Below are 72,089 nucleotides of genomic sequence, written 5' to 3'. Positions count from 1 at the left end.
AAAAAAAAGTCGAATTCTGAACACAGGAAAATACATACTTAGTATCTGTCTAGAGATTTGAAGGGATACTTTGATCATTCTTGCCAATTACATACCTGTTAGAGGCGAGTATATTTACATATTTAATATTCAGCTAATCTCCAAAAACTTTGATCAAAAAGACATGCCATTTATCCTCAAACACTGTGCCAAAATTTCATCTCTAGATAGCCTAATGTGTGAAGTGATGAATTTGTTTTCAAGTCTTTTACAGAATGCCTTCAATTTTTCACTTCAGATTAAAACACCTACCCTTTTAACAAGTGCACTGCTTCTCCTGAACACTATCTTTAAATATAAAAGAAATCATAGCACAATGGGTCCCTCAGGGTTTTTACCTTTTGACATTTCTCTAAGAAAACATCGCAGAAAGAAAACAAATGGCATTATGCTTGCAGACACAATCCTTTTCTAAATGAACAGAAATGTCTACATATTTCTTCTCATCTGTGACACATTTTAGTGTGCCTTATAGACAGAGATCCTGAGTGACCTTCATTAAGTCCCTGGACAAGAAGCCTGACTAGCTCTAGAATTGCAAGTTCTTAGTGTGGGCTTGTGCATTTATGGGAAATGGAAAGGTTACCACATAAGTTTGCAGAAAACCCCAGCATTAAGTCTGACAGAAGACAGTCCAGCAGCAGAGGTTTTGCAACACACTCTGGACTCAGGTCTGTTATGTTAGATGTAGATGTAACAAATCCCAAATGAAAGTACAATTTTTTCTTTTATTAATTTGTGTTATAGAATGCATCCTTTCCAAGCAATGTCTAACCTTGTAATTCTTTTCTTTGTCTGTACCAAGATTTCTCCTAAATCTCTTAAAACATCTCTTTCCCAAAATAAGAATTCTCTCAAGAGTGCTTTATTCAACAAAGAGAGAGATGCAAATGCAGCATCACAATTCCTTTATTGATTAAGAATGCAGCATTTGCTTTGAACCACAGACCAGATCTTGGAGATGCTTCAACCATGGTCTACATGTTTAAGTAGTAGGCATTAAGTACCAGGCATTCCTCTCCTTACAGTGCCAAGGATTCTAACGGTAGAGTGTTAAGACCTCCAGCAAGTAAGATGAACAGTCTGGTCACAAAACTCTATCTGGAGCCAGTGCCAAACAGCACTACTTGATTACAGCCCTAAAATTGAACTACCATGACAGTCTCTCTGAAAAAATAAGTTGAAAAAAGATTTTAATTTCAAGTCTTACCTGAATTACTCTAGTATTTAATCAGAATATTCCTTAGTGATGCTGCTTTGGGGAGCCAGTGTAGGAATGAAGCTCTGTAGGGAGGCAGCTCTGACCCTTCCTTCCACCAGGGAAAGGTGAGGTCCACTCTGGCAGCATGTGCTTCACTAGTGGCATTTGGGGCTTGAAGGAAGAACTGATTTCATCCAATTGTTTTCAGGGTTCAAGGTGCAACTGGACAGACTTATTTAAGCATGGACTAGAGAGCTCACTAACCTACAAGATGACAAACAGGCAGTAAGAATATGGGAACAAAATATTTTATTATGCAAGAAATTACCTTTCATAGAGTGTAGCAACCTTTTTATGCTCATCTATCACAGAAATATTTTGAGGGTAAAGGATTTTTTCTTACCAATTATTAGATTAGTAAACAGGAGAGCTTACTACAAGGATATAAATATTAGTCTTTAAAAAATTGCAAAGATAAAATTACATAGCCTTTAGCAAAAACACTATTTTTCTTTCCCCATCACTAGATTTGTTACTTTTTTTTCCTTTAGTCATAAGACTCATTTTCTTTGCAAATGTTTTTTCTACCTGAGACAAATTTGTAGAAACTGATTTACTGAGAAGAATTCTGACACTTTCCTGGCAACTTGCAGTGATGCCTGGTGAAAACAGCTAAATTTTGCTGTAGAAGAAAATTGCAAAAAACTCATGAAAACAGCTTTTGAACTTATCCAAATGTGATCTCCCTAGAGAAAAATCTAAATAGAAATGTCAGGATTGTAGTTTTCAACTCACTTTAGGAACCCAATTTGGTATACTGGCCATACAGCTAAATATTAAAGCTGCTTTTGGTTTGGTTGGATTTTTTCCCCATAGAAAAAAACAAAACCAAAACCAAACCAAAACAAAGCCCCAAACAAACAACCCCCCCCCCAAAAAAAAAAAAACCAATAAAAACAAACATAACACTGTAAGAATTATTTTTCTTGTAAAGCTGCCTAGACTGGATATCTATCATACAATTTTGCCAGGAGACTGTTTTGCTTATAGCAATTTCACCTTGAAGTCTACAAAATCTGATAAAATCTATCTCAGAATAAAAAAACATAAATGTTGGTTGTCCCTGTTTGTCCAACTCCCCATAATCAGACACAAGCAAGTAAAAGTGGGCCCAAAGAAAAGCCGAGAGCTCTGTCCCTGCATGCCATAAATCAGAGATCACTCTCCTTTGCCTTGAGAAAAATGTAAGGCTTGTAGCGCAAAAGCTACCAGAGGACACTACCAGTATTTCGGGTTCCCTCCAACAGCAGGAAACTTGTTCTGCTTAAGGGAACCCGTAAGTACCACAGCCTAGGTATTTCTCCTTATAATGATTTTGGATTTTGTTTTGGTAAGTACTCCAGCCAGGAAAAGGAAACTCACAAGAAATTTGCATCCAAGCAAGCAGCGTGACAGGGACTTTAAACCTTGTGTACTTAACAAAACTCGTCATCAGTGCAATGCTTTTTATATCCCCTATCTTGGTAGTTAATTTCCTAAATAAACTTTCAAAGCTTCTAATTTAAATTCTTCATGGGTATAACCTGTTAAAGGTGCTTCAGATGACAACTTAATAAAGGCTGATCTTGTGAAAACAGAACAAGATGACAAGAAATTAGAGTGCTATTCTTGGTTTTCCTTGTTTTTTTTCTAGTTCTGAAAAATTTGTTTAACCTTGCTGTACTTCACTGTACTCGAAGGCTAATGATGTATGCCTATTCTACAGAGAACTGGGAAAATAATTATCTTTACATTTCAAAGCTATGGGAATGAAAAGTATCATTACTTCACTGTTATTTAATTGTATTAAAAATTATCCTTCAACTTCTATTAAAGTCTTCGGTACTTAACATAACAAGAGAGAGCAGAAGTAATGAATACCACAGGTCCTTATTTTCTCTGTGGGTAAAGGTATTTATATTAATTAATTGGCAAAGCCAAGTCTTTTTAGAGGAAACAGAGCCTAACTTCTGTCTAAAGGAGGAAGAACCTCTATCAAACTCATATCACCAGTTTAGTTTAAGTTCTCCATAGTAATTTTTTAGTGTTTCAGGTCTGGGAGCTTGTGGGTTCTGTGAACATCACAGTGCTGCTCTAGGAATTACACTGCAAAGAAAAATTATCTAAAGTTATCTAAAGAAATGAAACTCTCTGGTGTTAACATCCCAGATAGGAACAGAACAACAGTAGGAAGCTGACTAAACACAAATCTCTATATAGAATTTTAATAACATTTTCTTAACACTGTGCTGACTAAAATAAGGTATTTCAGAGAATTTCCTGTGAAACAAAAATCAGATCTAAGGGCTCACTGAAAATTAGCAACAATTATTAATGTCACTTCCTCCTTCCTTTGCACTAACCAACGACTGTGCTTCTGAAAACAACTCTTGCAAAATCAGAAAAGTTGTCAGGAGAAAGGAGACTATGACAGTGACGTCAGAAGTTTAATGATCTATTAAAAGAGAACATTCTGATAGTTGAGCTACATAGATGAGATGCAGTAATAAACCCAGGTAAAGACATCCCTGGTTCCCAAAGAATTTACACTCTGTTTTAGGCAGAGAAAATAGTGAAGATATTTTGGATGTTATTGTACTTTGCAATAACACCATCTTTGGGTGTTACTGATCCCTGTGACTATTGGGAAAAAAAAAGTGTGCTACAACAATCCTAAGAATGTTTATAGTTCTTTAAATAGTAATCATCAAGAAAGAAATTTATCAGAGTTAATATTAAGATGATATTTAAATTTTTTAATTAAATTTAAATTTTTTAATTAAATTATTTAAATTTATTTTAATTTTGATATTTAAAATTTTTAAGGTTTTGGATAAAATGTAGGTATTGAGTAAGTTGGCTTGAAATTTTTGGAACTGGTTATAGCAGGTCACTTCTTAGCATGCTGAAAGGTTTACATCATGACTCACTAAGAAGGCAGCATTATTCAAATGCTGCGTCTTTATTTTTATATGTTTCCATGTCTTTTTTTTTTTCCTATGTAATGAAGAGCGTATTTCATCCTCCAACTATAAAAGTCTTCAGACATTACAGTCACCTGTAGCTCTGAGTCACAAAACAAATATTTATTACATCCTGGACTCTCAGTATCCAATTGTGTTTTGATTCCCCAGTTCTGATTGCAATGAACGGTGTCACTCTTCTGCAACAGCTAAATTAGTTTGAAATAGCCACACAGACACTACAACCATATACTTAGTTTGTCTTTGTTGTGGAAAACTAATTAACATGTGAAAAAATAAATTCTTATATTTGAAGGAGGTCAGTGAATTAATTAAATGAGGGATCTTAGGATATCCCTTACATTTAAATACCAGAATAAAGATGAGTTACTGTTATTGTCTGAAATGACCCTTCTTGGCTGCAGGTGGAAAGCCAGACTAAAGAAAGGTACTACATTGTCTTAATTAATAATGTCAGTGATAATGCAGATGATACCAAATGAAAGGCAATGAAAAAAGCCTCAGGGTCATTTGGCTAAATGAACTTTTAACAGAAGCATACCCACATTACACGGGAAACTGAAGCTACTCTGACAGTCAAGGTCTAAACTGCCCAAAAGTTCCAAGGAGAAAATTTCATAGAAATGTTTAAGGATGTGGGATAAAGTAGGATTAAACAGTCAAAAGCTGCTTCTGTGGCATAAAAGAGAAGAAAAAATCTTAAACTAGAATCCAAGGAAGTGTGACGTTTGTAAAATTATTCAGAACTCTGAGGTATCTAGGATGCATTTTCCATTGTGGCTTTCTAAAATCTGTTTCTTGTGAATTATTCCAGAAAATAAGATGCTTCTACTCTTTTCCTCTTTACAGCTGAGGTTCAGGAGTCCATTTTTTTTTTTTTTAATATTCTAAAACTTCATCTAAAGGTTCTGGCAAATTTTGTAAGACAATACTATCATAAAAGATATGAAGAGCTATGCAGTAGCTTTCATCTAAGTTTTTAATGTTAAAAGATATGTATGAACAAAACGGAGCAAGATAAAATAACCTGAATTCTGTAGAGTGTTTTTGTTTTGCCATTGTATATATTGTATACCTATTTTTTTAATATATGTATGGAATTTTACCTATTAAGGTATTTGAAGAATCCCCATGAATCCAGTTGGATACCAAATAATTTCATTTGTCATACAAATTTGACCTATGTGGTTACTTACATGCTGGGTAGTGCCTAAAGACTTTTATTGGTCTAGAGACTTAAAACATTTGGATATAATTCTATTCATAGGTCTTAAATACTAACTCTGTGTACATTATGGGTTCAGTTGTCTACTATATGCCAAAAATACAAGTAGCTTTATTCAGGTAAAACAAAACACAGCAAGGAAATTTATTTATTTATTTATTTATTTTCACCAAACAGGTAAGGTTGGAGCAGACCACTGGAGGTCATTTACTTAGAGCATGTTACTTAGGCTTGTGTCCAGACAGCTTTTGAATATGTCCACAAAAGGACACTCCACAACCTCTCTGGGCAGCCTGTTCCTTTCTACACTTTTTCACAGAAAAGAAAGTTATTGAGCTTCATTTTCTATTCTACAGCATCAACAATCTTTTCAGACAACAGAAGCATGAAATCAGCAGAGCTCTGCAATGACAACTACTTAGAAGCCAAAGTGAAACTTAAGTGTATACTTTCATTGACCTAAGCTGATGCTGGCACAATCTAAATAGCCATGTTTACCTGTCACTGCTAGACTTACCTGTGATCTAGAGTATGCTTTGAGTTCTACTTTTTCAATAGGAAATGTTTATGTGAAGCACTGAAGCACCTAAAAATGACCTAGATACAGATTTTAAAACAGGAAGTCCAATAGAGATAATTAGTGAGCATTCTGTAACAATAACATGTTGCTACCTATACACTGTAAGACATTTTCATGAGTGCAATTTCCAATCACATGATAAAAAATGCAAAAAAGCACATCAGTTAAATACAGTTCATACCTTGGGGGAGGAAAATGAGGTTTGTACTATCGCTGTCTTTTCACCTCCTTCAGCAGCAGGCTATCGAGTCATACAGAGGCAAACTTAGCATGTGAAACAAAGAATTGTGTTCTTTTTCTTTAATATACTGAGATTTTAATTGTTCCAGGACCAGATTCTGCCACTATTATAATGTATAGCATACTGTTAGCAGAAAACATTTATACTTCTCTTGCTTAGAGCCCCCTGAACACTTTCTTGCCACTGAAAGTTTCAACACGCACTCAAGAAGAAAGGCTATGTAAGGTATACCCTCATACTCATCTGTTGCCCCATTGATTTCTGGCTGTTATTTTACTCAAGAAGTCACAGACTTTAGCAGAGTAATTTTCACACTCTCTCATGCCTGTGTTTTTTCAACGCTTTGTTCTTTTCCTTTTCATGTAATTGTATGAAAAATTAGAGATTGGGTAATACAGTTAAAAGCATATAATCCCTATGAAGATTTATAGTTTTTTATTGCCAAATAGGTGATTTTTAAAGTTTTTTATTTCTTTATGTTAGTAAAAAATTGAGAATTGCCAAGAACCAAGATGAGGCAAACACAGAACCATATAATGGTTTGGGCTGGAAGAGAATTTAGAAATGACTTAGTCCAACCTCCTTGCCATGGGCAGGCACACTTCTCACTAAGACCATCCACCGTGGCTCTGAACAGTTCATGGCATCTGCAGCTTCTTTGGGCAACTTATTCCCGTGTCTCACCATGATACAATCTTTCACATGATTTAAAGGGTGGAGATTTAGGCACTCATGCCTAAATCTTTTGGAGTACAGAATGTTCAGTCCTGTAGTTGCATGCAAGAACGAGTTGGCTTTAACAATATCTTCCACTATTACCAGTATGCACTAAGAGGAAAATATTGGCATTCAGCATTTGCTCAAGGCTTAACACAAGCTTACTCATCCTTGTCTTGAACATGAAGAGAAATGCATTAGGCTAAATTAAAAAAAATGAGAGAGATCATAAACCTATTTCTTATCACAACAGTAAGACATAATTTTTACAAGAGACCAAATGCCTACCTAAGGCTGCTGAAACTATCAGAAGCTTTTTAACTTGGCATATCTTAAACATGACAAATCAGTACAACCTTCATCTGGTTATTACACCCTGTAATTAGGTATTCACTGCAAAGTTTGGCCTGCCAAGTTATGTCTTTTAAGAGCCCCATTTGGACTTGATTGGTTAAGAAGTTCAACGTCATAGTCTAGTGCACCAAGAGGCTGTAATGGTCCTGATGAGAGCCCACTCACAAGCCCTGCCTGTGGCCTGAGAAGATTCATTTGGCCTCAGGTTGCTCTATCCTAGAGGTGTTACCCCCACCCCCACATCGGTGTTCTGGCTTGTTACCTTGCTTTTGCTCTATGATCTCTCCATAAACTCTGTTGCTATTACCACTCTCCTTTGCTTATCCCACTGTGATCAGACTGTGCCCTGGCACTGAGAGCTCTACTCATCCTCTGCTGTGGCTGCTCTCAGCTCTTCCTTCCCCTTTAGCTTTGGAGTCCTTCTCCTGCTGCTGGCTGGTACTCAGTGGCCACTATTCCTGTCAAAATGAATCTCTCTTAGAAGTGAGACCCCTGAAAGTCTTCAGCATATAATGCAAACAGCTGGGCATGGAGCAGCTCAAATCTACCACTCACTATGAGCATAGTCAGTTACAAGATTTGCCTTCAGTATCTTGCATTCTTCTACCACTTTAGCCACTCCTTTCTAAAATGTGCTAGTAACTCTTCCTGCAATATGCACAGGCACTTGCAGGATGCTCTGCCTGGAATGGGTAAAACAACTTGAACAATGCCCTATTTGCAAACCTACCAGTGGCAAATGAAGAAGGGGGCATCATAATGCTTTTGGTGTTGAATAAAGCTGAAACCAGTCTGACTCATCAATCTCAAAATTAAGCATTCTGATAGTGAGATGAAGATGTGGCAGGACTGGTAAAGTACCCAGATAAAGGAATAAACACGTGATACTACCAACAACTTATCTAAAGCTGCTGAACTGACACATCTGGCCTGGAGTCATATGACTGACAATGAATCACTCTATACCATAAAAGCCCAGTCCTAAATTTTAGCAGCAGAGTCTTCTAACACATTCCTTCTAGGAGTGTATGTGTGGAGGTTCCTCCCATGAGTGGAGATGTCCCTCAATGTTACCTTTTCAGTGTGAGCAAGAAATTTGCCCACAGTCACTGGTGGGGGTTAGTAACATCAATCTCTACTTAATAATTTATAGAAGTGCTTTAATATAATTGCTTCAACATTGTTTTAAAATACACTATATTAAAATAGTTGCTATAGCTCCTATACTGTGTAATAAATAATTCTGATAAAGATCTTATCTAATAGTTATCATAATAAATCATATATATTTATATAAATAAATCTTGTTTGCCATCCTTAATCTTGCAGGACAAAGTTCAAATACACATTTATAGTCCTTTAGACATAGATTGTTGACAAATCTGGGACTAAGATTGGATCCAGCCACTCCCAAGCTACTCTGAGAAGGAGTTTAGAGAGCAAAGGGGCCCTTTCTGCGCCCTGTGACTCAACAGGAGGGCTTCTTTAATAAACTTTGTATGAAGATTGTCCTGCCCACGACAAAGAGTCTAGCTGTGCTTGAATCTATATGGCTTTGTATGAGAGCAGCTGAAGGCAGCAAAGATCTTGCTATTAGTGCTAGGGGAATCAGCTGGAGAAATGGCCAAAGAGAGACTCACAAAGCCAAAAAGAGACATGCATATTGCTCCCCATAGCCACAGTCAATTAATTGACTTCAGTGATGGTATCTTACACCTAACTAACATCTCAAAATTTTTACCTTTCTTGCAATTGCTCCAGGAGCCAGGAGTTAAAAGGGCAGGCCATTTAATTCCTTTTACTGTATACCTAAGCCTGTGGTGTACAACTGCAGATGAGGGACTCTAAGAAAACACTCTAAATAATTGGTTGAGATCTGCTGTAGAGATACTTTGCAGCTCTCATAACAATGAAGTTGCATCTAACTTCCTAAATAATATGCTCCTCAGACACAGTATGAAGTTTCACTTTTAGCCCCTCCCATCTACACATATATCAGACTTAATAATAGCCAACTGCATCATCCAAAAAGGCAAAAACAAGAGGGAAAAAAAAGTGCTAAAACTCTGCAAAATTTTGAGAAAAATATAAATTGTATTTTTTTAAGCATCAGGAGGTTGGAGGAGGCTAAAAGAAAAGATTAGCTTATTTTCTGTTAGAAAACTTTTTGAGAGCAACCTGCATCTTAAGCACATACATTTTGTCAAGCCTGTTGGATATAATGTAATATTTGTCCATGTCTCACAAAAATTACTTAAACTGGAGGATATGATATAATATGGACTTAATTGATATTAATATATTTTATATGAATATATTATCAATTAATATTAATATATTTTTAATATCAATAAAATAAATTAATTTTTCCTTGCTTTTTTGGTAGTCTGTTGATAAAGGATGCTTTTAGACAATAAAAAGAAGACCAAATATATATCTCTAACAACTCAATCCTACTGATTAAGAGATTTAAATTCATTTAAGGGAAAAAAAATTATATAAACATAACCTTTTCACTTTGTCAAAAATATTAAATAAGTTAGAAATGGAACTAGAAGCATTTTGATACATTTTCAACATGCAGATAGCTTTCATCATCTTTCCTACTTAAAGATAAAAGCTGCATGTAAGAAATAGAGTACTTGGAGACTATTAGGTATCTGGTAATCAGTTGATCTTAAAAGCCTCCAAAATTATGGAGCATAGGCCAGCTAACTATCAGTAACTTTACTATTGTACACACTAATACCCTACAGGGTATTATCAACCCAAATATAGAAGAGAGGCTCCACAAGTTAAATTTAATTTAATTTAAATTAAATTACATATTGTTCCATATTTGATTAACAAAATCAGGCAAAAATAAAGTGAAAACATTATTTTCAGAATAATATATGTGCTGTTTATTTGCTATAAATAGAGCAACTTCCTTTAAATATGACTCATTCAAGGGAAGCTCAGAGACTGACTGTCTTTAAAGTATTAACTGTGGTGGCATATATTTTTTCTTGGTTTGAAGGACTGTGTTCCTTCTAAAAAAAGAACGTTATAAATTTAGAAAAACACCCTATTGATTTAAGAAAAGGATGACATAAAGAGTATGTTGTTGACTCACTGTCAGCTACATCTAGAGACAAATCAACATATTTCCATGGAGAATGTCTTGTGCTTGCAGTTTACAATCAATAAGGAGGACAGAAGTGATAATATATGACACTTTCTGCTTACATATTCATTTTGTATCCTAATATACCTCTGAGACAAGTCACAAATGTTTTAAAGCAGAAATACTGAAGGAAGACATTTCTTTTTCCATCAAGGGTCATAGAAAAACTAAAAAGTTAATATACATGAAATCTAAACAACTGGCACTTGCCTTAGTACTAAATTCTAGAAGATTTTTTAAATATTTGATTGTGTAACTAGATTTTGTAGTACATCAATCATTATCTAGATGTGCTAAGTTTGTTGTATTTACGAGCAACATTTGGTTGAGCACTTGGCAGTGACTACAGGCCACTGGAACCCTTCTGTTGCTGCAACCTCAGGCTTGTTCTTAACAGAGAAAAACACCAGGAAGTTGCACACAAGAAATTGGTAGAGTAATTTGAAGAAGGTCAAAAAGCTGATCATGAGAGACACATCCTTAAGACCAATGTCTATGGCCATAGACTCCATTTAATTTCTTTCTTCATTTCATTCACTCATTTGTATCTTTAAGTTAAAATATTTGGTTTCATTGTTTTGGTATTTTTCTTTTTGTAGTATGTGCTTTAAATGTCTTAAAATCTGAACCAAGCTCAGCTTATGTTTTGACAACCAAGATACTTCTAGCTCTGTGCCATGCTTTGCTCACTGCCAGAAGCTCTCCCAAAAATTGCTCCAGAGGGGCTGAGAGTGATATCACGCTAGCAGAGCACTTCATGGCAAGGAAAAAAAGCCTCATGCACTCTCCTAACCAGTTGTTTGCAAGCATAGCACTTTTGGAGATTATCACTGCTATTCCTGCCTACTCCAGGCATCAAAAGAAGATGGTTTTGCTACCATTGCATGAGATTTCTTTTCACAAAGTTGATAAAAGTTGTGACCACTTAAATGGGGTGTGAGAGATGGGATGCACAGATAAGATAACAGGCATCCCAAATAAATATATGTAACTCAAACCTCAATGCATTTTATTTGGAGTGTTTCAGAGGAGTGTGACAGTGATACACAACATTCAAAATGCTTACAATTGCTTAAAGCAATTCATATTTGCAAAGAGGGCATATCAAAATTTACAGCAACGAACATCTCTATCCCTAAAAACCCAAAATGCCTTAGGAAGTTACAGTAACAAACTGCCTCTCTGAAGGGGGCCAGAGAGAAGAAAGGATGTGCAGATCTCAAAGAAACAAATGGCAAGTTTAAAGACCAGTAGGAATATTCAGTGAAGGAATCTGGCACATAGGCAAGGCCTGTAGTAAAGGTTGATTTACTCCTTTTAAAGGCACTCTTTTCAATCACCTAGCTCTGGAGCTTTGGGAAACCTTGTTCTGATCTAAAACTTGATTAGCATACAACCACTTTTATCCAAGACAGTAATGCTCAGTTTGTTTATCCAAACTGCAGATTAACAAAGATGCAGAGACACTATACACTGTGTATGTAGATCTTACCAGTTTTACAGGTGAAATCTTTCAAGTCTCACCTGTCAAAGCAACATTGTACAAATGTGAGTAAACTGCTTTCAGAGCCAGGCCACACCTCAGCTGCACAGCTGCTGGTTCCAGAGGCTCACATAACAGCCTGTGGATGATGGTTTGCCAGGCTGGCGTCTGGCAACTCCTAGGGACTGCAGGTTACACCCTGACCAGTCCATTACAGCTTAGCTACAGGTGTGCTCATCCTGTACATGCAACCTGAAGGGACTCAGCTTGGGCACTCTCTGGGGGATGACCCAGTTCTGTTCCTGGGAACTGAAACATCACTTACCACAAACCTTTGGAAATGGTATGATGACTGCTGGGATCAGATGAGAGCCACAGAATGTACATTCAAACATCTGTGAGTGAAGAATAAAAAACCAGAACATTTTAAAAATATGAAAGGTAGCCCAAAAATTCAGGACAAATTAAACTGCTTTCCTGAAGTTATTTCTTTTTCCTTTGCATTACTTGTGTTGTTTTTATTAACACAGTACTTTTACTCTCTGAGACAATAAAGTAATGCAGGAAGACCAAGGCTGCAGGACAAGGGAAGTCACTGCACCAGGTCTCCATTTCAGGGCCTCTTCCTGAAACAAACTACGCCAGTGGAATGTGTGACACAGCGTGAAGTATGTGCTCACTGTATCCAGTTGCCAGAAGTGGTATCTGTTGTAGAGAGCAGAGGACAACGTCTGAAAACTGGAGCTGCTGCTTCTGTAGCACATCTTTTTTGTTCTACATCTGTAAAACCAACCAGTCAAAGTCTGTCAGGAAAGAAAATCTACAAAAAATAAAGGAAAAGAAAGAAGGCAGTCAAAAGAAAAAATAAAAAGACAAAGAGCTCAGTGGATGAAAGGTAAGTGTCAGGAAGTTATCAATATTAGAGAGTATATTAAATAGATTTAGGAAATCATATAAAACTATAATTTTAAAATGCTTGATAATGAAAGATGAAACAAAAGTACAGAATGAAATTTGTCAGGGGAAAGGAAATCAAACAAGATTGTGGAAACTAGAGAAAAAAATAGTTACATGCAAAATGAATGAGGAAAAAAAAAGCAGAATCAGACAACAGTTGCTTCAAAATGACAGTGAGCTATAAATATTTTCTAAAAAGCTGTGTCAACATACAAAAGCATGCACAACAGTGTGAAATAACTAATTACAAATAGAGCTAAAGTGTAAGTCTCTAATATCCTTATCCTTGCATTGACTTTCCAGAGCTAAATAACAAAGTAAAGTTCTTGGTAGGAACAATCCAAGCCTTAAGAAATCCTACAAAACATTATGCTGTCACAACTTAATTAAAATTAGATTTCATTGCAGAACATAAAAAAATATTTTAAACAGTATCAGCTTAAGCTCCAGCAAAAATCTTACAAATTTAAACTCTATTAGATTAAGAAAATGACATGTCTAAAAATAAATGTTAAACTTTAATATTTGTTTTGTATATTTTCCGTAGCATTTAGAGTATTTTAAAATGCTTATTCAATAACAGAACATAGAGTTCAAACTGATTGAAATCAAAGTACCTTAAATGCAATGATATATAAATGGTTTCCATTATTTAGAGATGGGCAAAAAATATAAGCAGTGCAAATGATGCGTTATTTGTCAGCTTTATGCCAACAGGATTGTGTTCAGGGAATGTAATTTGCACCATTCTACTTTTAAGCTATTGCCACTGTTAGGAAGGCCAGTATGTTTAAAGGACAACTTTTTTCTATATAAATAAAAATTAAATATGACAAATAATACACCTACTCAGTATTTGTGACATGATCTTTATTTGAAACAGTTTTCATTATAAATTGCTGTGTATATCCAATTTTCTGTTCATTATACTAACAGTTAAGTCTAAATACTTAACCTTAATGACCCCTGGTAACAAATTTCAAATTTATCTAAAAAAATGGCAGTCTTAAGTACTTCTCTATTAGATATCTGAATGTTATAACCTTCACCAGAAGCACAGAATGAAGATTCACTGGGGTCTTCCACATAGTTCAGACTTTATCTGCATGATCATGAAAAAATAACAAGGCAACAGGACAAAATACTGAAAAAGTAAATTATACTTCAATCTGCAGATGCAATAGAACAATACTAAGCTTGCACAAAATAATGAATTTGGGGACACTTTAGCCTAGCCCATTGTTTTATGAGGGTGAAAGGATGTTCACTGTGCTTCAGTTAAGAAGCATGTTTCGTTATTTCAATTTCATTCAGTTAAGAAGTGGGAAATGATGGTTTTGAACTTAGCAAGCTTATACAGAGCTTTAATGCGCCTGTCACATAATACTTTAGCTTTTTTTGAGACTATTAACTTAGATTCAAATGAAAACAAATTTTGCCCAAATGATGCACATCTCAAATTTAAAATAATGTAATAATAAATATCTTTCACGCCAAGATGCAGAAGTTACATGCTGCATCAGAAAACACACACCTTGCTTCTTTTTTCACAATGGATGGACAGGAGCTAGAACAGATTTGGATAACTATACATGCTTGAGTAGAATTTTCTGCTAGATCAGAATGCTGCAGCTTCTTTTCAGCTCTGAAAGAAGATGGCAGAATGGCCTTCCTAATTGTATGTCCATGTTCACTGCAAATGGAAAAAATAGTTCAAGCATGGTAATTTACAGAGGAAAAAAAGTTATCTGAAAAATTGTCTTAAAAGTGAATGAGCAAAACATGGCCATAACTTCTGTCCTGACTGAATACTCATCAAGTTCACCTCATCTGAAAGGTAATGCCTACATGCTGCTCAGGCACAAGAATATCTAGGATGTGATGGAAAGAGAAGGAAACCTTCATACATACAACAGGCTGGAAATCATACACACTTATTACATCTAACTAAAAATTCTTAATAGAAACAAACTTATAATATTCAAAGCCAGCAAAAAATTATTTATTTACTGATGCAATGATGCAAGGCATATTTCAATGTGAAAATTGAATTTATGTGTTTATTCTCCCTTTTATTTCTCATTCAAGGAGCCATCAGTTACATAACTAGTAGAGTGGCAATTTGTAGCACTATTTGAATTACTCAGTCCAATTGACAGGAGACTTATTTTCTTCTGAGCCCCGGCCTAACACAAACTCTCCCCCTTATTTTGCCAATTATCTTCACCTCAGTTGTTGCCATCTACAACCATTGTGTGCTCCAGGTATTAATTAATCCTGCCCCCCAAGAGAGTAATACTCCTGGCCTCCTACCAGCTACACTTTTATGTCCTTCAATTCTCAGGACTCTTAGAAATCCTGTTCCACCACTACTCAAACTTTGGCTAAAGCTCAAATCTTTGTGCCTTTGGGCTGCATTTCACAAAGTACTCAATGCTTACAACAATCTAGATTAAATTATCATTGTAAATGTCTACAAGTTATCTAGATTAGTTTTATTATAACACCCACTCAACTTCGGGTTTTCATATCCACTAGCCTGAAATCCTTAAATACTACACCTTTTTCCTGATTGTTTGGTGAACATGAACTTACTGTTCCTGCAGTCATCCCTTTTCTGATACTGACCTCAGGCTTTTCTCATTTCTTTCCACAACAAAAACAGATTAGCCAAATTGCTACAAGTCCTGACACCTGTGTAACTCTTAATTTTCCCAAACGCCAGGCAAGCCTACTTTCTCCACTAACTCTCCAAATCCCACATCATTCCTCCTTACCAAATCAAACATGAGACAATGCCTCAGAAACATCACTTGAGACCAGGGCTCAGAATGACCCAACAATCTTCATCACCTTGGGCTTCAAGTCTGCACTGGGTCCCAGGCTTCCGTGAGTTTCCACTTAGGTCTCGTTCCTTCCACAATACTCCTTCCTTTCCCAAATTCATAGAATCATAGAATACCCCTAGTTGAAAGGGTTACACAAGGATTACCAAAGTCAAACTCCTGGCCCCCCACACCAAGAATCACACCATGGGATTGAGAGTGTTGTCCAAACACTTATGTCAGACTTAGTGCCCTAACCACTTCTCTATGGAGCCGGTGCCTACAGTTCTCAACAATCCTCAGGGTGAAGAATCTTTTCCTAATATCCAACGAAAGCCTCCACAACATCTCCATGCCGTTCCTGCAGGCCCTTTGCTGGTCACCAGAGAGAAATCAAGTGCTCCCTTCCACTTCCCAGGGAAGCTGCTGCCTACTGTGAGGTCTCCCCACGCTCTCTTCTCCAGGCAAAGCAAGCCCAATGACCTCAGCTGTTTTTCTTGCAGCATCCCCTCTAGACCTTTTTACCATCTCTACAGCCCCCCTATAGACGTTTTCTGACATTTCTAATGATTTCTCTGAGCTTTCCTCGTGATCTCTTACTTCCTGTAAGAAGTAGTTTTTCAAACTATCTTTCGGAGCTTCGACAACAAACCCGAGCGCCCTTCTCTCGGGGCGTGGGGGGAACCTTCTGGCCCCCCTTGCGAGAGGCCCTACAGGACGATCCCGCAGAGCCGCCGCGTCCCCTGAGGAAGATGAGAACGCCAAGCCGAGTTCTTCCTGACGGGCACCGGGGACACCTTGCGCATGTTTTTAAACCCGGGCCTTCGGCACGGCTGCTTGACCCCTGCCGCCCACCCGCGGTGCCGCCGCCGCACAACAACACGGTGCTGCTGTCCGTCCTCGCAGCCCACGGGAGACCAGAGGGCCGGGGAGGGCACAGGGGATTGCCGGCAGCGCTGCCCGGCCGGCGAGGAGGGGACGCGGGGCTGTCGGCAGCGCTGCCCGGCCAGAGGGGAGGGCACACGGGGGATGAGGGGGGGAAGGCAGCGCGCGGGCCCCCAGCGACCCCAGGGCGACTGGTGACGAGCGCCGCGAGCGCCGGCCGCCCATTGGCTGTGGTGCGGGGGCGAGCGGCCAATCAGGGCCGGGCTCGGAGCGGCGCAGCTCTCGCCCTCGCCTCGCCCCGCCCGGCGGCCCCGCGCGCGGGGGGCGGGGTCACGTGACGCTCTGTTTACATCCTCTCAGCTGTCGGGCCCCGCCTCCCCCGTCCCGTCCCGTCCCGTCCCTCGCACCGGCACCGGCCGCCGAACCGACCCGCGCACCCCCGACCCGCGGCTGCCAGCGCCGCTCTCCTCTCGATTGGCCGTTTGCCCGCGGCCTGCCGGAGTGCTCTTCTGCCTGCAATTCTCGCCCCCAGCCCCCAGGCGGGTCTCGCCGGTGCCGCCCAGCGCAGGGTCCGGGGCCCGCTGCGGAACGGGTGAGTGTCCCGCACTGTGAGGGGGTGGGCAGAACTGCGCTCCGGCCGCGCTGTGCGGCGCGGAGGCCCCGCCGGACGGCCGGGACGGTGGGTTGTGGCGGGGGAGGGGAGATTGCGGCCCTCCGGCCCCTGCCCTGCGGCCCCTGCCCTTCCCTGGCTCCCCGGGCGCTCCGGTCCCCATTGTCCCCGGGCCCCGCACGCAGGCGCGGGGGAAGGGGGATGAGGGGGAGGCGTTGTTTTCGTGCAGCCGGGACAGGGCGAGGGCTCGCCCTAGGGAGGGACAGGACCGGCTCTGTGCGTACGCCCTCAGAAGCCCCTTCTTCTCCTCCTGCTCCTTTGCTTGAGCCTTGCCACCCCTCGCAGCGTCTGCGTAATGAATAATCTCTGGCCCAGAAGGAGTTGGGGGGAGGAGAGGTGGTTGGTATAGCTGCCGTGGGCCTGGGAGCTGTGAGAGGACGAGGACAAGAGAGAAGGTTCCAGCCTCGAGATCCCGGCGGGGGGGTGGTGGTACAGGCAAGGTGAGGGCAGCGCTTGTCCGCGCTGTGCCTCCCCCCTGTGACGGCTGTGCGTTTGCCTTTCGCCTTTGAGGAAATGCGGTGAGAAGGGAAGCCTGCGGTTTGGGGGATTTCTTTGGGCTTGGTTTCTTTGGTTTCTTTTTTTCACTGTCGAGTCTTTACAACCTCGTGTGCTTGTGGGGACCGCGTTTTCCAGGCCGAGGCATCGTTGAGGGGTGCGTGAGACAACATTTCGTTTTGTTTCAATTAAAAACCCGTGGGCTAATGCAGGGTATTTCTCTTTCTGGGAGTGGAGGAGGTGGTGCGGCTGCAGCAGGCGTAAGATACTTTGTTTACATAAATAAAGTGTGTGAAATGCGCGATAAGTTCGCTTTTCGCTCGCAATCCAGGTCGGTGAGCATTCCTGGCGGCAGCCGCCGGAGAAAAAGGAGAAGGCTGCCGCTGCCCCCCGCTTTGCCATAAACGCACATTTTGTTTCTGTTTATATTGTGGTCTCTGTTTTGGCTGGGAGAAGACTAAGGGGAGGAGCAGGAACTGGCTCCGGGGCTGCCACCTCCTCCTCCCGTCTGTTTTCTTTGTTGCTATCAGCTGGAGGAGGCGTCCTGGGGTCACGTCTGTAGCTGAGCTGCGGTCTGCGGCGGTGTTAATGGGATTCCTCTTGGGCCCGAAACCTCGGGCCGCCTCCGCAGTGCTTGTGCGGGTCTGGTCTGACCTCCGTGCGCCCTCCTCCCCCCTGCCTCGGCAGCTGTCCGCGGCTCGCTCTGAAGTTGCAGGAAGAAAAGGGGGAGCGGAGGGAGAAGGAATCTTGGCATTTATTTGATACTCGGTCAGCAGCCTGGGCCTGCTGTATGCAGCTCTGTCATAAAAAAAAACAAACCAAAAAACACCAAAAAAAAACCAACCCTAGACAAACCACCAAAAACCAACAAAAGCAAAAATGGAAACAAACAGCTAAGGAGGAAGGGTGAGGGGCTGTCTGTTTAAAAACAAGTCCTTTATGAAAGTACTAAACTACTCCAGTGTGTGGAAAATGCTTGTGTCCTTGCAGTACTTGCCAGCGCCAACATAGTTGGTGTTCTCCTAGGTTTGTTTTTTTTTTTTACTCCTGTCAAGTAATAAGTCAAGCACAGTAGAACTGCAGGCTTTAGCAAGAATGTAAGGTTTCTTCTTATAAAGAGCAGCAAATGTTGAAGCCCACACAAAAAATACCCAGAGTAAGGCTAGTCAGCACTTCAGCAAATTAATGAAGATACCCAATTCCTCTTAACCATGTGACCTCTGTGTTACAGAGAATGCTTTTCTAGATGGAAGGCACAAAAAATCCAGTGCTTAGAGTTAGTAAATTACAATAATGTGTGGTGAGAATGTCTTTGTAACCTTAATCCATTCTGCTTGCAAATGAATTATAACGTGCTATACGCTTTTTTCCCCCAACAGGACCATTACCTAACTCTGGGCAGAAGATCTCTGGAAGGGATCAGGCTGGGATAAATGGAGCTGTCTTCTGCAGAACTCCTGCCTGATTTGTTGGGAGAGTTTGAAAAGTATTTTGGATTTGTAGGTGGAAAAATGTGTGACAGATCGATTGGTATTTTAACTGACTCTGGGTGAATAAATATAATGATAGGAATGTTAGAAGTATGTGAGTGAGGTCAGAGAGCCACAATAAGGGCTTTGGAGATGGACACTTAGCCAAATGTTCTTTACAACAGTCAGTGTCCCTCAGAAGTGCTAGAAAATACAATTGGATGTTGTTGGGAGGTCTGCAGTGAGGAGAATATAATGAAATTGCAGAAACAGAAAAAAGTATGTAATACTGGACAGTCCTCGATGGCCAAATTTTATCACTGTGTCTGTGCAGGGTTAGTTCCTTCCCTGCATCATCTCTGATCTTCATTCCAGAATTTTTGTAAAAATCTCCCTGCCTCTCTAATTGGCCTTCTTCCTCGATTTGCTTCATCCAATCTGTGGCATTACTTGCTTTAGATATGTGACTGGCCAGTTTCAATTTTGCAGTATACTATTGATATAATCATGAAATCTTGCCATTTTTATAATCATAATCTTGACAGTTTTGTGGTTTTTATTGTTTAGTCTTCTTTTTGCCTGTCAGTGACTGCCCCAACCTGCAGATCCTTTTGAAGAGGCTTTTGCCTAATAGGAGACTTAAAAATAGGACCTCAGTGTCAGGCATGTGTTGTAGTTTCCATGCCTGTGGTGGACTGTACCAGAGCAGTCACTTGGCTGTGTTTCTGTAAACTTGAAGCACTTTGAGATGGAAGTGTGTATTCTGAAGCTGAAGGTAGGCTTCTTAGGCATGATACCAGTGCAGGTGTAAGTCTTAAGGCAAACTTGGAAGACATTAGCTCAAGATTCCTGCTGCAACACATTGTAGTGTGTCGTTCTTGTTTTTTCCCCCCAGAGCCAGGCAATAAAATTTCCCTATGGAGTGTCTCTCAAAGGTTTATGTCAGGTGTTTCAAAAATTCCCCAGAACAAATACATTAAAAGCAATTCTGAAATACTAAGCATTATGGTAATGCTCATGCCAGTCTTAGAGGTGCATGGAGAGAAACACCTGAGAATACAGTAATTTTTTTCTGGATGAGAGGTGTCTTTACATGTACCTGTTCTTGTCATTTTCTGCTTTGTTCCCATTTTCAGTAGGAATGTCACAGAGATCTGCTATTCTACCCTGCTGAACTGAAAGTGATGTTCTGGAGCTGATGATTAATTAGCTCTCTGTGTAAGAAAAGTGCCTTGAAGTCTCCAGCACTTGGCACCCTTGAATGCAGACGTTGTTTATATAATCTCATTTGTTTTATCTACTTAGAATGTAAACTCCTCAGAGCAAAAGTAGGTAGAATGTAGATGCAATATGTTTTGCAAATGAATAATCAGGTATGTGACTGGCCTAAGGCACTCCAGGAATCCTCTGGCAGGGTCGGAAGTTGATCTGCATACTTCATCCTCTCCAACAAGTGTGGATATTTTGAATGGAGAATTCTTTTAATGTATCTGCTTTGCAGAACTGTGTTCACACTGTTCTGCTTCATCATTTATGGAGTTATAGGGACTGAAGTGTGGTAGTTATATGAAATATTATGGGTATAATTACATGAGAGCATCAGGAAATAAGTACTGTGCTCCAATTCCTTTGGGTCTTATTTGTGTGCACTGGATGTTAATGAAAGCCTTCAGGCCTCCTTCATGCAAGCTCTTAAAACAGTTTCTGCTGCTGTGTTACTTAAGAAATTTGGGCTGGACTTCTGGTCCTTGAAGAAAGGATAGAATTTATAGCAACTCAGGATGCTGAATATAATATTTGTAGGACTGAAAGATAGCTGGCTGGCATTCAGAAGAAGGTTGTTGGTTTTCTCTCCTTTTTGTCCTGGTATGTCATGCCTACTTCATGTTTCAGAGAAAGTCTTGCAAAGTCGACAGTGATGTTAACCTCAAGGAGCTTGGAATACTGATGGAATGTATGTGTGTGGATTCTTGCTGAATCTACTCATTAGAAGCTTATTGCAAATGTTGAAAGTAAGAAGTAAAAGTAAACTGTAAGCAAAAATGTCTTTAAAAATGGCAGTTAGTCCAAAGAAATTCATTTTTGGAAATAAGAAAAGGATTGGAACCTATAGGGTTGGACACAGGTCTGGAGAACTTTTGTAGCATCTTTATCACTTATACATTGTGACTGCAATTGGTATGTGACATATTTCTCAATTAATTTTATCAGTTCTTTAAATTGAAGCACAAAAATATGAGTTGTCCTTTATTGTGAGGAAAAGACAGTGGTTTAGAGGCCATTACAGAAGACTTAAAATAAGCAAAGAAAGACAAACCCCACAGCCCTAAAAGAGATTAGGTGTAACATCGGGAGTCACCATGGGAACTCACAGGCTACAGGTTCTGGTGTATTCTCATACAGTGAAGTTCTTGAGTGGGGAATTACTGTGGAACTTCTCTTCTTAGAGGGCTGTCTTGGGGCAGAAAAATACTTGGAGCTGGCTGCTTAGAAAATGCGTTTTATGAAGGTTAGTTTTGGACCTCTGGTTTGGTTTTGTTTAGTGAAGGCAGGATGTAAATATCTTGCTTTTACAAGTGCAGAGTATTGAGCTCTATGAGTTGTGTGCAATTGGCGGTTTAAGATACTGTGAGTGTTGTTAAGGTTACATAACAGGTGAGGTTTGGAATGCCTCTCAAGTATAGCATTTCACTTGATTTTCTCACAGTAGTATTTGGTCAGCATACAGTTGCAAAGCAGAGTTGGATTTGCTGTGTTTCTAGGGTGTAAAAGAGTACAGTTGTAATTAATATTGAAAAACTTGTTTGAGGAAACAATTCAGAATTTGACAACAAAACATTAAAATCAGGTTTAAAACGTAACAGGCTTTCATCGAGTGGTTTGATAGTGACATGAGATGTTTTTAATCCTGAATGAAAGACATTTATATGGAGGTGCTGCAGGGCATCAGAGTTGTCAGCATGGAGCTATTAGATATGAGAGGATTTACTGGAGACCTAGATTATTTGAAGTATTAAAAACAAACAAAAAAAAAGATGGCAGGAAAAATCTGAATTAGAGATAGCTCAGCAGTTAGAGAAGAGAACCCTTGTCTTGGTTGATGACGTGTGCTTTACTGGAGATGGTGTGTGTTTAGAGACACACATGCACAGAGAATATGTGGACAACCAACCAATTCTGTGGCAGTGTAGAGACTGTAAACAGGATCTCTGTTCTGGATGTTTTTAGAACCTGGTGATGACAGACTGGTTGCAAGTCAGTGTCTCCAGGTTTGCTCTTCTGGTCTCTTTTGGCCAATAATGTCTTTTATCTGGTTGCTTTTCCAGTTCCAGCTGTTGGGTTCCTTTCAAAGCAGTCTTAAGTGACACAGAAAGAGCAGCTCCTCTGACTTAGTTGCAGAGAAGCAAGGACAGGATGTGGCCAGAAGAGTTTTCTGTTTTGTTGTTTAGCACTAATTGTTGCTGTAGCACCGGCCAAGTAGCCAAGAGTTAGCATGAGCACCTAAAATAGCACTAGAGGTCTGTGTTTGAGTACTCACGTCACATCACAAGTACCAGAAGCTTGCTGTTTTTATTACAAAACCTTTTCTTTGCATGATTTCTAAACAGATAAGTCTTATTAAAGCTGTCAGTAATCATAATTATTTCTTCCTTTTTTTTAACAACTGGCTTGTTAAAGTTTTAAGTGATAGGTGCATATTTCTAATGGCAAATTAGGCAATCTTGAAAACTATTTTCACGATGAACAGTGACAACTTTGTAATACTGGATAATGTTCCTCCAGGAGGCATCTGTCACTGGGAAGATTTTTTTTTCCAGCTGATGTCTACAAATGTCATTTAGATTTAATGGTAAGAGTTAGAGTCAAATCAGAGTTGTTCTAAAATACTAGTTTAAGATGTAGTGAAAGGCAGTATGCAGTAATATTGTAGACACAAAAGGAATGTAACTATTAAAAGCATGTATTGGTACCATTCTTCAAGTAAAACAAATATAATTGGTTATTAGTTGTCTTCAGGGGTGAAAGGTAACTAGATTTCAAAGAGATCTTCTCAGAGGTAACATGTCCTAATTATTTGTTCATATTTAAAAAAGACAAATCTGGCTCTCCAGAAGGAGATTTCCGTATCAATGTGTGGTTTTTGTATGTGAAGCGATAGTAATTGGAATTGTTTATAGTAAGAGTCAGCTAGTGAATCACAGTCGGCAGTTGATATGCCTGTGGCATCCTCATCCCAGATGAAAGGTTTGATTCCTATAAGTTGTTGTTTTAACATTAAATGAGGAATTAGGACCATGTGGTTGGCAGAAAATGAGATGTGATTACTATTTTGAGACTTTTTTTATTTCTATAGCAAGTGTTCATAGCAGAGATTTGGGAATTACCATGTGGTTTTCTTGATATATAAAAGAAAAAGCCAAGTAATGCTATTCAACTCAGTCAGGATGACTGTGCTGTTGTATCATGGTTTGTATATCAAAGTTTAAAAAAGAAATGATTGTGGGAGCCACTACCCTCTTAATCATATTTTCAGAACTGTTGTTTTTGCTTGATAGGTATGACTGAAATGAATGCAAGTCAGCATTGCTGACAGACTGAACTCCAAAGCAGTTGCTAAAGGAGATGCTTAATTTTGATAAATGGTTAATATTTCTGTAGTATAAATAACTTCAAGTAATCAGGAATGCTGTATTTCTACTGGTACATCAGTCTGCCATTACGGGATTTGATTTTAATTTGAAAATCTTTGCCTGAGACTCATTAAATTCTTGTTTACTGTTGTAGTTATTGTTGGATTCTGTGGGTGGGGTTTTGCTGGCTCTTCTTCTGCTGGGCATGTGATCCTGCTCTTTATTTGCAAAACCATTTCCTCTACCCTTTTGAGAATGAGCTGTGGTTTTCCTTCCATTCCATGTAGTGCAGTTTGTTAAGCTTTGCTGTGTTCTTCCTTCAAGGAACTCTAAATTTGGCATTTATTGTAGTCAGAAGGTCAGTGAACTTGGAAGAACGCAGAAAAGTCAAGCTGCTGAGTTTCTTTGACTTCTGCTGAGCTGACATCTGCAGTATTATAAAATCCCATAGGCCTTAGTCTCTTGTTATTTGCTTCAGTTAATTATGCATTCATCATGACTAAGACTCATTACTGCCAAGTTTCCTGAGATTCTGTGATGTTTTCTGAAGTAATTCAGTTGTCAGAAAAAGTCAGTGTAAAATTTGCCTTCTCCATTCTGGCGTGCTCTGGATAAACTGGAGTTGTCCGTGATATAACTACATCAGGTTGTGTGAATGTAGCAGCCTCTTGTGTTGTATCTGTAAACTACACTTATGTAAGGTGAAAACCATGTGCTTTGCATGACTGCAAAAATACTGATACAGTAGGATTGTGGGAATGATGATTATTGTGAGCTGTGCAAGTGCACAGCTGCTATATAGGCAATGATAAAACGTTCTCAACTTCTATTTCTTGCTGAAGAGTTTGCATGAATATCTTGGAATGGTTACTGGAGCTTTTGCAAATGCTTCAAATCCTTCCCAGATGACATCTGCCATTGTTGGTACTGTAGGTAAATTATAATTTTGGAGCCACATTTACAGTAGTACTTGATTCATACCTGAAGAAAAAGAAAACCAGTAATTCAGAAACATTTGCAAAATTATAATGTGTTTATATTTTGGTTTGTGCTTTTAAAGAAGGGCTCTAAGGAGTTTTGTTTAAGTGTTTCTAGTTTTTAGTTTAGGTGTCCATGGCCTCAGGTCCAGTGAGTTGTGAGGCTAAGCACATATTCTCAGTAGCAAACAAACAGATGTGTTCAGTATCTATGTCTATAATTTGCCACCACACCAGCATGGGAGATGGCACTAAGGCAAGCACAAACAGCACCAGTGGCCTCATCCTGTTACTCTTTCTGGATGGTCAAGCTGAATGTGTGCAAACATATATGTGTGTAAGTATTACAAATCTTTCCAGTTACTGGGTTTAGGCACTCATTCTACCCTGGAACTCTTTGGTCTGTTTGTGCCCCATTGCCTCTTAAGCACATGCACATGCTCAGCTGCCAATTCCAAACACCACAGATTCTCCAGCAGCTCACCTTGGACCCCTCTTTGTTCCTCCAGCTGCCTCACTCAGCGGTGTGTCCCATCCCAGTCCCAAGGCCACTCTGCCTGTTTGCTGGCCAGTCCAGCTTGGTACTCTGTATGATTGCACCTGGACCTGCAGAAGCTCACACCCTGCTTTGCTGGCACCACAGACTCACCAGCCCTTTGATCTGTGGTCTGACTCCATGTCTTGTAGGTACACATGGGCACCAAGCAGAGGCCCAAGATAGAATTGCAAAAGGAGATTGACAGTCTGACAGGAGAGGCAGGGCATAGCTGGACACACATACTGACCTGCAGCCTGCTGACACATGATCCGTCCCTCTTGTCACTATAGCTGTGGCTTTCCCATGCTTGTTTCTCCCCTAGTCACTGTGATTTTTTCCTTTCCCCACCTCTGGTTCCTCCCCCAAGCATGCAGTCACAGGACTTGTGCCATCCCCAAATCCATTTCCCCTGCACTCCATGGGAGCTTTTACAGAGCTACTTTTGTAGCTCTGTGAAAATCACACCTTTGGATCTGGGAAATGCCTTGGAGAGGCATGGTGGTAGTGGGAATGTGGAGAGAGCTGATGGTAGGCTGGGTCAGGGTATTCATGTTTCCCCCACTTGTAAATCCACCCCTGCTCCTTTGTGTGCAGAACAGGTTTCTGTCACATAACCCAACAAAGTTAACTTTGATATGTTCAGGCAGATAATCTGTTTAATCATTTGCAAGCCCTGTGGAAAATTTAAGGTAGAAGGTACTGACTGGCCACAGAGGTGTAAATTAAAAATGATACTGTTACAAAAGCAATACTTTGAAACATTACCTCAAAGTAGGGAGAATAATAAAATATTTGCATGAACCTTTGTGAAACAGATTTTGATAGCAGTATTAATGCTGTAACCTTTTACATTGTAAAGAAAAGTGTTGATTTTTTTTTTTCCTGGATGACTAAAGACTTCAGTAGAATTTTAACATAGATTTAGTTTGTACTTGATGAGTGTGTTTTGGAAGTTTGGATAAATCATCACTTTCTTTTGGTTAGAACCATGAAAGGGAAGTTGAACTCCGTTTTATATAAAGTAAGCATTGAAAGTCCTAAGTGGTAGAGATTTTTGGACAAAGTCGCATCATTATAGGTTGTGCTGTGTATGGATTTATGGTATGTGTGGAGACTTAGACAAATTATGGTATGGATCCTTAAAGTCTAAAGCTTTTGGATATGCAGGATTTGGGAATTAAAAAGAAGAAAGTGGGGTAGATATCCATTGCTTTCTTTGACAAGATAAAACACTAATTCAGCTGTGCAAGTGCTAGTAAACAAGTTACATTTGAAAAAAATGGTTATTCCAGTGTGATGCTTCTGGAAGATTGCAGGGAAAAAATTTTTTGTGGTTCTGAGGAAGAGAAGCAGGAAACAGGAGTAGGCTTTACTGATTCTTCCCTCTTGAGAATTAAGGAATAAAAACAACTTCTCAAAAGATACTGTTATATTGCACTGTGCTGTTTTAAGAATTAAGCACAGAAGAATTGGGATATATTTTTTCCTTAAATTGTATTTGTTTAGCATCTCATAAGAAGAGGATGCATAATGAATAAAAGTTGAGAATCTCAGGCTGTGAAAGTAAACTTCATGGTAATACAGTATTTAAGTTGTTTATGCTGTGATTTGTGTGCTATTTTGAAGCTTTTAGATACATTTCTGAAGACTAGAAACCAAAAAATGTTAGTGTCCTTGGAGGTTGATAAAATTGATTGATATTTCTGTTTTTAATTGGGCCTATTTTTTTTTCTTTGTGGAGACTGAAGTAAATGCATAGCTCCAAGATGAGGTTTCAAGTGTCAGGAATGCAACTATCTTCTATTTTTACACTTGACCTCATTTCTGTTTTCTTTTGCTAAAGGCAACAGGCGAATGTTGTTCTGTTGCTGCTAGAAGTGAGTTATTTAAATAACTTGAAATGTTTATGTGCAGTAAGGTTTTTGAACTTTAGTACTGGCTGAAATAGTGAAAATTTTGTCATGGGCCACATTTTGCCTAGTCAAAGTTATATGAAGTGTGACTTGATCTGCTTAAGAACTATAACTTTTATGGTAAAAGGTTAGGAAAATATGTTTCCTTTCTTGTACAAAATCTGCTTTGTATTTCATTATAAAAGAGGATTCTCCTTCCCCTTCCCCCAGTTGTTACTAGGGACTCTCTGATGATTACTCCAAGGAGCATAATTTTTATGTTCTGGTCAACTGAACTAAATTATTGACCATCTTTTATGAAAAGAAACAAGTTTTGTCTTAAAAATGTTGATTCTCTCACTGTTCTTCTTCATATATATATATATATCAAGGTGTCTTAGATGGAAAGCGATCACAATATTAAAATCTGCAGATATGTTGTGTCACTTCTATGCCTTTGCCTTTTCAGGCCAAACAGAATTAGATGTACCAGAACCAGTTCTTTTTACACATCACTCTACAGCTCTTCTGATTCTTAACATTTGCCTAATATAGCTTTTATGAACCTGCTTGAAATGAATAGTCTGTTAAATATCCTTCTGCAAAGCTGTGTATTGTGGCAATGAGTTTTGCAGCCTGGTCACTCTGTAGCTCACTAATTTGTGAAATATGTGCACAGACAGCAGTTTCTGAAATGCAAAACAGGTGCATGAGACAGGCTCAGTGAATATCAGACATCTGTATGTATTAAGCATCATCAATTCATTTCTCTAGTGATGTCCTGATATTTTAGGCAGTGAACAAACTGCTATTACCTGGTACCTCCTGTTTCTGTGGGTCTGTTAGGCCCTCAAGAGAAGCTTTTCATCTTTCCCCTTTCTCCCAGCCAGCCTGTGATAAAGCTCTTTGGCTCGTTTATACTGGACAAACTAAAAATAGCTGTGGCCTGGGAATAGACAGAGCTGTAGGCACACCTCTCAGGAGCTGAGACCTTTACAAATTGTGCTAGAAGAGGACTGCCAGGTTCTGTCACGGACACTGGGATCAGAGGAAGAGTAGGGGATCTTTGTGCATATTAGACATTGGGTTAAACTGCTATCTTTTGCTTAGATCTTCAGTGGAACTTTAAAAGGTTATTAAGTCATCTTAGGCTCCCCAGAGACAAGAGCATTTTGGTGCATTGTCTTACAGCTAAGCAACAGGAATTGTTTTGGACTGTTGTGGGTAGAGAAGCAATATTATTTTGAAGTCTGCAATACACTGTACAGTACTCAGGGCAGAGCTAGTGTTCAGTCATAAAGGTATATGCACAACCTGTTGTCTATATTTGAACAAGAATTTGAAGTCCGTGTTTGAAGAAGAAACTGCTCCTGAAGCCTGAGAGGCTTAGCTTTGCAAAGAGTTTTTGGTTGCCCAGATTTTAAGCAATAAGGAGAGCTTAGTCAGGATGTGGGGTTAAGCTGAACATTAAAATTTTAGTCCAGTAAGTATGTAGGATTGTTTGCTTTGCTTTGTGATAAAAGGTACTGAATTTTCAAGCCTTTATCAGCATACCTGAGAACAGGTCTGGCATGTATAGAGAAATGTTCCTTTCAGCATTCATATTATTGGAAAGGTGTGAGAGAGGTAGATAGAATTTCAGATGAGAAGAACAAATTAAGTACGAGAGACAGTATAGACCAGGAAAGGAATGTCTCCTAGTTCAAAGAACAGCAAAAAACAAACGCAGAAGCAAAATTCTGTTACTATTTTTTACTCAAGCTTCTGTGAACTGTCTTAGTATTTAAAAAAAAAGTTCAGTAGCTACTCAGCAAGTTACTCCAAAATTATGCCCTTGTGTAGCTGCCAAGGTTAAATTCATTTGATCATGTGCTTATATGCTTGTCACTGCTCATACATTTGAGGAGTTCCATAAGTTTCAGTACCTCTTTTGAGAGAAATGCAGTACCACGTCTGCTGTTCAGTGTGTTCAGGTGACTGTAGGTGGAGGAAGAGTGAAAGCAGGCACATACCTGGAATCTTGTATAAACAGCTGTTGAAAGCTCAAACAGGAAGATCAGGGCTTAAGCTTACATCAGACTTGACAAACATTTTCTGCCCAAGTAGGTCAATGCAATTCAGGTTAAGTCAGTAGTTGTAGCTGTTTACATTCATTTGACTTAACGCTAATCCTGTGGTCTATTTTTTGTTCCATTGCTATATTGCAAAGAACCTCGAAGTATGCTCTGTGGAGTGCACTGCACTGTAGAGCTGACTTTAGTCAGTTTTGTACTTTTTTCTGTTTAGCTTGAAGAGCTTCTTGAAGTGACCCACTGAACAGCAGTTTAGGAGTGTATGTTTTTAAGTAAGATTAGTCTAGAGTATAGACTTCAAAAATGTGCAGTGCTCTCTAGAGAGTTTTCCTTAATACACCAAGTAGTGTCATATATCCTAAAAACAATAGCTTTTCTTTCATAAGTGCTTGGAGTGACAAAACAAATAGCTGTGGAAGAGAAGGTAGTTCTAACAGTTGGATTTCCAAAGCACTTAAACCTTTTGCTGCCTTTAGTATCAGTTTAGTAGCAAGTATAGGTGTAAAAGTTTTTAAAAAATGTTTATGAAGACTTTACTGTAAAATACCTCTGTGTTCCACATTTTATTCTTAATTTTTGTAGTCACCTACTACAGTTACTGCCAGCACATACTTGATATTTTGGTTTTCTCCAGTCTTCGCTGGGTGAAAGTAAGATTAGAATTATTCTTTTCCTTTCAGATCATAATCAATCATACTGTTTGTTTGAAAACTCCTGCTGAAATCCTAAGCTCAGCTCTGCAGTTTGAGGTTGAATTTCCTTGTGTGAGTCACTGTTATAGTTGGGAGAAAAAGGGAAGCTAAACTTCAGGTGGAGTCCTGTGGTTGTAGGAGTCATTGGATGGAATGAGGACAGGCAAAACATGATCTTGAGTTCATAACTGCTGCAAGGGTATAATGTATTGAGTCTGGACAGAAAGGAGTAGGTCTGATACTTGATTAGTAGCCTGGGGAACTTTAAATCTCTGTTGATTAGAGCAATGTTGCTGATTTTTTCTATGAGTAAACTAAAACTATTAACTTGGAGTATTTCAGGCCTGTGTGTACATTCATGGTTAATTCCCTTCTATTGCCAGTCACAGAATATTCCTTTTTGGGAAACTGAACAGCTGAATTCTAATATTAACGTGCAGCTCAGTGACTTACTGCTGTCTTCTCCTTCTTAAAGGAAAGAGGGAGGATTCACAAAGCAAGGTGGTATTCTATGTATGAGCTTAAAGTAATGCATCACATTCCTGATTATCATCTTTCTCCAAGCTGATGTGTTAGTGAAAATTGTATTAGTTGTGAGGAGGAGACTTCAAATATGGCTGATTCCATTTATTATTTTGTTTTCTTTGAAACAAAGTAGGGATCAAGTAAGTCAGCTCAAGTAGCATTTATTGTAGTTGTCTATATGGAGCCCATCTGTATCACTATTACAAGATAGTTAATTTTAAGATATTTGGAATTGTATGGCTTTGGCGATGTCAATGAGGTTTTGTCTGGCAAATTAACTGGATACCTTGCTAGCATGGTATTTAAGCTGTCTTTAAGAGAGTGTGCAAGTCCTTGGAGGCCCAGGAAATTAATTTGAAGTGCAAATACATTTGAAGAAATTCTGAAACATGCAAAACTTGTGTCCCTTTAAAAGCTGGCAAAAACGCTTGGCTAAGCTTGTACCTAACTTTTCACCTAAGAGTTTTGCATATCTTATAAAATAATGAAGAATTAAAATGCACTCAGATTGTCATCTCTTCTTAGCCACATAGCCAAAAAATGCATGTTCAATTAATGTGACAGTATTAAAAAAAAAGGAAAGCCATCAAAAAACCACCCAGGAATTATTTAATGTATTTCACTGAAATTGGTTACAAGTTAGGTCAGAAACAGGTCAGAGGTGGTGGTGTTACACAATTGTGTAGATTGTTAGAGAAATTGGAAAGTGTGTTTCCATTTCATTTTTATTGTGAATATAAGAAACTTCAAGGTAGGGTTTCAGCTTCTGAAAATAAATTCATGAGTAGTATGGAATGGAAAATGAAGATTGTTTTAATTGCAGTTGGTTTTACTAAGTTAATTTTTTTATCAAGACTATATTGAAATTTTAACTCCTACCCTGTAATTTTTGTTGGCTTGTGTATTTCAGAGATTCCTAAGGCTAAAAGCAATACCTGCATTTTGTTAACTTGACAAACCTTCATATTTCTTGTGAAGTTGCTATACCTCTTGGTGTAACAGGCATCAGAACATTGCTTGTGCTCTTTGTGAACTTCATGTGTTTCAGTTTTAATATCAGGGAGCTTCAGAGGATGTTTTTGGTGAGCACTCAGCTGTGTAGAAAGTTTTATCATAGTATGCTCTGCTGTTTTTATCTTGGTCCTGGGTCAGCTGTCACAAGGAAGATTTGACTAACTTGCACTTTTTTTCCCAGCTGTGCTAAAATGGCTTCTGAGATGTTTTCTTTTGTATGTTTAAAAGCATTGGGGGGAAGTAAACTATCAAAAAGTATTTCTATGCAGCACAAGAGTCCACTTCTCATGAAAATATCTATTTCTTTCACTTCCTAGGACATTTTTGGTTTTTGAACAAAAGTACTTTCCATTGAGCAGCTTTTTTGCCTACTTGTAGCTGTAGAGTGCAGAGGACACCACTGCAGATGAATAATGAATGCAAACCAAACAAGGATACCTAGGCTAGGTATCTAGCCTAAACAACATCACTGTCATCTGCTTAATGTCACCTTCTTCAGATGGGGCAGTGTGTCCAGAATGATATGTAGCCTTCAACTGCGCTGCCAAATAGCCACGCTGTTTTGCTGTGTCTCATTCTTGGGAGGAGACTCCATTTCTCTTGTCCCCTACTTCCCTCAATGTCACACTGTCAATCACACTTTTTCTGTTCTTGGCTTTGAGATTTTGTGTGAGAACCATTATTGAAGCTGAGGCACTTGGTGGGTGTCATCAGTAGAAAGTCTTGTGATACTGCAATAACTTGAGCCATCATATAACGCCAAGAATACCAAATTACCAAATACCTAAAAAAAGTCTGTTGGTGTGTCATGTGTATTGAAAATTAGAAAAATGTTATTTACAGGATCCAAATGGTATGTGACAGCAGTGAAGACACTTGTTGATGGAAATGCTAAAGCATTAGGTTTTCCCATCGGCGAGCTCTGCACATTTGCTGGTGCAGTGCTGATGGATAGCCGAGTTCTCCATCTGCTGGTGCGAGGTGGTGGATGCACCCCGCAGGAAGAGCTGAAAGCAGCATTCCTATTTCTCAAACGTAGCAGCTGAATTTAGTCTTTACGAAACTCTATTCTTATCTTTGTGGTTTTAGTTAAATTTATTTCCAAACATATCTCAAGATAATAATGAACTTTTTAGTGTGAAAGATGGCAAAAACGATTGCTTTAGTCTCTGTAGATTATTAAACTGAAGTATCATAATTAGGTTAATTGAACCTTCAGGTGTGGTGCAAGTGCAGACAAGTAGGGCTGGAATATTTTTATCAGTTGCAGTTAAAATAATCTCTCAGGTTTCACATTTTCTTTCTAAGTTTTCTTGTAGTTTTTCACAAGCAGAAAGAAACATTCTTGTGCAGTTGAACATACACAGGCCTGCTTATTCTGCTGTGGAGCACTAGGGTATTCCAACATCTGTTTTTTCTACTTAAATCAAAGGGGGTTTTTTTGCTGGATAATTGCACATGGTGTCTTTTTACCTCTTTCCATTCCAGAATGTCAGTGGGAATTTGTTTTGCTTTGGAGGGAAGCACACAGATGAATGGTGAAGAGTCCTCATTTCACCTCTGATTGACCAGAGCTTTAATAGCCCTCAATATTCCACTCCCCCCAGTTTATATACTGGTCATGACACCCTATGGTATACCATATCCCTTTGGCCAGTTCAGGTCAGCTGTCCTGGCCATGCTCTCTCCTGGCTTTTTGTGTGCCTGTGCACTGCAGAGTGTAGGAAATGAAAAAGTACTTCCTTGGCTTTTGGTAAACACTACTGAGCAACAGCTAAAGCTTCAGTGTTTTAGCAACATTATTCACTGTGTACTCTATTCACCCAGAAGTGAGGCATTAAACTTCCTATTCTCCTGTCTCCTAGTCTTCTGTTTCTATTTCACTGGTAATTCATGCAACATTAAAAATGTTAATATCTGGATTTTGAGTTTAGTAATTCATAATGAAATAACTGCAGATAAAATACAGATCTGAAGGAATTATTTTGAAGTGAATATGACTTATTGCAGTGTGCTGTGTAGAATTACACTTATGAGCTGGCAAGCTGTTAAAAATTTCCAGGTACTTAAGGAGTTTTTATTCCTCTAGTGAATATGGCAGGTGTTAGGAGGGGCTCAGATACTTGGAGGGCTTTTTTTTTCCGTTTTTATTCCAGAAGAGAGCAATGTGCCATTGTATCTGCACTAGTATTCTGTTTCAGCTCCAAAGTGAGCATCTGAAAAGCATCTCTGGGACATCATCCCTTCCTGGGCTTTGTTTCCCCCATGGGGTGATCTTAGCACATGGAAAACAAGTTCCTTTCAAAATTAGCTAAGTTGGTACACGCTCCAGCTGCTGTTGGACACTTAGCTCTCAGGATGGGACTAGAACTCACCCAAAGGCAGTTCTGTCCTCTAGGTGCCCCCTCAAATGTGTAATATGGGTGAAGGGTTCTTAGCACTGTAGGGTTTGCAGTGTCTAGCAAACAACGCAGCGTAAGGGTTTGCATAATGTAGACAGCCCGTGCTGACGTATAAAGCCCATGTTTCTAAGCTCTGAATTAAAAATCTGAGGGGCAGAATTTTGATTGAGTACTAGCTGTCCTGCATCTTAGTTCTGCTTTGTAAAGTTATCCACTACTAACAATATTGCATTACTTGCTAATAGTTGTTAATTTCTTTGTTTTGCAGGATTCACTTGTGATGTCCTTCTGAAAAACAGCTGAGACTCCATTACAAACATATACTTTTGGGAAAACTGCTCCTAATGTATTTTGCAAACTAATTGAATTACTACAGAAGTTCAGCATGGGAGGAGCTGTGAGTGCTGGAGAAGACAATGATGACTTAATTGATAACTTGAAAGAAGCTCAGTACATTCGTACAGAGAGTGTGGAGCAAGCCTTCAGAGCAATTGATCGTGGTGATTATTACCTGGAAGGGTACAGGGACAATGCTTACAAAGACTTGGCCTGGAAGCATGGAAATATACACTTGTCAGCACCTTGCATTTATTCTGAAGTCATGGAAGCACTGAAACTTCAGCCTGGATTGTCTTTTCTAAATCTGGGTAGTGGAACCGGATACTTGAGTACAATGGTGGGATTAATATTAGGTAATTATTATTATTAAGTAACCTGAACGTTTTTATTTAAATATAGTGGGTTTGAATATTTTAGAAGATTATGCAAGCCCTGTAAAACCTTACTTTTACTTCTTTAGCAATGACAGTAACATACATAAGGCTGGCTCTTTGAGATGTGTTGTTAAAATATTAACTACAAGCATTTCACTGGTGCTCTAATTTGGTGACATTTCTTGGATGTTTTGGAAGAGGCAATTTTTCCTGCATTCTGTAGTTTAAAATTCTCATTTGAAAGGAGCAGTCCTTATTTTTGTTTAAAAGGGAAAGGAAGAGTGGAACAATTTTTGAAGACTAAAATTTTCATCTGCATTTGCACTCTATTTGTGCCTTTACTGTAGGTTACTGTTCTGATCTTCAGTTTATGGAAGGGAAAATCTAAATTGTAAAGGCTAATTTATTTCTCTTTAAGAAACTTAACTGAAAAATAAATCTGTGTCAGTATGGAAAGAGGTATTTTAAAATACATTTAATCAGCTTCTTAGTGAGAAAATTTTGGGATGAAGACTGATGAGACTGTTTAATCAGGTGTGTAGGTTTTCAATAGAATTTTAACACACTGTGTTTTTTCTTGTTTTCAAATACATTTCCTATATGAAAAAAGATGGAACTAAATATTGTTGCCTAAATTAAATTTCAAAACCCAGAGAGAAAAATGCATTAAATGTCTTCATGCCCAACATTTAGATTACAGAGCACATGCACCAACAACTAATTTTTTTTTACAAATTATTTTATTACATAAAACAGCAGTCATTATTTTGATGTGTATTTTTTGTAGATACCGTTTTCTTGACCATACTGTGTGTAGCTTTTCCTTGGTTGTAGAAATCTTGCTGACAGCTAATATACAGATTTTGCTTACATTAATTTATATATAAAACTAAGGTGTCAAGAGTCAGTTTGTTCATTCTCAATTAATTAGTTACTTTCTGTCATCATTTATTTATTGGAAGGAAGAAATTATGGCTAGTAGTGCATAACAAACATAAATTTGTTGGTATCTGCAGTATCTTTTGTTCTAATTAATAATAATATAAGAGTTATTAATACTAATAAATAAAAACTGTTTTGTGGAAACAGGAATTATGGTCATTCACAGGTAAAAATAAGGTAAAGCTATCTACTCTCGTAGAGTGTTGCTTTTCTCTGTTTGGGAATGTTTCTAATTGAGAGTAGATATTTTTAATTGGATTGTAATATTTTAAGTGCAGTATTTAAACAATTAGTAAATATTGCAGCATTTTTTTCTCAAAAATGTTTCTTCAGGGTAATGACTAATGGTGCATGTTTATTACTGTCTTGTGGAAAGCTTTGTTACTTCATTATTCTTTCTTAACTAATACGTTTTTAAAAAAAAGACATTTATGTTTATTGCACTTGATTCTGTATACTGCCTTTGTATCTCTGTATTTAAACCAGTTTTGAATGGCTGATGAACACTCCTGGGTTTGGCCTCTTTGTATTAAGCAGAATTGCTATCCTTCAGAATAGTACATGCAGAGTTGAGGGAATTAAACAGGAAAAGACTTGTCTTCTACAGCGGGTGAGGTTGGCTGACAGCCCCTGAGGAGCACACTTACCCTGCAGATGTTCCCGAAAAGGCAGCTCAGGTGCTGATGGTCCCTAGCAGGGCTTGAGCAGCCTGGAGCAGCAACTGCCTAGCTGCTTAGAGAAGCAGACTTCCCATGTTTTGGAATGCTGTATCCTGTCACCAAAGTCTTAGTGTTGTAATGTGTTTTGACTTCTAGGCTGAGGCATTGAAGGTATAAATGCAGTTTATGTCTTTATTTTCTTACTGTATTCCTTCTGATAAAGCTAGTTATGTATAATAATTATACTTAAGTGTTTGTTTTAAACCAAGGAACAGTTGCTTTAACAAAGAAAAATAAACAGATGTCGTTTTCTGACAACTAAACCATATTCATTTTTAAAAGCTCACTTTTTTTTTCAAACCAATTTCAGCGAACACTGCAGTGAGGAACAGAACCATGTGGGTTTTGACAGTAGTTGAATGTCATTCCATTTGACAATGTAGTGAGTAATGTTTCTGCCACATTGGCAGTGTCAAAATGACTAGGTTAAATTATCAAATAATCTGAAACTGGTGATCACTTCCAAGTATAGTAACATACTAAGAAGACTGCACACCAGTCCACAGAGATTGAATTAACTGTTGCTGGAACTGTTAAAATATAAATGAAGTTCAGACTAGGTGCTGGAATTGCTATGTCATTATGCTGAAGGAGGCCAGTTGATTTCAGAGAGTAGTGGAGATGTTGGTTTCACATTTTTAGAATAGCTGACTCTGCTTACATGTCCAGCTGTGACTTTCAGTGAGAGAAGAGAGCACATTTCTCATCTTTCCATTTAGATTATGAATGCTGTGGTGTATGATGATGTGGTAGTGTTCTGCATTCATAGTTTTAATTTCAGGTTGTTAGAGCAACTGATGCTTGTAGGATTTTTTTAGTTGCTTTCAAAGTTAGGTACTTGAAGAAATGTACATGAGAATTTTTGACCAGATGATGTTTATGCATTTTTAATTTACTTTAAATTACAAGATTAAAGGAATTGTTATTAATTTTTAGGTAAAGAAAACTTACCTTGCATGCTGCTGTATACTGTAGAGCTGTTAGAAACATCATAGCCTATTATGGTACAACAGAATATTAAACAGCTAGAAAGGGGATTGCCTATGCCAATGCTTTTTTTAAAGTGACCAATAATAACATGAATTTACAGTAAAAATGAATGTCAGCAGAAGGTAAATGTTTTCACGAGTTCTAAGAAAATCCCTTGTATGATAGCTAACTCTTGCCTGCAATCAGTGGGATCTTAAAAGCACTCCTAGTGGTTACCTGGTGGATTAGTGGATTGCTTTTATTTCACCCAGCAGAAAATATTCTAAACTATGTTGAGTTGCAATTATTGATCAGGTTAATGGTATATAGCTATATGCTGTATTTTTGTTGCAGTAACACAAAACCTCTCTTACTTACCCTAGGTCTGTTTTGTTAATCTGTGTCCTAGAAAAGACAAATTGAATTCTGTTTCACTGGAGTAACATCATGGAGCTAAATATTTAGGAAAGATTTAGAATGCTGTAGAGGATATAAATATAAGTTTTGTCTAATCTTATTGATGTTTACTTTCCCTCTTTCCCTTCCCTCTCCCTTTTCCAATTCTATGCTCCAATGACTAAAGACCCTGGGCTATGAGTGCATGTTAAATTTAGAATCCTTAGAGCAAATGTGACTGTCTGATTCAGATTCCTTCCTGATGTGGATAATCCTCATAATACTGTCTCATGATTTCTTCTTGTTCCTGAAATAATAGCATTAACTTTTGGCACACAGTTTGACTTGGAATTATACTTGGATTTGATCACAGGAAGGCAATGCAGTTGTGATGGGATTGTGATGAGGGAACATAATGTGTGGGCAATTCTACTGTTCTTGGTGGAAGTTAATTATTATATTAAATTAAGAACAAATTTCTGATTTTGCAGTCTGCAAAATGGAAGAATGTATGTGGCTAAGGGATATAATTCCCAATCTCTAAATTGTCAGAGAGAAACTATGAAAAGTTTGCCATAAGAAGGCTTTAAAATCTAAATACCAAAATACAGACTGAAATTTTTTATTTGTTGTGTTCCAAGTAAGTAATGTTCTGTAAAAGAATTTGCTCAGACTGACTTCAGTGTAGCCAGGTTATTTTCTGCATGCTTACAAAGAAAATTTGTTCTGTAATTGTTGTAGTTCAGTCCCTGTTCTTTTATCAAACCTTTGGCCTTTGACCTTCCTCTTTAAGCACCAGTAATGCAGATGCAAAAAATAAGTTTGTCTAGCAGTGTTTGGAGACTTCTGTTTTATGTGGTTTTGATGTTTTTACACTATAGTGCTGTTCCATGTCGTTTTGCTGTGCTTAGAAAGGAAGCATCACAAAACACACCATGCTATTTTTATTTACAGGGCCTTTTGGGATAAATCATGGAATAGAGCTTCATTCAGATGTGGTAGAATACGCCAAGGAAAAGTTGGAGAGCTTCATAAAATACAGTGATAGCTTTGATAAGTAAGTATCTAATTTGTCTAGCTTGCTTTGCAATAACATTTTTGGTTTTAAACTCAGCGTGTCATTGCTTATGAACTTAGAGGGGGGAGAAGAATGGCATCACACAATCAAAACCTAAAACTTCCAGTTTGTGGCTCTACTTCATGAGGTAAGTTGAGGCTTAAGAAGGCACTCTTTGGAAGTATGGGAGTATTTCTGCTGTGCAGTGCTTAGCAAAGTGGATTTCCCTGCATTTTGGTGATGTGTATACATACATGGGTATGTGTGTGTATGCACATACATGCATATATGCATTTAGGAGAGTGACATGGTATGTGGGTGTCTTTGCATGTATAGAGCAATTTTTATCCATTAAAGCAGTTTTTATGTAGTTTTACATAATCTCTCTGTACAGTGTTAACTTTCTTTCTAATCTACCCCTATTGATCTGGACATGAGTAATTTTTTCTGATTGCCTTCATGTTTACTTCCCGAAGAGATGGACTTCAGAGTATTCATCTATGCTCGTAGCACTACTCATTTTTACTTCAGGGTAGAACTTTGGATTCCAGGGCTTTGAACCTTGTTGCTTCTACCTAACCAACAATTTTTTATTATTTTAAGTTGGCCTTAAGAGTATTGGGAGTCTCTGCCTCTGTTAAAGGGAAAGCAAGGTTCTAGCTAGGGCTGTTCTTCGTAAAGACTTCTTTGCTTGCGGGCGATAAATTCTCCAACAGAGATTATAAGGTAACTTCTGGAAATGCAGAAAATCTTTAGAATTTTAGGAGTAACCTAAAAATTGCACATTCTACACCTCTTTCTTCCCCTGTAGGCAGCAAAGAAAATTTTTGCTGTCCTTTTACCTAATGTGCTTTATGACTGCCATGTTCTTGATTATGTTGGCTGGAGCTCAATCCACTTTTTCCCATATCCCAAACTTCAGGAGCTCTTGTCTGACCACAAGCCTTTCTCTTCATGCTCCTAAGTAAGAGTATCATCCTAGTGTTAACTGTATCTGAAGTAAATTTTGTAATTCTGATACTGGCTACATTATTTTAGTACTGTGTTAGCCCAGTAAAATAAATAAAATCACATAGGAGAACATGTATATCTTTCATACTATTGTCTTAGTTTTAATACAGGCATTTATGTTGGCTGAGGTTAATCTATAACACAAGCTAGAACAAATAAAAATTGATTCAGTGAGAAGCTTTATGATGCAGTTTGTGTCTTAAAAAAATGTGCGTGAAATACGATAATTTGTGATCACTACTAATACTGCATTAATGGCTCTGTTAAGTTAGATGTACCTGCTAGCTAGTGAATCCTGGCACATACCTTGTAGGTGTCTGTACAAGACATGCAAAAACTGGTTTTGATTGGAATGTCTTACCAATCAGGTGGTAGGTTTATGTACAAAAATTAAAGGAAATTGGAGTAGCAAGGAAGTTTTGTCATAATTGAAACAAAATTTGATTAGGATAGTTTAGTAAATGAATAGCAGAACACTGCGGGGATTGGTTACACTTCAAAACATGCAAGAACTTGAGACAAGCAAAACAAAACTGTTAAACATTATGTAAGTAAATGTCAGTGTTGTATGTGTTCCAAAGAAATAGGACTCTCTTCATCAACATAAGAAAAATTACACTTCTGTGAAAGTGCTTTTTTATAGAAATCTACCTGTAATAGCTGCAGTTCAGCTGGTACAATAATGGTTGCCTGGTTGGAGTTTGTGTTTGGGGGGGAATTCCCTAGTTGTCTGCATAACTGATTCTGGCTGATTGCTTTCTTTGTAAATATTCTATATTTTAATGTAGTTAATGAAGATGCTGTATGGGTTGTTTTTGGGTTTGTTTTTTTTTTTTTTTTTCCTGTGGTAGGGTTCTTTTGTATTTGTTTTTACTGTAAATATTAATATCACATCTTGAATTTTAAGCTGATTCTCGAAGTAATGTTTTCTGACTCAGTAAGTCTGGTTTTGCTTCTTGTTTCAGTAACTTTTTCCTGCATCTTCGTTTATAAGTGAAAGATTTTTACCCAAAGTTATGGGACTGCACCATCTGAACTTAACTACTGCTTTGGTCAGCTTAGTATTTGGCTGAAAGAACACCCAGGGAAGAGATGTGTGGTATCTGTCTGCTGCTCAACACTGGTGTATTCCAAGCAGGAGTCCTCACTCTTTGAAATAGATTACATGGCAGACTGGTATGAATGAAGTTAGTTGTCTCAGTGAATGTGTGTGTGAAAAATAGCTTTCACTTGACCAGCAGCCTCCAACAAGGTACCCAGGGGACTTAAAAGAGCACAGAGACTATGATGTGTGTTCCTGGCAATTATGGAGTTATACAAATGGGAACTTCAGTGAAGCTTTGCTTTGCCACTTCCCTGCATTCTTTGTTTAGTGTATTGAGTTCTGCAGTCTGATTTGAATGTTCTAAGCATTCTGCTTTTGAAACACAAACCACAACTTTAAACTTATGGGTAGGTACATGGAGAGATTCAGCTTGGATCATAAATAAACACTTTGTAACTTTGTTCCTTTGAGTAATAGGCAATTGGTTTTGCATCTGACTTCTGTGTAGAGGTGGATCACGATGATTTAGGTGGGTTCTTGCCTAATAAAACAAGATGGAATATTTCTTTTATGCCATTTGTATGGGGGAATGTTCCAGTGCTGTGTAATACAGTTTAACTTGCTTTTTTGATTCCTGATAATAATGTTATTGAAGTAAAATGACAAGTTTACTTTTCTACGATTCAGGTAAGGTACTTCACCAGAAACCTGACAGTATATAAAGTTAGCATGTCCAGAAGGATTTGAGACTCAGCCTAAAGGGAGGGCTGTCTCTGATAGCTTGTCTTATCTCACTTTTGGCCTCTGGAATTATTCATCAGAAGAAGAGTTCTCAAATACCTGTTTCAAATAATTTCAGTAATTACTTGTATCTGTATCCATATCCCACCAATCTATAAAAACAGTTTTGATCTAAATGGAGGTGGAGTTGTGCATTCTGAAAGATAAAATGCTGCCTTGATGGACTTGATGATGTATGTTTGCCAGTAAAAGCAAAGGAGAAGTTCTTTCTTGAAAACATCTGAAAGTGTCATGATGGTTGAGATACAAAGATTTTAGGTATAGACTAAAGAAAATTCTTTGTGTGTGAAATACATGTAAAGCTCTCTTTCATTCTTGAAGCCTTCAGAGAATGCATGCCAATTAAGGGGAAAAGAATCATTCCTTAAGAAGGCTCTATCTAAAACACGTATGTTCAAGTACCAGGCCCCGCTTCACCTGTTTATTGAAGGGGAATGTGTTGTCTTTTCTGCTCCCATTCAACTTCTAGACCTAGAATATCCAGCTTGGAGAGAGAGCCCCAGGGCAAGGCTAGGTTGCCCATCTTCTAGCACCCTATCAAAACCCAAACGTGGGTAAGCTGGTGAAGTCCCTGCTGTGAAAGAAAATCACCAACCCTTCTCAGGATCAAAAGAATCCACTTCAATGGTAAGTGTCAAGAACCCTAGTACTAATTCTGGGATAACTGTTATGGGTGAAACTCCATCCTGAAGTCCTGTAGGAGATTGTGTTGGCATTAAAGAACATCTTCCAGTAGAATGTTTTTCTTCATTGAAATGTAAGGCTACTGGTAGGATTCTAAAGGCTCACTTTTTAAATCAAATTAGATTTGAAAGGTGATTCCCTGGTGTACACACAAAGAAAAATAGAGCTCCTTCTTGCTGGTCAGCTGGCTAGTGATTGCTGTAAAAATCTAAGCAGGAAAAAGCAGACTGTCTCCAAAACTTACTGATTACTTTCTCAGTTTAAATATTACTGATAACTTAATTTCAAATAGGGTAAATAATGCTTTTTTAGTAGTGAGTGAATTCTTGTTGAGATTTAATCTAATCAGAGCAACACAGGCAGTGGGATTCTTTGATGCCAGAGGTTATGTTAAACAAAAAGGGAAGGAAAATAGGGGCTTGAAACACAGTCATTTTATTTATTTAGAGGTGTGAGGGAAATAGTACTTCTTGTTCTTTACCTTGTAAACCAGAAGGCTCCAAAGACAATTGAATCTGCTCTTACCTGGGAAGGACCTAAACCTACATTTTCCAAGTATTTGATAGTAATAAAAATAAATATTCTTGCCCTGACAACAAGAAATGAAATACCTTTAAAAAATAAATCCTGTAGTGGACACTGTCCTTGGAAATCTCTTATGTCTACAAGTTTTGATAGTACTTAAAACTTTTCTTACATTAAAACAAGTGATGACAATACTTGGTATATTGCTCCTAAAAAAGCTGTTGTTTCACAAAAATCCACAGTAGAAAATAAGACTTTTTCAACGTATAAAATAATTTTCTGCTTCAGTAAAAATAGAAAGAAAATACTTTTCTCGTTTTTGTTAGAGACAAATCTTTCTCTAGACTTTTTCCATGGGTATCATAGGGCCTTTACAATAAACTGAACTGACAATTTTTTTCTTGCTTCGCTATGCCCGTTCACTTTTCCTAATATTCTCTGTGGAATTGCTGAAAAGTATTCCTTCAGTATTACTTTTCATTTTACTACCAAAATTTAGATATAATATGATGAAGTTATATTATTAAGGTTAAATTTTGTAAATCTGTGTTCCAAGAAGAGTGTCATGAGTCATAAGTATTTTTAAGCACTTTGACATTAGGATGGTTGACTTTTTCTTCAGAAGTAATTGAATAATGTGCTTTGGTCCACTCAGTGAAACTGATGATAATATCAGAAATAATGAACAAGATAGCTAAGAAGCAAGACAGTTTTATTCAGAGATGGAAAAATGACGAGTATAAGGGAGGTAGAGATACAGATTTCCCACTATCCCTATAGCATTGCCTAGAAGCTGAAATAAGCTGAAATAATGTCCAGGACAAAAGTATTTAATAGAAATTTTGCCAGCATCACTATTGGCTATTACTGTAATGCTAATTAAAATTACTGTTGTAATTGGATGTAAGGGACTTAAAATGAAGTCTACAGTGAGAAGTTTTCAAAGATTTAATATTTTAATTTGTTTGTTTTCTCGTATTTCTAGTATACCTGCAAAAGATATCAACAATACTAGTGGGTGAAAGGTGTGTAACTTCTCAGCAAAACATGCTAGAAATACATGAATATGAATTTATAAAGGAACCAAAGACTAGTTCAGAGAGCTTGGAAAAATGCTTAAATAAGATAGAATAAACAATGGAGAAAAAGCTTGAGAAAGGGTGGAAAGAGCTTGCTATCTTGGCCTGATACTGCCCCACTTCATAGGAAAAGAATAAACACTCTCTAAAAATTGTTTACCTTTATATCTAAAGCACTTTCACAGTCAAGTGAAATGAGAGAGACTTAATGGAAATCTAAAAGTATTTCATTAATCTGTTTCACGTTCTTGTGGCATGTTATATCACATAAAGCCACATGAATATTCATCTGTTGTTGTCAAAAAGGAAAGTTTTGAAACCTGAAAAATTTACTAAATTATCTGAAAACTTCTTTAAGGTTTCTTTCAGCGAATACATCAGTGTTTAAACATTAGGTTCTAGGAATGCTTGGAGTAAGATTACTGATTTAGGAAATTGTTGTTTGATATAAAGGAGCCTCTGAGATTGTATTCTTAATGCAACTGCACAAAGAAGCCACACCTTTCTAGGTTAAATGATGTGTAGCTTTTCAGTCTTTGTCTTTAACACAGCATGGCAACTCATTCTACAACTGCCATAGCTTTATACACCAGTTTTTGGGTTTGTTTCTTTTCACAAACAAATGTGCCAGAACTGGTGGAAATTTTGTTTCCTTCTTTCTACGCTTCCCATTTTTGTAAAGTGTAGTCAGCAGTATATTGGAACTAGAGTGAAAGTGCATTAGTATATGGGACAAAAGTAAGTGCTACTTCCTCATCACAGTAAGGAAAATTGTTTAATGTTTTATCATATATTTTCAGACTCTACGCATTTTGCAGATTCATTTTAATGTCTGGTTATTAATGTGCTTGGTGGTTTAAGGGTAGTTTGATGTAAAGCTAATTCCATGAGTTCTTATGCTGGATTTTCTATTCTGTTTTGAAATATTTATTAAGATATGTTGTTTTGGGTTTTTTTTTCCCCCACAAAGATTTATGTGAAATTCTTTCTTCTCAAGTAGTGTCACGGTAGTTCACATGACAAATGTTAACAATTTGCCAACCTTTTCTTATACTTTAATAAAGTTGAATGGTAGTCCTTTGTGCCCTAAATTTAAATAAATTTAAATAAATTTCACATTGGAAGGGAATTACTTAAAGCAGATTGATGGTACTGAATATGAATTCAGGCTTTTAGAGCTTTGAGTTGACCAACTAAAGGAAATGTGTATGGATGGGAAAAAAGCATACTAAATTCATGCTGACATGGATTTACTTTCTGTAAGGGCTGTAAACAGTAAGCTGAGAGATGTGAATGTGGTTAGTAATTATGGGGATAGGCAGAAGTGTACTGTCAGATGATATTTTGATGTGAATGTAGTAGTTGAGAGGTGTAAAATGTAGCTGGAGTGGTGCTAGTTTTAAGAACTAAATAATTCTTCTTGTAGACAAAATCGTTTTAAGTGGTTCCCCCATATTGCTTTTTAAAATCTCATAATATATTTTACTGTTTCCTTCAGATACAAATCTGTGGATGCTGACAGGTTTGGTTTTTTTTCCTTCAAATTACTTGATATTTTTCTCCAATGTTATTGACCTTGTTCTTTTTTCTAAAAAAATCAAATAAGTTTACCACTTAAAACAACAAAAAAGGAGACAATCTATATCTCCTTGCACCTAGTTTCATCTTCACAAGACATCAGCATAACATCCTGCATTCATGGAGGTTGTATAGGTGGAAGAGCTTGGCCCAAGAAGTGTCCTGTACATATTCAGAGCTGGAAGTAATTAAAGGTAGGGTTCATGGGTGGGTGTCATATTAGGACCAACCCTAAGTGAATCCCCTTGTAAAAAATCCCTGCTACCATGGTAGGTTAGTGTTACACTCTCCAGCTTCATTATTTAGTATTTTGCTATTACACATATACTAGATTGGTGGATATGGATACAAGAGCAACAAACTTAACCTTAGATCTTTGCTGTAAATGTTTTAAATGGTTGTTTATTTTATTACTGTAGTGATACTTCGCTGTGTTGCTAACTATAGGGAATCTAACTTAAAAACATGGGCAGTTACAATCTATTACTTGATAATTTTCTTAAGTTTCTACAGCAAAGGCAAAAACTCACTTTAAATTCTACAGATTTGCCTTTTTTTTTTTAATTTAGCTGGAAGAAAAGTACCTTTGCCTTGAACTTGAAATGCCCATTCCATGCAAAAGTCTTACATGCTTGGAACTGCTTGGTTATCTTGGGCCATTGCTACATGTGATATGTGTGTGCTTAAATTTATTCTGTGGCACGTGTTTGTTTAAACAGAGATTTTCTGTTGCCATGTTATCTGTAATGGGAACTCTTAATTTCTGTTTTCTTTGCTGTTGGTTCTCTTGCAATCAAGATAGCAGATTCAACTGAAGAACCGGAAGTGACTAAACTTTTCCAGATAGTTCCAACACTTTTTTCCCTTCTTTTTGTTGTCTGGTGTGTGAAATCGTTTTTTTCATGTTACCAGTATAATCTCTGTAAAGCCACCCTGGTCACGTGGTAGAGGTGAACAAACATTAAAGAACATATGGCAATTTTTAGTTACATTTCAGCTTGGAAATAAACAAAATGTTTAAGTGAAATACTAGCTCTTCTTGATAGTTATAGTATATGTTTGTCAATACTGTGTGTTGAAGCAATAACCAATTTTATTTTCATCAATATTGATAAAAGATAGCTCCATGTAACGCAGAATGAAGTGTAATATCTGGTCTGTTTTGATACCCCAGATGCAATAGGAATAAAAGAAACTTTCTGGCTGTAGCAACACTTAGTGCTAAAAGAATTGGGGTTTGATTGTTAAAAAATGAAACTTGACCTAATATGATTGATACTACTTTCCTGCTGTAAGACTAGCATGCTTTTGATGTGCCTGGTAGGTATTCTAAATAACCAAATACTTCCTTGTATTTGTAGAACCTTTATATTTAAGTTTTAAATAATTTTCCTGATCAATTGATGGGGTCTTATGTACCTGAGTAAAACCAATTTAAATTTTACTTTTTTTAAAAATTGCATAGGCAAGTTAGCAGAATTTTCAGAATTATACTTCAGTCTGTGTTCGAAGGTCATCTCTTATTACTGGATTGGAAATACAAGAAAATGGTACATATCTTTATCAGCTCTTTCTGATTCAGAGGTGTGTGTATAATCAAAATCATCTTAAGATTTAGGGATCTGGGAAAGAGTATTGCTGCATCTCCAGAGAGTTCTGTGTTTCATAGGAGTGTGGAGGGGCAAGATTCACTGTTCTATAACTCAACTGTATGAGTCTATGTCCATGAAAAGTCCATGATGCTCTACCAAGCAGGAAAGCAGTATGCTTTTCTTGTATTTCTGGTGTATCTGGTATGAGTCACTGTTCATACCCGAACACATGAAACAGTTATTTCTGAATAATTTTGTGAGAAGCACAAATGAAGAGGAATTGGCTTTTAAACAGGCAGGTTGCTGTTACCAGAGACAGTTTATCACCTTTTCCTCCCATTTCTTCTACCACCTACTTTTACCTTTCTGGACACCAGAGAATTACATGTGGCAGTTTGTGAAGTAGCAGCAGACTGGCAGCTAGCATACCAATTCAGGCCAGCTGGGGGTGAGCATTGCACAGCCAGGTGAGCTGATTAGATCTCATTTTTCATCTGACATGGACCTAAGAGGTGTCTTCAGAAATTACATGTAACCTAGTCCATAAAGTGTTTAGTTTTGCTGCAAGAAATGAGTCTGTCAGGAAGACCACCTGTTGACAGACTGGCTTGAAACTAACTGAAAAACTATGTGGAGGAAGAAGGTATTTTTTGAAATAAATTGAATAACAAATGAGCACCTGTTGTGGTCATGAGATTTGTGTCTTCTCAAAACTCTGCTAATAGTGTGGAGGGAGCACAGTCCAGACAATCCAAAGTGCCTATAGACAGAGCTAGTCTCTAGTGCTTAACCCATCTTACTCTTACAAGTGTATTAAGTTTGCTTCTGTGTCTTTATTTGGAATTTGTGCCCTTCTGATTGCAAGCTGCAGAGCTAAATAACATATTTTATTTTCAGCTTTTACTATATTAGTAAAGACTACTGTGGATTTTTGTCCTCAGCTCATGTATATTTTGTGTCCGGGGAATGTTTCATGGGGTTTTGTTGTGTCTTGTATTCCTTGGATAGTTTGGTGGTCCTATTTGTTTTAAAAGGGTTTGACCAGTGAATCATGAGCTTTTAGGGTGGTTTCTAGTAGACGAAACAGGATTATCTGGTAATAAATTTGGTAGGTTTTATAGGAGCATTCTGAGAAGGTAAGAAGTTGAAGGTTGTGGGGGTGGGCTGGCAGGGAGGCCATCTTCATTTTTTTAAAACTAACCAAGGACTGTGCGAAGATTTAAAAATGCCTTTTGGAAAAATACCATCTTCATTCTGTCCCTGCCCCCTCCCCCTTCCTCCTTTACTTTTTAAGCCCACAAAAGTACTTTGCTCAGTCTTTCAAATTAAATTGATATGTTAATGCTTGATTTAAAGTGCAGGTAATCTGAAATGAAAACTATAGCAAAAAGTGCCTGTTTGACCTGTGTGTGGAATGTAGAAAATGTAGGAAGGAATATGATAGCCCGAGTGCGTTTGGAATGAGATTTGCTTCTTCAGCAGATTGATCAGTGTCTTGGATTTCATTTTCTGCCTTGTCTAATGTATTTCTAGGTCTTTCTGTGTTAATCTGGAATTATTTCAGCTTCGGTTCTGGCTCATCTAGCTTTACCTTCTCAGTTTGTGCAACAAGGCAATTTATCCCTACTCCACTTCCATCTCCCTTTTTTATCTTCAATTGGCCAGTGTTGTTTGTAGCTTTCTTTTTTTTTCCCTCTCCCTCTGGATTTGGAAGAGAAAACGTGGACTGTTGACTTCAAGAAGTGCATGAGAGAGAACCATGCAATTGTTATAAAAAGATTCTGGGTTTGGTCTGGACTAGTCAAAGAAAGAAGCATTGGAGTATTTTCAAGATCAAGCATCCCAACTTGGAGAGAAAAATACACTTCCAGCAAAAATTTCGATTTCCTGATTTGTTAATGGCAGCACTCTAGATGAGAAAGTCAGCCAAGCCTTACAGGCTTCATCCCTAAGCAGTGAAAGTTGCCAACTTTACTGTAACCGAAAAAATATTGATTTGAATGTTGTCAGGTATTGTAATGGGGTTTACTAATGCTAGCCAAGCAAAAAGAAAAATTATTTTCCATTGATGGTCAGCCATAAAGTTCATGAAATGGCTACATGTATTATAGTTGCTAGAAAAATTCATTCCTTCTGGATGCTGTTTGAGATGCATTGGACTTTAATACTGCCAGATGAAGTTTATGAACTTTTTCATGCAACAGCAAGGGTGTTAGGTTTTATGTAATATTTTTTTTCAAAGAAAATAATAAATCCTTTCAATGAGCTACTTTGTAACCTCTCCTTTTATATATAAAGTGCTTGGGGAAGAGGTACAGTTACTCGCTCAATGAATTTTTTTACAAAATGGTAGATTTTATTATGGTGTTAACAGCTAAAGCAGTAACATGCTTCAGAGCTTTAAAAAATGTCAGCAAATAACAGTGTTGTGGCGAATTCATGCAGCTTTAGCAATAAAGTACTGCCCTGTACATTTTTCCTTTGGTGTTCTATGCAGTGACAGAGAACACCTACAGTCCTTTCAACTTGTGTTGTATACTTTGGTCCACTAAAATGCAGTTGTATTACTTCCTTTTACTGAAGAAAATGAGATGTTTCTGAGATAAAGAATCTTCTATTTTTTGCTTTGCATGTGGTCAAAAAAATGTCAGACTTTTGCACTGAATTACTTTTTGGGGAAAAGTGGATTGGGCTCAAGGTGGAAAATTGGGAGGTAGAGAAAAAAGAGCTTTTAAATAGACCCTAACTGAAAGAAAATTGAGGGGAGCTGCTAGGAAATTAAATTTTTCAATGTTTATTCAACAGCTTATTGTTGATAAGCATACTGTTTTAGTAGCAGTTGTACCATATAGCTTAAGATTTCTTTAGATTAATCTACTTGCTTGTAGTTAGGAAGGTGGTGTTTTGAAGGTCTCTCTGTTTTGCATAATACATAATTGTAACTGCAAGAGTTTTTCTTCAGTGGTCCTTGATGTGGCAGAAAAAAACCAGATTATTTTCCAAGTAATGTCTTAATACAGACTTTTAAATTATGTATGCTAATCATTCTTCATGATATAAGAGAAGATATGAAATATATTTTTCTGTCTTTATCTGGACTGGCTTTTCTTAAAAATCCTAATTTGAAATGTGTCCCCTCTTTCTTTTTTTCTTCTTCTCCTTAGATTTGAGTTCTGTGAACCTGCCTTTGTGGTTGGTAATTGTTTGGAAATAGCCTCAGACAGTCATCAGTATGACCGGATTTACTGTGGAGCTGGAGTCCAGAAAGACCATGAAAACTACATGAAAATTTTATTGAAAGTTGGAGGCATTTTAGTAATGCCTATAGAAGATCAGGTGACTTTAGTGACAATTTCCCCTTTTTATCTTCTAGTATGAGAAATATGTAATTTAAAGAATGCTTTTGAATATATATTTGACTAAGTTAACATTCAACTATTGATACCTTGATTTGATGTATTGTTGCAGTTTAGCAGATACTAATCTTTTTAATGAAGTATTGAATATTTTTCTCTTAAATTAGTAGAAAAGCATCAATATCCTGCTTTTAACAGTCTGTTTCATGCTATTTCCTGTGTGTTATACCAGAACTGCTTTGAAATCTCCCTACCACACAGACATTTTCAGTCAGTACTTCAAAACAAAGAAACCACCTCTAAACCAGGAGAATGGATTTCAAAGAATAGAAAATAACTATGACTAGTGGGACATTGCAAAGGGAGGAAAAAAACAAAGGAAAAATATGTCTGTATTCACAGCAGTTTTCAGTGTTGCTTTTCCATATTAGATGTAATGCTTTTCAGACAGGGGCATATTATTTTAATAATACTTCACAGTTTTATCACTTTTCATTCTTAGACCTCAAAAGGCTTCTCAATGGTAAGTATTACTCTCCCTGTTTTACTAATAAGGAGATTGAAAAAGGCACATCATGTGACTTAAGTTGATGTCCTCCTAAATACAGATAATTACTAAAATTCTTGTTGATAAGCATGTTAGTTACTTTACTTTCAAAACAGAATTCTCACTTTATTGATCTGCTTTCTTAAAATACCAAAGGAATTTAAGCGTAGCTTGCATGATTCTGTTCTATAAATAATTCCATCATTTATTCAGCTAGGATACTGTCAGTTGAAATTGATAGAATTCAAGTTAAAAGTAGTCACAAATTCGGAGAGAAATTTAAAGCGTGACTATTTTTACCGTATATACAAATGGATAGGGGGCTTAGAGCATATAAAGTATGAGAAGCAGCTACAAGATCTGAGATAATCTAGCTTGCAGAAAGACGCTAAGGAAATGTTTAATTCCTGTTGCCTTCCTGAAAGGGTGGAGAGTTTATCTGGTAGACAGGAGTCCAGTTCTCCTCACAGGTGCACAGGATACTGAAAGAACATTACAGACTGGCAGCAAGGGAGCTCTCTGCCTGCAAATAAGGAAGACAGTTTTTCATAGTAAGAATGGTTGAACGCTACAGCAGGGTTACCTAGACAGGTGGGGAATGTCAGTCCTAGATCTTTTTTCACTTAATCAGAAAAGATTCTAATTTGACTTTGAAATTGACCCTGTTCAAGGAGGAGGGTAGGACTCCAGAGGTTGCTTCCAATCTAAAGTATTCTTTGATCTTCTGGAAAAATGAGACAAAACAAAACTTACCTTAGTTTTCACCTTAGGGCCTTAATTTTCCAGCTGCATCTCTTCCCATTACAAAAGACCCTTATTTAGTACTCTGGTGACCAAGTGACATTTCAAGGATTATCAAAGTGCTTTTTGTTCGTAAAACAGCCTTAATTCTTTAATTTTGAAAAAAAGGAAAAAAGCAGTGTGTTTGAAACCAATCTGAATAGTATTGACTATGACAAAATTGTAACCAGTGATCTATTTTGGTTTTGTTTTGCAGCTAACACAGATCTTGAGAACAGGACAGAACACATGGGAAAGTAAGAATATCCTTGCTGTTTCATTTGCTCCACTAGTGCAACCAAACAGAAATGACAACGGCAAACATGACACTGTAGGACTGCGTAAGTTTGTGATCCCTCCCTTTGGCTTGCAGGGATGTTACAGTGCCTGATGTTGGAAACTGAGAGGCTGTGCTGTAGAAACATTCCATTTAGCAAGCAATAGCTCACTGATAACGTTTTTGTGCTCCTGGTGTGTGGTCTGTGTTGTTTCACAATTAATATTCTGAATTGAAGTTAATAATTTAAGTCATAGAATGCTTCCAGCTTCTTTTCCAGCCACCTTTTCCTTTTAAGTTCAGTTTCTCTATTACAGTAGTATAGATAAACTAGAAGGATGCTAATATTAACATCCTTCACAGTGCTACTTACTTGTGGTCTATGAGAGAAATTCTTTTTTTTTCCTCTTCCCCCTGAAATGGAAGGAAGAGGTCTAAACTGGGGCTGTGGTATGATAGGATATTAATAAGCCCAAGTTTGCTTTATGTCTGTGTGCAGTGGATATAGACATACCTAGCTGTTTGTTATTAGTCACTGGGATTGGCTTTCTAGCTGCAATGTTTTGAGCAGAGGTAGTAAAGGTATTTAGAGAGTCTTTGGAAGTACACCTCTTCCCAAATGCTAAGATAGGATGATAACAGGAAAGGAGAAAAAGCTGACAAAGAAAAGTGTAGAGTTGAAGTTTTCTGTCAGAGTTGTCAGGGCTAGGAGTAGGACACAGAGCTATGGTAGCATGTGGGAAATTAAATAAACCAAACAAAGAGCCCAAAAGTTAACATGTTTTAACTGTGAAACTGATATAAGCCCTTCAGGAGTCCAGGATGTCCTGTCAGCTTGAATTGCCTGTAACTGCTGATCTGGCTATTAATTTTGAGTGTGAGCTTGCTTACATACATTAGGTACTTTTAATATTTTTATGCAAAATATGAAGATAATGTCCTTATATAATCTATTCCTATGCATAAACAAATAATTTTTCTTGTTTAATTCTTGGTTTGAGCCCTCAGAAGTCATTTCCTGAAACTAATTTACTAATTCAAGATTATTTTTTCCTCTGTTCCATCCATAATGCATAGGTTGTGTTATATCTAATGATGAAATACAGAGGTGGCTAGTCAAACTTTGCAATGATTTTATACAGTCTAATTCCCTGGAACAAAAGAGGATTTTCTATCAATATTCCTAAATTTTCGTAATGAGGAGTGCAGACCATGGACAGTCAGAGCTGAATGGTAGTACAAGAAAGGTGTTTCCTGTGTTATAATTTCAAAATGAAGTTTTAGTGAGAAGAGGAAAAAATAACCAAATGGGGTATTGTTCACATTTAAAAGAAAAAAGAGTTAGAGGCTTGAAGTTGCACTATAAAATGAGATTAGTGAGATAGGCTTCTTTCCACTGCTCAGGTGGATCTGGTTTTATTAAAAAAGTTAAAAATAAAGCAAAAGTGTTCTTGTGGGTGTGTTGGGTGTACATGGAAGGGGCAGGAGGTATGAAAAGGAGTGTGCTGAACCTCAACAAAAAATTTAGCCAATTTCTCTTTTTTAGTAACGTTGTCTATTTGTTTCAAGTCCATAGGCCTATAATTTATCTTAAAAGTTCAAAATAGTCAACATGCTTCTTCTGTAAACTTTAGCCAGAGTTTGTAGATGTCATTACTAAGTAAATGTACAGTCTGTGCCATACTTTGGACAACCCTTGGATGCTCTCTGACACATGTGTATTGTTACATTAATAGACTAAAATAACTCTTATATGTAAAATATCTGTCAGCCATTCTCAAAGTAGTCTTTTTTTGTATAAAACTACAGAGGCAGTGTTAAAAGGTTCATTTTATCAATGTAGTTACAGGTTAGGATGCAGTTCAGTGGTAGCAGACAAATGGAAATACATGGACAGTAAATATCTAAAATTTTGCATCCTGTTCTTCTCATTAAAAATGCTAGCATTTGTTATAATTGGCATACAATCTGCAATCATAGTTTGTTTCACCTGAACTTACAAATGTGTTCTGGATGGTTAGATAGGGTACTGTTCTTGAATTTTGAGCTGATGTTATACCGAAGAAATGGGACTTTTTTTCTCCTCCCCCATCTCTTTGGCATGACCTGAAATCAGTATTGTCAGTGTTAATATCCTTTCTGTGACAGATAAATTAATTAGTCTGCAACTGAAGTCATTGCATGTAACAATAAAGCTATATCAGTAGCTTTTATAGCTGAATGCATTTTCTGGAAGTGTAATTTTTGAAATTACTTCTTCAGTGACTTCTTCTTTGCTGAAGTCCCTGTTAATTTTATGGTATTCTGTACAGGAAGGAAGTGACAAGTTGAACAAGTTTCAGCTTTGGCTGGTGTGCTTTTTTGGTTTAGTTTTCCTTGGAATTAGCCATCCATAGCTCATCTACGGCAGGTGTCCAGCAGCCAAGCAGTATTTTGTCATCACCTGGCTGTCATTGGAAAACATAGTTTTGGCTTTTTTTTTACTTGTCAGTTTGGGCTTTTCTGCCTTTAGGACTTTAGTAATTTTAATTCTTCTTCTGCTGCAAAGATACAGGTGGCTTATCTGGTTTGTCACCTGTGAATTACACATGTCCCTCCCTCATCAGTTAGATTCACTAGGAAGGGATCAGAAGGAGGAGGCAGAAGAAAGGCACTGCTTTAAACAAATATGGCAGAGGGGTAGAAATTGTTTTCCCACAACAGGGTCTTGACTGTGGTAGCAGTAGGTGCCAAGACATGCCAGTTGCTAAAAAGTGATGATACTTGTTTTATAATGTTTTAAATTTATTTTGGTGATCTGTTCATGCTTACTACTTCTCTTGCACATCTGTTAAAAGATCTCTTTGTTTCCTGGACTGTGCCACAGGGTCAAGGTGATGCTATCTAACCTTGTATCATTTGCACACTGTATCATTTAAGAAAATTTCAATTGAATTGTTTTTCAACATTAGTCTCACTGCCTTGCAGCTAGTTTGGGGTATCTTTGCTAAAGGGAAATTTCACTTAGTGCAACTTACTTTTCTTTCATTTTAGCTCCATGTGCTGTTAGGAACCTCCAGGACCTAGCTCGGATATATATCAGACGCACTCTTAGAAACTTCATAAACGAGGAGATGAAAGCCAAGGGTATTGCTCAGAAGGCTCCTCCGAAACGCAAACGCAGGAGATGTCGTAGACGCAGGATTAACACCTATGTGTTTGTTGGTAATCAGCTCATTCCTCAGCCTCCAGATAGTGAAGAAGATGAAAGAATGGAAGATGATAACAAAGAGGAGGAGGAAAAAGATCACAGTGAGGCCTTGAAGCCAGAAGAGCCTCCTCGAAATCTGTTGAGAGAGAAAATTATGAGTCTACCATTACCCGAATCTTTAAAAGCATACTTGACCTATTACAGAGAAAAATAACTTGTTTTAAGTAGAAATAATGCCTACTGATAGTTCCTTTATTCTTGAAAATGTAGCATTTATTAAGAAGTAGGTGGACAGTTATTATTAGTCTTTCATCAAGACTGAAGTACAGCGATAAATGGTAACTTGTCTCTATCTTGTCTTTGCTACAAGGAAGACTTGCATTCGACAGTAGAATCCCTTTTTAAAAGTCTATTTTTCTTTAAATTTTGAAAATGCTGTTTTAACTCTGATAGAAATATATATTCCATTATGCAGCACTAATCAATATTTTGCATGGTAAGTCTTTTTTTGATCCCTAACAGATTTGTATTGATAAAAGGATGAGTGAAATTTTATATATGCTAAATAATTGGTTAAACATGTGCATCTGACTTGATGAGCAATTTGTCTGTATTTATTACTATTAGGGAAACATTTTAAACATGCAGACACTTACCTTCTAATGTCCAAATCAGACCCTTTAAAAGTTTATTTTACTATGGCTTTGTTGCAATCATTATTACTATGTTGGTATAGAGTATTCCAACAACACAAGTGCAATAAATGTATACAGACACTGAATGAGCTGGCTTTAGTGAAATATGAAAATACAAGTTCTGAAATGGCAGATGACCCTGCTACTTCTGCATTTATCTTTTGCCAAAAGATCTTGTGACAACTAACAGCTTCTCTCAGAGCCTTAAAGAAACGCCGTGTTGAATAAGAAGCGAAGCAATGCTTACTTCAGCTCTGCTTATACTTAACTCCATTCTACACTGTCAGTATTTCTAACTAGAGGCAATTCCTCATTTGTGGGAAGTATAGGACACTACATTTATTTCTAGAGCTCACAGCATTGAGTCAAAAAGTTTGGTAATTCAAGATTGTAATTTAGATTTCAGTCATCTATATTTACTGCTTTTAAGTAGAGGTAGAATTTCAACAAAGTTTAGTTTGTATTGCTTATTGGGATAGCTATAATAGTAGAACTTAGAATTTGTTCAGCAAATGCACTTTAGTAAGTGAATTTTATACTTAACATGCATCTCCAAGAAGGTAGACTTGTGCCAGCCTATATTTTGTTTCTGAGCATGGCTCTTAGCACAAAAATATTTATAAAATCATATGCATCTTTTGGAAACCTAAGAGTAGCAGTGCAACTGTGGGGACCCACAATAGTGCTGATTTAAATCCTTCAGTGATTTTTTCCTCTTCTAGTTGTGAAGTTATTTGCAGTTCTCATTTTTAACTTTGGTTTTACCATCTTAATTTCTTCATTCTGTTGTAACATAACCATGAGGGTAAAAAGTTTATTAAGAACTTGGCATGTGATACATATTAAAAACCACAATCATAGGAAATGTATGCTTGTTAGACCCAATGAAAAACATTCCCATTGAAATATCCCCCAGGATACATTTTGTAATACTGGTGACACTTATTTTTGTGTAAAACAATGAACAAAATAATCACATATTTCTAAAGCAGTAAATGTTCCTATTCCAAATATTTATAACCAACTAGTATCCGTATGGTCTAGCAGTCCAATATTTACTTCAAAATACATTAGCATTTTGTTGCATCTGAGAAGGAAGGTCAGACACAGTCCCATGACACTGACTCTTTTTGGTGCATTTCATGCTGTAGTCCCTGTTTTTAAGGTACATCATAGTAATGTTTAAATGGAATTTCATGAAGGCCTGTTGTACCAGCATGTGGAGTTACTTTCCGCAATATATTTACTGCATAAGTAAGCAAAAGTATTTGAAATAAATATTCTGACTTTATTTTAAAAGCAGGAAAACCATATAAGAAATAGTTTTCCAAAATAATGATACTAATAAAGTAATTGTGTGCTTCAGCTATAAGAATTGAACATAATCTTGTTTTAAATGGGTTATTTTAGATGGAGGTTAAATAATCTGAAGTTTGAGATGTTTGTCTCCTTTCTTGGAATCTACATCCATCAGCTCAAGAATGAAATTACTAAATATTACTTAAGTACTTCAAGGACTTCATACAGGATGCTTTTTGAGAATAAGTTTCTGCATTCTTTCATGCCTGTATACTTGGAAAAATGGACAGTGGATGACTTGTCATGAATCTTCAGTATGTAAGTTTTTTTTGGAGTCACTGAAAGAGAATGTTTCCTCTGTGTTTTATATGTGGATTTATTTTACACTCTTGAATTTATATTTACATAAATAAAAAGGTAGAAACGCAAAATTAATTAAAATTTAATTTCTGCCATCTCACTTGATGATGGGGACATTGTTGCAATAAAATGGTTTTTTGTGGTTTCTGCTTGCTTGAATTTCTGTGTTTCTGTGGAAGTACATTCAGTTATTTGGAAATTCAGGTACAAATTGTTTCATAATTAGGTCAGTAATCTCTTAATAAAGGCTATTCTTGAATTTCAGAAGTATATATTCTCGCTAAATTGTGAATTTTTGCAAAGGTTGAAAGATAAGATGTTATTAATGAAATGGGGAAAGCTGTTTTGGTCCCAGAACTACTTTCGAAGTACTCGTGGAGAGTTTCCTCAGGAGAGCCCAGAAGCTAAACTTGAGCTATATACTGAAGAACATTTCCATGTTTTGTGTTTTTTTCCTAAATACTGAATTTTTTTTAATCCTCAACTGAGCAGCTATCTGGGTCAAAACAAATAAGGAAAACTTGAAGATAAGAGCTGCAAGGGTGGTGAGCAACCAGTGAGTCACACTTCATACTGCACACTTCTTGATGCAGCTTTATTTTATTGCCAGTTAGAGGAAAGATTCAAGGTAAGTCAGGTAGGCTGATGAGCAGCCTATAATTGTGATGACTGTAAGAAAGGATGTGATGAATTGGAACTTCAGGGGGGTTTATCTTCCTTGGTCTGGGCAAGGACCCAAGACCAGTGCAGTCTTTTCAAAAGATGTGAATTTTTAATCCCTTATCATTCAGGAAAAACTGAGCAGCTGCCTCCCTCCCAAAAACTTTAAATGAGTGGTTTTCATTGCAGTGAGCCTAAACAGCGGTGCTTGGCTGAGTACTGTTGCTTGTTCAAGTGCAGGCAACTTAAGTCTGGAGGTTTTTTGTTTTTTGTTTTTGTTTTATTTTTAATCCTGTACTCTTTTTCTCTGAAGTACTTTTTAAAATGCATCTTTGCCTGCCAGTTTGAAAACAAATAGGGAATGTAATCAAATGTGCTGTGTTCTGATTAAAGCTCTTTTAGCTCATTAAATATTTATCCATATGTCCTCAAGAGTGTTGCCTTCCATCATTCATGTAATTGAGTAAAACTGAAGGCTTTGTGATTTACTAATCAATTATAAAAGATAAAGGAGTGGTGTTCTATGTTCTTCCTAAAGGTGTATATACTAAACTTCACTTTAATGAGCTGCTACTTATTTTGACAACACTTGAATCATGTATGAGGTGTTTTCCATAAACTTGTTCTGAGAAGGTCATTGGAGTGTAACTGGAACAGTGAGGCTTTAAAGGTGTATGTTTTTTGTGATGTTTTAGTAAAACAACTTCAGTAAAATTTAGATGACTGGCTTGATCAGTGCCTGTTTTTCTTCTGTGGCTTCACAGTGTACTTGTCAACTTGTTGAATTACTCTGTTCAAGTAAAGCTAACTTCAATGGGCTTGTACCACATTTTTGGCCAGTATGGAAGCAAGAATCTAACTCTGATTTATCAGTGCTTATCAGCATTTTCTTTCTAGAGTTTTCTGTTATCCTTCGCATTCTGTGATGCTTTAAAGAGCATTGTCAGGGAAGCAGAGGAAACTTTTTAAAGCTCTGTCTTCTGCTGCAAGCAAGGAATCTATGTAATACCTTGCTAGGATATTTTGCAGAATACTTGCATGCTAGAAAGGAGCAAAGGCACTGAATTTTTTTTCTGTCACTACTTCATGCATTCATGACTAACTATGATTTTAGAATAAAGAGAAGATAGCAGAACTATAGGTATCAGTACACACTAAATGCTGCTTTTTGTTTTATAAGCATTTCCTTTCCATTTTGGTAGCCTTTTTATCCTGGCTGAAAAATAACTCATTAGGGTTTCCTGCTGTTCTGCTGGTTCCATGGATGTGTTCCATGGATGATCTCTACAAACAAATATCACCGTCATATTTTCTGAAAAATCTCTTAGGTCAAGATTCTTCTCCTGGGAAGTTGAGGAGTCTCAGAGAAAAATGAAAACAATCATTATCTGATTTGCTTCTCCTGTGTTTTGCTGCTTTGGAATGTACTTGGACATTGTTTACCAATAGGTGATTGTTTCACTGGTTTCTGCTGTGAATTGTTTTGACTTAATGGCCAACTGGGGCCAAGCTGTGTTGGACTCTGAAGAGTCATGAGTTTTCATTAGTATCTTTTAGCCTTCTGTCTGTATCCTTTCTCTATTCTTTAGTATAGTTTAGTGTAGTATTCTTTTATATAATATAGATCCTAAAATACTAAATTAGCTTTCTAATAACATGGAGTCAGATTCATCAATCCTCCCCTTCGTTGGGGGTCTCAGAAATAAACAAACAAAAATGTTCCTTGCAGGCAAAGAGATAATGAAAGTTAAATTGCAGTTCTTGATATTACAGTAGTGCAATTAAACCTGTAGCACATGCTCTTCATTTTTATTCCTCCTCTTGGAATTATGCTCAATCTCCCTTTGTTTCCCTTGAGTTTTAGATCCACAGCTAGAGAGGTAACACAGCATTTTGCACCTCTGCCATCTTTTGTGGGCAGAATATTTTGTTCACATTGATGGTTCCTTCTTACCCTCCTGGGATCACCTTGGGAGTCATTTGTATGTTGGATAAATGTGTTTTTTGCATCTTCATTCGTTGTTCTGCATCTCCAACTTACATTCAAGTTGTCTGTGATAATCTGCATATGTTAGATACTGCATTTTGTTTTGAGTTTTGGGTCTGCATATTTTTAAAACTGACTGTTCTAGAGCTGTGCATAGCTCTAGAATCTCCAGTACCAAGGGTGGCCCACATCTTGATCCCCTTGCTGTGTCCTGTGTCTCCATTTTCTCCATTTTTTTGCTCTTAGACCCATGTGAGAATGATAAATAGCTTTTTTTTTTTTTTTTTTTTTTTTTTTTTTTTTTTTTACAAAGTAGTGGTGTTTTACTATACCTATATAAAACTAGGCTTTGGCCACACAAGCATGAATGAGTGCATGCTTGCCGATAGACAACAGGTCAACCAGAAAGACTGATGTGTTTGTCCTGCCATGAGTGATGTCAGTATTATATGTATGAGACAGAGCTACACAGGCATGGAAACAAGCTTTCATATCTCAACTCAGTGATCAAAAAGCATTTTTTTCAGGGTTGGAACAGGAGCAGGAATAATTTGTATGGGGAAGTTACTGGTAAATAAACAGTAATAAAAACAGAGCAGTTTATACAATAAAATTAGCTGCAAATTTTGATTCCTCTTTAAAAATCTTTCATTTCTGCCATTTACCATTATTTTTTTCGGTACAATCCATCGGCTTTGTATATGTTAGCTTGTAAGGAGATTCTGCTCTCTGTTTGAACCACTATAAATACCTGGTTTAAATCTTTCTAACCTTATTGTCTCAGCCTTCAGTTTTTCCCTTTACTAAATGGCACAATACAATTTTGTGCTGTATTCAATACACACAACACTGTAAAGCACTACTTTTGTACTCTTTGCTCCACATCTAACAAATTCTCTATGATTGACTTTCAGTAATCTCATAACAGTAGAGCCCTTTTTAGATCAACAGCCTGAAAAACAAAGTTTGTTATGTGTGGAACTTTGCTTGTTTTAGTTTGCTTTTCTCAAAAGCTGACGTGTCTATTTTCCACACAGTCAAAAGTAGTACATCCTTAAAAAATGCTTTTTTACCTTGCTGAAGAACTTTATCTAGAACGTTGTGTGTAATCAAGGATACCAGAAGAGGGCAGCATTGTCTTTCGGGAACAAAGGCTAGGTGCTGGCGACTGTTAGGGAAGACAAAAAATCTACATTGATTTTGTTATAGGCAAATATTTCTTACCTTTGTAAAATGTAGAGTCAGTCTCAGAAGAGTCTTTATGGTTTTTCTAAATAATTTTCTGAAATTCCTGTGTAGGTGTATAGTATAAGAGGTTTTCTTCTGAGTTGTGCTTTAATGCAATCTGAGACCTTTCCAGAATTGATGGTGTGGATAAAGCTTTTCATTCATAACAGTTCAAGGTGCCCCACTGTAAAAGGGTCAGTAGGGGTTTGACTAGCTGTGTAATTGGCTATTTGATGTCTTCAGCTGCCAAAGTTACTTTGGACTTCATCCTAATCCTTACTTGAGACTTTATGTTGAGAACTGGGCATCTGGGCACATGAGGAAAGCACAGCTGTGCAAAAGGCTGCCGTGGCTGACACGCCCCGTGCCTGTGCATGACTTACAGATGTGTAGTGCAGTAGCTGCTGTTCCTGCTGCACAGTGCTGCTGCTCCTTTCCTGCCTGGAGCAGAGGCATAGCCTGGGAGGCCTGAGTTGTGAAACAAATCCACATTCTGTGTCTGAAGCCTGTGGCACTGTAGCCTGGCCCCTGCAGAGCATTCCCAGAGAAAGAGGTGTAACCTGAAGGAAAGTGCCTCAGAGCTGTGCTTGCTACTGTACTGGCCAGGGCCCCAGCAAGGCTTTTTTGTGTCCATTCCAGATACTCAAGCTGTGCCACAAAACAGATCCCATCCCTACCTTCAGCTTTTGCAGCAACAACCAGCCTCACTATCTAGCAAAATGACATCTTTTCAGTCCTGAGAGTTTATAGTCTCTGGCAGTTGTTGATTTACTTTCAGAAAATTGGGTGAAATATGAAATGGTGGCCAAAAAAGCAAGTGTCATATTTAAGGCATAAACTATATCTATCATAATGTTTCCACAGCTTGACCTCAGCTTTGCCAATGATGCTGTACTGAGATGAGCACTGGCAACAATTTTCCTCAGATGCAGTTTCAACACTTTCTTGAAAAAAATAATAAAGCCAGCCCATTTCTAAACAATTGTAATAGCAGAAGAAGGACACACTGAATACTGGTTGTTCAAAGGCCAGAGTGGCAATTTGCATGGGCACAAATGTCAGGCTTGTTAGCTCAAATAACACAAAATGCCAGTAAACATGTGAGATGTGGAAAATGGGTAATGAGTGATCTCCTTATGAAAACCTCTAGTGCTTCATTCCACAGCTTTTCTTTTCTACTCCCCAAAATACAGATTGTGTTAATGTGCTGTAGAAAGGTGTTACAGGATCATCATTTTAAGTACCTGCACTAAGTGACTTCTCCACATTGAAAAAACAGGATTTTAGGTTTGTTTTAATTCTGACTAAATCTTTTTAATTATGACATGCAACTCCAGGACCTTATCTCGCTTCAAGAAATTTGGTTTAAAAATAAAGCAGGCTATTTTCCCTTTGATCACAAAATTATATCCTGTTTCTTAAAATATTTTTCTGGTTTTGTGGATAAGGTAGTGATAATGATGTGATACTAACTTGAGATTTTAAAATAAATAAATCATATAGGAAAAGGTCCACAGTGGTGTTCAAGTGTCCAGTTGCCTCTTGAGGTACCTGCAGTAAAATACTGTATGTCCTTATCTTCTCCAATCTCCACCTTCCTGCTTTGGGGTTTAATGTAACTTAATTGTCACCCAAGTCCCAGCAAGGGATCATGGAGCAGCTGTCACCTGGTTTGCTTTGTCCTGAAAGCACAAAACACTCCTCCTGGGGTAGGCCTTGGAGAAGGTGAATGAACCTGTTGCAAACAACACAAGTATTGTTGCAAGTGCTCTCACAAAACCAGGAAGAAAAAGGTTTTCAATGGAAGTTCCCTTGTGACTGGTAGGAAATTTAAATTCCATGCTGGGAGAATTTATGGAAGTGAATCTTTTACATCTTCCAAGAATCTTTTTCTCTCTAAGTCTTCAATATATGGGGCTAGTTTTATCGGTTCCCATGCTGTCGTGCTGACTGTTGTGAATCCCATGCTGTCCCCGCAAATTATTTTGGATGTGTGGTGGATGGGTAGCAGGTAGCAGGTCTCAGTTCATCTATTTAACTCTTCTGGGGAAAAGAAGCCCCACTATGCACTTGTTGACTTGTTGCTTCCATGTGCTATGTTAGCTTCAAATATTATCTTTTTTTTTCCCTCTCTCCAGAGATTAGAGTGTTTGTAAGTCAATTGCCTTTAATGATGCAGCCTTGCTTTGCTGCTAAGCTCTTTGGAGATTTCAGGATCAATATTTAAAAGAGATTGAAAAAGATATTGAAAGTATTTAGTCACAAACAAGAATGGCAAAACCACCAACTCTGCTGCTTTGACAATTTTTAAAGCTCTGTGTCAAAGCCATTTCCTCATTAGAACTTGGGGATATGGCTAAGAACAGATGATAAAATCTTTAATGAAAATAGCTGAATACTAAGCTTCTCGCTATATTGTTCTCTAACATCATAGAAGTAAATATTTTAGAAACTTTCCCTCAGAGTAGAAGAGAATAGAAATTTCTGACTTGGATTTTACCTATAACATCAATGATACTAGAACAAAAAGCAGCAGTCTACTTAAGAGTACCTGAAAAAGATGAATTCCTGATTCCCTTCAAGTCAGTAAGGACTCTGCTGTTGCCTCCTGACTGCAAACGGGTAAGAGGTAGCAGATGGGGGAAGAGAGGAGTAAAAGATGCAGAGATGAGGGGGAAGGAAGGGCTGTGCATGCCCCCAAAAGAGGATTGGGATGAACTCACAGTCACCAAGTGTTGATTTGGCCACCAGCTTGTTATTATGGGGTCTGGCCAGCCCTTCTCTAGCCAGGGTCTCACAGTGACCACACCATCTCACACCAGGACAGCATATTTCCCTCAAGAGAGCAGAGAAAATGTTAGAAAATTGTTCCTGCAGTAATTCAACTACTGAGAAAAGAAAGTGCTGACATTTGCACTTTTTTTCATGAGAAAGGAGCAGTACAAGCCTCTTGCAGGTGAATGCTCAGCCCTTTCAGTTTCAATGAAGATAAATGGTCAGACACAATGAAATACCCTGTTCCTAGAACTATAATATTTCAGACTTGCCTTCCAGTCCCATCTTTTCTTCAGCATTTCTTTTTAGCTGAATAATCTCCCTATCCTTTGCAGTTCCCCTGTCCCTTGGCCCCAGCCTCAATTTGGGGGCCTTACAGAGGGAGGGGAGCTTACTTTTAGGGTATGCATTTGCCATGCATCCCCTAACATCTGCTGTTAAAAGAGCTGACTGGAGGTGGCAGAAGTGCTGCACTGGATCAGCTCTTTGGTATGGGGCACAACAGGAGTCTGTGAATAAATATAGATGCTCTACGCTGCAATCCAAGGGAACAATGCTAATTTCCTCTGAAGATGCCAGTCTATTTCCATGAAATGCAAAGCTGTAAACAAAGAGCTCATCTCCAACATTTCCTTTAAATGCTGCCTGGCAATGGGAGCATTTATTATCTATAGGCAAGATGTCCAAAAGTTAGGGAGTGCTATGCAATGCTTATGCTAAAAACTGTGAGATCTAAGTTGTTTAGAGGATCTAACCATGCATTTCAAATTCTGACAGCAGATCTGAGAAAACAGCCTATCTTTGTAAGAGGGAGGCAAGAAATCTGAGGGGAATTGAAGATTCCTTTCCTGGTCTGTAGATTACCATACATGTCATGAGCCCATGCCTCAGTTTACCCATTGGGAAGACATGCTTTATGTCACTTAACTCCTTTGGCAAATATAGAACTTCTTCTCTATAAGAAGCATTTTGTTATTTAAATGAGACCTTACCCATCTGGCCCTAGATCCTGGTGCAGGGCAAACCAAGTCAGTGATCTGCTTTCCTTCTGATTTCTCATTGGGAAAGAATAAGGAAAGGCAGCAGTGATAGCCAGAAGAATGAGCAAGAGCAAAAGAGAGGGGGGTTACCTGCCCATTCTACAGAGAATGTGATGTAGCTTTTAGGCTCTGAATCAAGATAGTTTCTTGCTTATCACAGTCTGAGACTTACACTAGCTCTGAGAAATTTTGGAAGCAGACAGTATTTGGCAGATTTCCTCTTACAAGACAGTTTGGCATCAGTAATATTTGCCCCCTTTTCCTGTAGGCATGTGCAAAGCTGAGTCGTCCAGCCTGGCTTTCATTACTTCTCAGGGAAGGAGAAGCTCTACCTCTGTTTTTTCTTTCCCTTTAAAAAGTCACAGCAGAATCTTGAAATGCTTGAATTTCAGGAAACATCAGAGGTTAAAGTGCAGCAGCTCCAAAGATCCTAGTCCTGGCAGGACTTCTGAGCAGCATAAAAAGCAGCAGCAAGAGGACAAAAAAATCATCTGCTTAACTGAGAAGTGCCTATTTCCTGCTCCACGTGGCTGAATAAAAAAGCTGCTGGATACTGTGCTAATATAAATAGTAGGTAATGTCTTCATGTCTGAGGAAGCTGAAGCATAGGGGATGGCAGGCTTTAGGCCGCACAGTGCAGTTGCTGGTGGAGGAGGCTGATGTGCATTTGAGGGTTTGGGATTCGCTGGCTCTCCTTGCCAGGATACCTTTTTCTCTGCTCACAAGATGAGCCTCCCACACTGTAGTATTCAGAGCAAACTTCACTGCACAGCCAGTAATGGCAGATGGTTTTCAGCTTGATTACTTCTACTGTCATTTAGTTAAGGTTCCCACATGTAATTTTTGTTCTCCTTATGTTTGTACATTAGAAGGGGATGCTTTGAAATGCTTGTTTTGTGGGAGTGTAAAATGAACAAGGAACACTGGATAATGATTACAGCAGCATGGGATTATCAAATTACTATTATTTTAGACTGTGTATTTGTAATTAATTAGACTTTTGAAACTGCCACCTCCTTGTGAACTGTTTATAATCAAAATTAGTTTGATTGTAACTGATTAAAATTATTGGGGTCAAATATGCCTTGTTTTCCTGTTTGTGTGGATAGGATGATCCAAGTCAGGTGTTTGTTTTCAGGAAAGAGCTACAGCCTCTCTGAGAACTTTGTAATCATTGTTCTTGTCTTTATAGCCTTGATAGAGATCTGTCTGATGCATTTTTTTTTTAAGCCTGGGAAGCAACCAGTAGTTTATTAGAAGGGTGAAAAATGGAAGGCAGGAAATGATGGGAGAATGAAAGCATTTTGGGTTGGATTTGATCACAATTGAATTAATCTTCTCAGAGCATATTACCTGAAGCTGTTAAGCATTAAGTTTTATAACCACAACATTGTGGGATGTTCCTTCAAATTCTCTGTCCTGAAGCTCAGATCAATGAAAATTTCACTCTCTCACACCCACTTACTTCTCCTGAAAAAGAAAAGAGCAATTCACAGTCACAACAGCTGAGTGCTGGAGGCCTTGGTTAAAAAGTTAAGCCATCTGTGGTTTATATTGGCATTAAGTGATGAATTACAATAGGATTATCAAACCCATTGTTACTGTGGGTACTGTTTGAGTCACTGATCATTCATGAAGGGCCCACATGTCAAGCACATGGCACAGTCCCTGCACTGACTGACAGCTTAAAGTCAGAGCCTGCCCATCACTCCTGCTTGAGGGAGCCTCTTCTGTGGAAATCTCCCTTGGAAATTCTGCCTGTGTCCTGAGCAGTGCAATTTGCCCTATAAGAGCCAGGGACCTGGCAGGGTGCTGTCCACAACTGAAAGAAATGTGGAAAGGTGTAGTACAGACAGTGGAATAGCACTAGGAAGACACTACATATGATGCAGTATGGAAAAAAACTGGGGGGAAGTCTGTTGAGAAAATCACTGAAATGTTTTTTTCAGTGGATGCCTGTGCTTTTTTATGGTCAAGAATTGTCATTTGGGAGGGCACCAGCCCCCTCCAGGCTGCTACACATGAGGGATCTACCACCTACCATAGAAATCATCATTGGTTCACACCTTCCACAAGGAGGAATATGGTTTTACCTTGGCATTTCTCTTTATTGTTGGTGCTGTACAATAAATCACTGCTTTGCATGGTACTAATATGGGATCTTGAAAGATAATTAAGGCTGTGTTCTCCATAGAAGGTGGAATACATACAGAAAATGGAAACCTCTGGGAACAGAGAAATTTATTTTAAAATATTTAAATTAACAGCAACAAAGGTTTGTGATGTATGATAAGAAATGTGTTGAACTCCCACAGTGTGCCATTTTAGGCCTGTGACCTGAGAAAAAGAAGAAACAAGTGGTAAAACCTCTGCTCTGGAACAGATCTGCTTACCATAAATAGAAAAACCACCACCAAGCCCTGCAAATATATCCACCAGCCCACTAGCTAAGGGTTTGTATGCATGTAATTGACCCTGTTTACTTTATTTATTTATATAAGCTGTAACCTTATTCTGTTCAAGTGTACAAAATTGGAGCTGTTTAAATGTAAGCCAAATAAACTAAAATTAAATTACTTGAAATTTTGTCCTTTATTTTCAGTATTAACTTGGTTACACATACATTGCATGCAGCAAAGTCCCTCAAAGACCATGAACTCCCATAGGAACTTAAAAGATGCCTAAATCTTCTGCTTTTTGCAATGGATCAGAACACTGGAAGATCTAAAAATATCTTAGTAATAAACAGGGTTTTAGATGCAAAATAGCTGCTTGCTAACAGAGAGTCTAACATTGTCTCAGCTGTTTCAGCTGAGTGCTCTGCATTGTTGCAATATGTTGTTCAATTCTCTAGTGAACTGTATGGGAATCTGTACAGAAGATAAACAACAACAAAAGAAAAAGTAAAAAAAAAAATCAATACTTGGTTGTCATTTGAATGCAGGCAGTGCTTTATCAGATATAAATTTTAAATACATTTTTTAAAAGTTTGGGGTTTCTTTTCTATTGAAGGATTCTATTCATATATTGTAGGAAATATTCCTCTCACTTGGATTGTGTCAAAGCCACATTTGATCTATTCATGCCATGTTTTGCTTGCTGTAGAAATGAAGAGTTTACCTATTCCTGTGAGGCAATGATGCAAATTGTAAAAAGAGTAAAGATAGTCAAAAAGATGCTTTCCATAATGCATGGACAAAATGCATGTCAAGGACAAAATAGATTCTGCTTAAGATTTGACAGTTCTCAGTCCAGCTAGAAGTTAATTTTTCCTTAGCAGGAATGAGCATCCAATGCAAATTTGTTTTTCATGTTTCAGATGATACGCCTAAAGTTGTGATCAGCTATGGAGGGGGGGTTCTTTCTTTTACTGTGTGCTGTTATTCTTTGAGCTGGAAACTCTTTCAGTGTGGACAAACATATTTTTGTGTGTGAGATGAAAACACCCAGTAGTAGAAATGTTGTGGGCTTGGACCCAATTTGATCCCTGGTTTCCTGCACAGTCTGCATTCTTCATCCATCCCTCTTTACTTGATGTCTTGTCTAATGTGCCACTCTCTGATAGCCATTCAAGAGTGTCTTGGACATTTTTTAGTGTATTAATTATATCTAATTACAAGTCTTCCTACAGCTGAGCAATCTCTTGTCACAAGGTTATCTGAACTGACTTTAGAAACAAAGGCAATGTGGACAGTGTCTATCCAGCCTGAAGGTTTTTGCTTTGCAGTTTATAGATTGTTATGAACATTCCTGATGTCTTACCTCTCTAAATTGAAAGGAAGGAGCAAAGAAAATGTGAGAATTTTATAGTAGGAGTGCCAGATGCTCTGGTTTGAGGTACATCAGAAAGATAAAGGGATGTTTGGATTCCAACTGTTTTTCAATGGAGCATGCTACCAGAAGTGGCATGCTCCTGTTCTTTCATTGTCTATTTAGTTTTATGCTATCATGTGGCTGCACAAATTTGCTTTGGTACTGAACAGTTCAGTGTCCTGAACTGTCGGACAGCTTGTCAGACCTCTCTCAGGAGATGTGGGATGCTATGGCAGTGCATGCAGAAACCAGTCATGTTTATGCTTATATCTTCTGTAGGTACCTGTTCCTATCTCATTCTGTAGTTCTTAGCAGTGAGATTTGGCAGAGGAGCAGTTTTCTCTCCTCTCCAACATTCTATGCCAGTTCTAAGGCTTTCTGAAAGTATTTGTAATGTCAGGTTTAAAATTGGCAATTTTTTTTAGATAACAAATTGAGCATTTTGTTAAACATTCCCCTGTACCTTTTAAAAATGTCTTTTTCTGGGGTTTTTGGTTGGTTTGTTTGGTTGGTTTTCGTAAGGAATATCCTATTCTTTCGTGTAAGGATAACTAATATTCAGAATGGTTCTAAGTGAACAAGACCTAAAAGGCTCCTGCTCCTACCTTTCCCAATCCATACCTGAAAATACTGTGGTGCATGCAAGACTTTAATCTACTGTTTCAATTTCTGTTGATGAAAATCTAGTCAAGCAGGAAACCATTAGAGGAAATTGAGCTTCTAGTAATAACGAACCCACTCATACCAGTCAAATACAAAGTGCATAACATGAATACCTGTGAGGAAGCCTGAAGTATACTTCCTGCAAGCAAAGAGCCTCCATCCAGGTACTGTGTGCTCCTGAGCCCATGTTAGATTTCCCTAAAAACCTCCACTGATTATAAACTAAAGCATCAAGTTAAAATACAGATTATTTTCTAGAGCAATTTTCAGCTAAAATTTCCCCACTCTTCACTTTAGAGAAGCTTCTTGTAAGTGCTTCCATGTTTCTTAGAAATCTATTTTTCACTCTACTTTTCCTGGGCTGACAAGTCGTTTTCCTGAAAAAAAGCTGAAGGAATAATCTTTTCCTTCATCAGTGAGAGCAGGCTGATTATCTCTGCCTTTGAAGAGCCCTGTGGAACAGTCATCTGGTTTGCTGCCGTTGGAGCACTAATGAACTGCAGCTGATGCCTGCAATGTGCAGCCTGTCATTCACGAAGAGCACAGAAAATACTTCCAACACACTCAGCAATGGCACTTTGAAAAGCATTTAATGACACATTTCCTTTTGCAATATATAGCCAGAAAAGTTTCATGTAAATATGAAGGGAGAGAGGGATAGCAGAGGAATCTTGGAACTTCACAACAAAATAATTTCAGTGAATAAAGAAAAATATTTTAGCAAAACTTTCAAATTTTACTATACTTGTAGGGCAATATATTGCATTTTTACACTCCATTTCTTTTATTTGTACTAAACTGAGATTTTACTGTATAGAATAGGGAGAAGTTTATTTTAGTTTTTATGCAGTTCACTGAAATTATTTAAAGAACGTTGTTTCAGAGCACCATTCAAAAAATGTCAGTTACAATCTGAGTTGGCAATGATCTATAAAATGATAAACTTCTCAGTTTCTGGGTACCAATGTTATGTTGTTATGAGCTAACTGTTTAGTAAGTTCCTCTTTGTCAGGACTTTTGTTTATGCTTAGTTTGTTCCTGGGTAGCAGTGAAACAGGTCCATGGAATATATAAATGGAACAAATGCTCTTGGAATGCTTTTGGGCTGGCTGCTCTTTGGTATAAGAAGAGTGAAAACACTTTACATCATGCTGTTACCCAGTTTCTAAAAATTGACAGATGGGTTATCACAATGATCTTTCATTAGATTTTTTTTCTCTTTTTTTATAACACTGGCCCAATTGTAGATAAATCCTATATTGATTGCATGGTCAGCCTGGTCCTACAGGGCTTCCCACTTCCTGTTTCTAAGCCACCTGCAAGCCTTGGCTCATGACTGGGTACTCATCACCCAGTACAGCTGACAGTGAATGATTATTTGCAAACCCCTTTGTGTGCAAAACTAAGATAAACTTTTTTAGTTCAAAGCTTTTTTTATGGAAATTCACTGAATGGGAGGAACAATAGGAGGTTTTGGCACTGTCTTGGTGCCTGCAGATGAGTTGGGGTCAATGGTGCTGCATCGGGCGCTGGGGTGGCTGATGGGAACATTCACCAGGGAGTTGCCAGCAGCTTCATGGGCCATGTCCTCCTCTGAGGCTCAACAGAAGACTGAAGAAGTTATCTTGAGAATTGGCTCATTGCAAAAGTGTGGAGTTCGATAAGAGTTGTGAAGGATGAAGAAGGATGTTGAAGGTTTTCTAATATAATACAAGATTTTCAATTTTTTTTCATTTAAAGGCAAGATTTTTGAGCATGTGTAACAGGAATCACTAGTTTTTTTTGATCAGAACTTATTCCTAGTATTAATAAGTCTACTGTCATTTAGGAAAAAATAAAAAGAATGCACCATAAAACTACAAAAAGAGCATGCTTTCAAATTTCTAATTGGTTTCACTAGCTTGTAAAATATTTCCAGCATTTTTCTCTTATTGAATAATAATGAAAAAAAATCTAGAAATTTTCCTAGGTTTTCACTTAATGGGAGATGATCAAAACAGATTTAGTATCAATCTCATAAATGTAGGCTGCTGTAATGGTGTCAATGCCTGGTAATTAATTCTAGCTTTGAGTAACAGTGCAGCTTACAGCCTGAGGTAATTACTAGCATATTCAGACATCACAGGAAGGTTTGAGTAGGGTTTGTGCTTTGGCATTTGACTACAAGTTAATTATTTTTATTTTTTTTTAGAAAATGTGAGTATTTTAAGGCAGTTTATCCTGAAAGGCTGGAATT

General features: G+C 37.7%; 1 protein-coding gene across 2 annotated transcripts; it reads left to right on the top strand.

Moving 5' to 3' along the window:
- Positions 1-17,068: 17,068 nt before the first annotated feature.
- On the top strand, positions 17,069-57,847 carry PCMTD1 (protein-L-isoaspartate (D-aspartate) O-methyltransferase domain containing 1). 2 transcript variants are annotated; one of them, XM_036400670.2, is made up of 6 exons: positions 17,069-17,288; positions 34,342-34,765; positions 38,767-38,869; positions 50,349-50,520; positions 52,085-52,208; positions 55,178-57,847. In XM_036400670.2, the coding sequence occupies exons 2-6, from the start codon at positions 34,459-34,461 to the stop codon at positions 55,546-55,548; spliced, it is 1,077 nt and encodes a 358-aa protein (XP_036256563.1). In that variant the 5' UTR covers positions 17,069-17,288; positions 34,342-34,458; the 3' UTR covers positions 55,549-57,847. The 2 variants fall into 2 exon arrangements, with proteins under 2 accessions (XP_036256563.1, XP_036256571.1); XM_036400678.2 differs by lacking the exons at positions 17,069-17,288; positions 34,342-34,765; positions 38,767-38,869 and adding an exon at positions 42,291-42,353.
- Positions 57,848-72,089: the final 14,242 nt, after the last annotated feature.

The sequence above is a fragment of the Molothrus ater genome, chromosome 1 (assembly GCF_012460135.2).
Source record: "Molothrus ater isolate BHLD 08-10-18 breed brown headed cowbird chromosome 1, BPBGC_Mater_1.1, whole genome shotgun sequence".
Classification (NCBI taxonomy): domain Eukaryota; kingdom Metazoa; phylum Chordata; class Aves; order Passeriformes; family Icteridae; genus Molothrus; species Molothrus ater.
The sequence above is the reverse complement of the archived record's forward strand: the minus strand, read 5'-3'. Positions and strand labels throughout refer to the sequence as shown.

What these genes read in the sequence shown, in the direction of transcription:
- PCMTD1 (XM_036400670.2), top strand. Translation starts at nt 34,459, where the DNA reads ATGGGAGGAGCTGTGAGTGCTGGAGAAGACAATGATGACTTAATTGAT. An exon ending in TACAGTGATAGCTTTGATAA is followed by an intron (nt 38,870 to 50,348) that starts GTAAGTATCTAA and finishes TCTTCTCCTTAG; the next exon opens with ATTTGAGTTCTGTGAACCTG. An exon ending in ACATGACACTGTAGGACTGC is followed by an intron (nt 52,209 to 55,177) that starts GTAAGTTTGTGA and finishes CTTTCATTTTAG; the next exon opens with CTCCATGTGCTGTTAGGAAC.